At 42.1% G+C, this 72,089-nt stretch overlaps 1 protein-coding gene and 1 non-coding gene across 2 annotated transcripts; one reads left to right on the top strand and one right to left on the bottom strand.

Annotated features, from left to right (window-relative positions):
• Window positions 1–5,233: 5,233 nt before the first annotated feature.
• Window positions 5,234–52,242, top strand: Sms (spermine synthase). The gene is made up of 11 exons (XM_052171027.1): window positions 5,234–5,560; window positions 25,745–25,865; window positions 30,813–30,906; window positions 31,436–31,500; window positions 35,146–35,321; window positions 36,020–36,174; window positions 36,881–36,970; window positions 41,067–41,181; window positions 42,916–42,995; window positions 50,325–50,440; window positions 51,699–52,242. Exons 1-11 carry the CDS (start codon window positions 5,512–5,514, stop codon window positions 51,736–51,738), a joined length of 1,101 nt encoding a protein of 366 aa, XP_052026987.1. The 5' UTR covers window positions 5,234–5,511; the 3' UTR covers window positions 51,739–52,242.
• A 14,774-nt stretch (window positions 52,243–67,016) lies between these two features.
• LOC127675929 (small nucleolar RNA SNORA17) lies at window positions 67,017–67,148 on the bottom strand. The gene has a single exon (XR_007975605.1). It is a non-coding gene; the product is annotated as a small nucleolar RNA SNORA17 (small nucleolar RNA).
• Window positions 67,149–72,089: the final 4,941 nt, after the last annotated feature.

Below are 72,089 nucleotides of genomic sequence, written 5' to 3' on the forward strand. Positions count from 1 at the left end.
TCAAATAGTAAATATCTCATTGCATGAATATACCATGTATTTATCCATCTATGAGTGGACATTTTTATTGTTCCTACTTTGGGGGCATTGTGAAAAATCCTTCCATAAACACTCATTCTCATGAACACCTAGCTTCAACTGTATAGTGTATTTATACCCACAGTGGAGGATTTGAATCATACGATGATAATTATCTCATCATCTTACCCCTCCTTTTTTTTCTGGTTTTTCAAGACGGGGTTTCTCTGTGTAGCCCAGGCTGTCCTGGAACTCACTCTGTAGACCAGGCTGGCCTCAAACTTAGAAACCCCCCTGCCTCTGCCTCCTAAGTGTTAGGATTAAAGGCGTGTGCCACCACTGCCCGGCTCTATACCTCCTTTCTAAAGTGTTGGGATAAAGCCCAGGACCTCAAGCAGGCTAAGCAAGCAATCTACCATTGAGCAACAGTACTAAGACAAGCTTTTTTATTTAAAGACGATGGATACATTTTGTTACATTCTCAACAGTAAAGCACAAGAGTTTCAGTTTCCCTGAACTTTTACACTCTTTACTTTGCATCTTTTCACTTTTGTTTATTCTGGCTATCTGTGTGGATGTGAACTGGAGTGACACCTATTACGACATAACCTGCTTTAGGATTTGGCAGTGGGACTTTTGGCTTTACATGGGACTCTTTGGGGTTTTGTTTACTTACTTTTAAATAATTCCAATGCAATTGGCTAGGCCTCAGAACAGTTCCATAAAGTGGGGCCCAGGCAACAGCCATGTGTTTCAAGTCCCAAGGTGGTTCCAGTGTGCAGCTGAAATTGTGAATCAGCATGTCAGTGATCCAAACCCCTCTTTCAATTACACAATTTTTAATCAGTATTTTAAATACTGTTGTGTTTAAGTAACTGGATGAGCCCCACATTCATCTGGGAAAAAATGGTGAGGGAATGATCCAGAATTTTAATAGCCATTCTAAGCCTAATAGTGAATGCCAAATTTGAAGAAAGGAAGTGATTTCACCTCAGCTGCACATTGGAGTCAGGGATGTGTGTGTGTGTGTGTGTGTTCAAGTAATGTCTTCAAGGGTCCTTTGCAAAATGGTAACAAAGAAGACAGAAATCCCAATAGTAAAATGGATAGTTACTAAGTTACTATCCTTGGCATTTGGGTCAACTTCTAAGGGCAGCCCTTGCTCCCACTCCCTACCTACCACCCTTCATGAAGAAGGTTTAGGACAGGGACAGGATGGATGACTTTCCAGTGGCTCTTACAGCCTTTGGATGTTTTCAGCTAAGCACCTTAGCTCTTCTCCACTGTGACTATCACCACTATTAACATCACCACCATCAGCACCACATTCTGCTTTTTAAACGGGGGTACTTTTCTGCTTTCGACTTCCTTTTTCCTAGTAGTTTCTGTTGGTAAGCGAGCAAACTGCAGCCCTTCCTCTGACTTTACAAAAACTCTGTTGCTGATATCCACCACAGTCCATTTTGAAAGTGACTTTCGGGTGGAAGGTAGGTTTAATGTTAAATAGCCTTTTGCTAAATAGATCTCCTGTGGTTTTATTTTTACTTTTATGCTATGATGTCACCCTATTACCTATCTTCTTACCACCCTCCAGCAATACACTCTCAGGAATACCTCTGCAGTTCAACAAGCTGTTTTCATCTTGTTTCTGGGAGAACATATACCTTGGGGACACTGGGACATCTAAGCCAGAGAGCGAGAGAGATGCTGACTTAGGGGATTTGCATCAGGTGGTTTAGGACACATTTCAGGCAATTGGGGTTGGATGCTACCAGAGCTATGTCTATGACTGGGTATCTTAGCAAACTCTCTAGATGTGGGGCAAATGAGAGCCAGGATAAAGAAGCAGCAGGCATACTATTAGCAAGATAGGGGAATGGCTGGTCCTATCTGTGGTTTGGACAATGTCCATGTTTTGCCCATGTGGAGACATGGTTATGGAGCAGCTTTGTTTGTGCCTTGTCCTGGCTAGTTGCTGACTGGCTTACTGGATTTTAGTGTCTAGGGAACTGTTTCTTATAGCATACCTTTGTCCATGGGCATATGACTAGTTCCTGGAAGGTAAGGCCTATTTTCCTCTTTCATTCCTCCATTTTGGTGAAGGGGAGCAGACGGTAGCCTGGTGTACATGAATAATCCATACAACCCATATTTTTGCCATTGGAAAAAAAAAATTGTCAGCCGGGAAGTTGTTTCAAAATCTAGGCTATGGTTAATGGGTTAGTTTATCATTGCAGTGACACAGTACTTGACATAAGCAACTCAAAAAAGGGCAAAAAGTTTCTTTTGGCTCATACTTTGCATCATGGGTAGCTGGCTCCTTTGTTTTGGGGCCATGGGGTGGATGGACACGATGGCATAAGGGTTTAAGGAACCACCATGAAACAGAGAACAACAGCAAGAGGAACAAGATACCTCTATAGACACCCCCACAGTGACCTACTTCCTTCAGCTAGGTGGGCCTTCTGAAGTTTCTATCACCTTTGGCGATAAAGAATGTCACCAACTGAGGACCAGGCCTTTATGTGTGTGAGGGGGCATGCCATATTTGTCTTAGTTACTTTTCTGTTGCTGTGCTAAGATACCAAGACTAAGGCAGTTTATAGTAGAAAGTTTCTTCTGGGCTTACAGTTTCAGAGGGTGGGTCTATGAGCATCATGGCAGGAGAATGGTACCAGGTAGACAGGCATGGAACTAGAGAAGTAGCTGAGAGCTCACACCTTGATTCACAAGCAGGAGGCAGAAAGATTAAACTGGGCATGGCTTAGCCATTTGAAACCTCAAAATCTACTCCCTGTAACACATTTCCTCGAACAAGGCTACAGCTCCTAATCCTTCTGAAACAGTTCTGCCAATGGGGACCAAATATTCAAATAAATAAGCCTTTGGGGGCCATTCTCATTCAAACCACCCTAAAGGTCAAAACATAACTTTAGGGATTTTTTTTTGCATCTTTTGTTGCAAGATGTGTGGTAGAGAGCTTTGATGTTGTAACAAACTATTACATTTAATGGGTCAACAATAATACACCTAAGTGATTAAGTTTGAAACAATCCTTGCAGTTTGGAGCCTAGATTGCAAAAACTCAGGCAATGAGGACATTTTCCAGAATCCAAATAGGTAGTCACAGCCTAGTTGGAGATGTTTATAGAGACCTTTGCTTTCTGTCACTGTCTAAGGGTTTGATTGCTGTGAATGACCACAGCAACTGGTATAAAGGAAACCATTTACTTGGGGCTGTCTTACAATGTAAAGGCTTTAGTCCCTTATCATCATGGCAGGAAACATGCTGGAGGAACCAAGAGTTCTCCATCTTGATCTGCAGGCACCAGAAGGAGACTGTGTGCCACACTGCTCTATGCTTGAGCATAGGAGACCTCAAAGCCTCTTGCCCACATTGACACACTTCCTCCAACAAGGCCATACCTCCTAATACTGCTGCTCCCTATGGCCGCATCTGCCTGCCTCTACCTCTCAAGTGCTGGGAGTAAAGATGTGTGCCACTACTATCAGGCTCCCTCCCTTCCTTCCTCCCTTCCTTCCTCTCTTTCAAGATTTATTTATTTATTTATATGAGTACACTGTAGCTGTCTTCAGACACACACAGAAGAGGACATCAGATCATATTGCAGATGGTTGTGAGTCACCATATGGTTGCCTGGAATTTGAACCCAGGACCTTTGGAAGAGCAGTTGGTGCTCTTAACCTCTGAGCCATCTCTCCAGCCCACCCCCTATTTCTTATCTTTAATAGTCTTGCCAGGATTATGTACATTAGTGGGAAGCTCCTTGCAGGAAACTGCTAACATCACCCCGACAAGACTGATCCTATATGGAGTATCCTTTTCTCTTCATGCCTCTCTTTTGACATTACTTCTTTGCATGGTGAAGTACAAGTTCTGGGGAGGATGTGCTTCAGCTGAGAGCCCATGGTGGTCTGCACTATTCTCCACAATCTACTGAGCAAGACCAGTTATATACTTATCAGTCAAACCTCAACACCTTCTGCTCAGAAATTCTCAAGAAATTCAAGACGGTGACAGCAGATAGTGAAGCTAAGTGAAGGCAGGCAGGTGACTTGCCCCAATGTTGGCAGAGAATGAAGCACCTGTCCTGCACGTCAAGCTTCACCACCCTTGCACCACACAGGACAGCTATGTTCCAGCGACTTGACTCCAGAAGAACGGCAGAAAGAGAAGCTTGGCACTGATACATTGGCACTGATGGAGCCGAGCACAAATTAGGTTCCAAAACTGAGGAACTCTCTGGTTCCCCAGAGAAGGAAATAAACACAGATGGCTACAGATAGGAACAAATTAGGAGCACAGTGAAAAGAGATGCAGTGTTGAACGACAGTTAAGAAGTCAGTGTTAGGTTCTTGCAGGACAGGGAAGGACTCAGCAAAACCAATCAACCATCCAAGCAGCCCATCAATCAACAAACAAACATAAAAAGACCCCAACAAACCAAAACCAAACCAAAGCAAAGCACCACTACAAATGGCCTAAGGAAGAGCTAAAATTAATGCTTTTGTGATGTTGAGGAGACACTGAGTTCACTAATCTCACGTTTAACAACCATTACAGCAATTCCTGGTTTTGGGAGAGGCACAGCAACCCATACAAGGATGGAGTCAATTTGTCCTGGGATTTTGCCTGTGCAATAAAGGATCGCTTTATCCCACAGGCACTTTAGTTCTCTTTTGTCCCATCTTGTTGAATGCTACTAACGGTCAAAAAAGGAGGCCAAGGCTGTAGGCCCATTGACAAAAAATAGAGGCGCCAAGGAGGGGGAAGTCCTGTGGAAGAGGCTCTCAAATCTGCAACTTCTCAGTTCAGCTTTAGTCCTTGATTCTTTTCCAAATTTGCATGAAAATGTATGCTCCTTGAGTCTAGGAGCATTCTATTCTATTCTCCAATACTACCCCTTAGCAATAGAAATGTCGTGAATAATCCCAGTGGGGTTCGCTTGCATTTAAAGAAAAAGTCAGGCTTGTACTTTTACATCACAGGGGTGGTAGCATTTTCTTTTCTTCAAATGGTCAGGAAGTAACTGGGGCTTTTGCTTGGGGAGGAGGGGTAGGCATATGGGGAAGTGTATAGGGAGGCCCCCCGGAAGTCGCGCTGAGCCATTTAAAGCTGAGGTGACCTCCTAACGGATGGCGAATGGCGGGAGAGCATGGCTAAAGCTTTAGCACAGGGCGCGGCCATTCGTGACGCATGCCAGGGAGCCGGCGCCCGCGATTCCACCATTAGCGAGGCCTCACACCCAGCGCTTCAAGTTCGGGACTGGAGGCGTCCCTGCTTCCTCCTCTAAGAGGCGGGTCGGCCCCGCCCCTGCGCCCCGGGTCGCTTGCCCGCGGCCCCGCCCACCTCCTACTCCTGGCCTCCCCCGGCGCAGCGCACTCCCCGCCGGCCCGCAGCTTGACACGCCGCGAGGTCCCTCAGTCTCCCGCGGTCGCCTCCCCAGGCATGGCACAGGGCCTCGCCACACTATGGCAGCAGCAAGGCACAGCACGCTCGACTTCATGCTCGGCACCAAAGGTGAGGGCGCTGCCCGCCACCTGCACTGGGTGCCGTGGCGGCGGTGGTGGCAGCGGCAGCGGTGCTGGCGCGACCCATTCCCTCCGCGCCTATGGGGCTTGAGGCCACAGGGCCAGGCTCCTCCGGGGCGCGCGCGGCAGGGCTGAACAATGCGGACGGCCGCGCGGCGCCTGCGTCTTCCCGGCTGCTGCGCTGAGCACGCTGCGGGCCCTCGTGCACCGGCGGAGGCCGCGCCGCACCGCGCCCCCACGGTCCCCACCGCGTTTGGTCCTCGGCTGAGCTGGAGCCTGGCCGCACTGCGGGGCCTGGGAGAGCTGCGTCCGTGTGTGCCAGCCGCACCGCCCTTCCGGGCCTGGAGCGTCGGTCCACGCGGGCTAGCCGCCCTCCGCGCCCGGTTGTGGGGGGGGGATCCCTTTCAGTCGGTGGGGTGCGGCGGATCCCCGGTAGGGGCGGGTACCGGAGCGCCTTAGCTCCTTCGAGGCACGGCGGGTGAGGCAGGCCTGAGCGAGGGGTGTGCGAGGCGCGGGACTGCTGCCCAAGCCACCTTTTCCTGTGCTGGCAGGCTGCTGAATTTCCCTCTTGGGTGTGTATGTGTGTGAGTGTGTGTGTGTGTGTCTCTGTGTGTGTGTGTCGGGGGTTCCCCTTAAGGGCAGCGAGGGCTGAAGAAGGACCAGGGCCACTCAGCGCTTGCAGGATTCTTAGTCCATCAAAGAAGATGAAGAATCCTCTGAAAAGGGACCAGGAGGACAGAGAAAGGAAATGATTATTATTATCATTGGGGGTGGGGAGGGATGAGATCTGGGCGCGGGAACTAGAGCCAGCACCGTCACCATCAGCCCTAATCCGGGAGGCTCAGATATTCGAGCCTGGTCTCAGCAGAAATGGTTGGGAGGATCTTTATTGCGTGATGGAATTTTGGAGGATAGGGATGCACTTCGGGCTTCTTTTCTTTGAGAGAATCAAGCATGGGCGCAGTGGGCGGGAATGGCTGGGCCTTTAAACGTGCGACTGCGGCAGGCTTCCACTAACCATATCATCCCACACGTAGTGTGTTGCCTCTGTCTTGCATTTTTTTCTGGTTTCTCCATTAATGGAACACCTGGATTTCACTCTGCCTTTTCTGTCGGGATTTTTTTTTTAACACCGACTTAATTGCTTTTGACCTTATGAGCTCCCACTTTTGTACTTTTTCCTCCAATCCTAAAAGATCTCGGAGCTCGCAAGATCAATAAATGCAAAGACAAATAAATAAATAAATAAACAAATAAATAAATAAATAAATAAATCGGGGGATTTGGAGCAAAACCTGGATTTCAGTCTGCCTTTTCTAATTGATTCTGTTCTGTGGGTGGCCTTTTGGGTCTATTTTGTAACGTTTTGGAGCCTCACCTTTTTCTGGGGAGCAAAACAAAAAACAAGAAAAAACAAAGGAAAGCAAGGGACAGTGCACACCTCATAGGGCTTTTATTGTGTACACATGAACTAGAGCCAGTGTGCTTGGGTGGTGGGAATAGAGTTGAAGAAAAAGAAAGCACCGTTCACCCGTTCACTTCCCACTTTTCTTAGGTGAGGATGGACGAAAGGGAGACAGCTGGGAGAGAATCTATAGATGTGGTGGTACTTGGGTGGAGCTGGAGGAGTGTGTTAAGATCACAAAGGTTCTACTGTTATCTTGGCAGCTTACAGGGCTGATTGGTTAATGGGAGTTTTAGCACCTGGAGTTTATTGGCGAGGAATGTGAAGAAACTGTTGTGTAGAGCAAGGCCTCCCAGGTGGGAAGGTGTGAATTTGGGGACTGTGTTCCTCAAGTAATCGCCAAAGGGACTCTTCTATTTATCTCCTGCATCGCTTTTCCAGTAGGCTTGAGGGATGGTGAGTTCAGCATGGGGTCAGAAAAATTCTAGCACTTCCACAGAAGAGTAAACCTTCTTCAGCTTAGTTTAAACATTGAAAATAAAGGGTCAGCCACACTTAAAGCTTGATGGAAGGCTCTTGAGAGAGCATGTGGATCTTTTTGTGAGTCTGAGGCCAGCCTGGTCTGCAAATCAAGTTCCAGGACAGCCAGGGCTGAATAGAGAAACCCTGTTTCGACCCGCCCCTCCTCCAAAAGAGACAAACATTAGCTGTTAATGTTTTAACTCACACTTTGCTCCTAATTAAAAATAAGAAAACTAAAGCCAAGCTTATTGGCAGACCTTTAACCTCAGCACCCAGAGGCAGAGACAGTTTAATTGGATTTTAAAACAATACAGAAACAAGGATGCTTTGGAGTAGACACCAGGTGGCACATTCCTATAATCCCAATACCCTGAAGGCAGAGGCAGGAGAGTTCCGAGAGTTCAAGGCCAACCTGGACAATAGACTGAGATCCTATCTCAAAAGGAGTGCACCTAACGGTACAAAGGAAAATCTTGATGATACCTTTTAGAAGAAAAAAATGGCTACTATGTTCAGGTGTATGCATATATATCTATGTATGTAAGATCTGGAGTTCTTAGTGTTCTGTCAATAAATGAAGAGTAAGGTATGTCCTTATCCAGATCCACATTTTAGAAATGGAGTGATTTGACTACATCACAAGGATTTTTAAATTCCTTTTTTTTTCCAATAAAGGGGTACTTGGTAAGAAATCCATGTGTGAGGTCTCCAAAAACATTTAATTTAATTGTTGATAGTGAGTCAAAAGGCATTACTCTTGGCATGGAAGTATTGGATGTGACTCAAGGGTGAGTCAAATGGTTGTGGAGCTTGGATGCCTCTTCTCTCTCCCTCCTCCTGTTTGTCAGTAATCCTTCCTAATGGAGCAGTTCCATGATGTGATTTTAGTGGAATTAAACTTGAACTCCTTAGCAATGTTATTGTTTCAGTTCCATCTAACCTAGTTACCAATGCAAACTACCTGCAACCTAACCACTTAGTTAGTATTTATCATTCTGACTGATGAAGAAACCCAGAAAATTGTTTTTGCTAAAACAAACCTCATCTTTGGTCATTCTGTAAGTGAAGTGTTGAACTCTGAGGAGTGTTGATCTCAGGAAACATGAGATTCCTTTTTTTTTTTTTTTCAGCTCAAACCCAACAAGAATAAATTAGTTCCAGGGTGTAGTTAGGTATCTTAGGACTGGTGGAGGACATCCTCTTGTTCTGGTCCCAGCAAGGCTTCTTGCTTGTTGGGGAAGTGTTTTGCTAGCCAGTCAGCTTTAAAAACTTCTGTTGCTTATGATTCTTTTTGTCTTCTCTTGGGTTGAGTATATCTGGGAGGTTGAGTGATCTGTGTCTTGGACATACATAGTTCTGGTGGATAAATGCTAATGATTGTGTGATAAATGTTTATATGTGATCCAGGCAGTTTTTCTTTATAGAGTTCTGAGGCTGGGGAGAGATTTTGGAAATCCACTTGATGCCATTCATTTTGCTTTTGGGACCATTGATTATGGGTTTCTGTAGGGAAGTAGAATGAGGTGCATCATTCAGACTATACTTTTGTAACAGAAATCTTGGTTAATATGAATAGAAGACTACTTAATAAATAGTCTTAGCTGAAAAGGTTTGGTGTAAGTTTTGCATCACTTCTTAGTGTGGTGCTAGGGATAGGACCTAGGGCCTTATGCAACTTGGATATACAGCTTTATGCATGTGAAGCAACCTGTTTCACTGAGCCACTCCCCAGCCTACAACAAATATTTTAAGTGAATGAATTAATGCATTTGAATGGGGAAAATACAGATCTATAATTTTTCACTAACTGAAAATCAGTGCTTTCCCCCACTTATGTCAACTACTTACTCCTACCTGTTATAATCAATGAAATAATTTTTCTTTTTTGGTCTTTTGGAGACAAGAGTTTCTCTGTGTAGTAGCCCTGGCTGTCCTGAAACTCACTCTGTAGACCAGGCTAGCCTCCCAAGTGCTGGGATTAAAGACCTGTGCCACCACTGCCTGGCTCAATGAAATCATTTCATATACTTCCAGTTGAAAATAGGGATTACTTAAACTGCAACTTTCAAAACACCCCTCCCCAGAATAACATATGCTGCTTCTTCCCATCCCTTTCTCTGTTTTGGTTTTTGGAGACAGAATCACTTCATGGAGCCCTGGCACTATGTAGGCCAGGTTGGCCTTGAAACTACTGTGTGTTTCTGCCCCCTGAATGCTGGGATTAAAGGTGTGGTCACCAACAAGGCCTAACATGAGCAACAGGATCAGTAAACATAGAGAAGTTTAGACTACTGCAGAACAAAATCCCTGTTTTCAGCTGGAAGTATAGGACATAAAAAACGATTTCATTGGTTATAACAGGTAGGAGTGAGTAGTTGACATAAATGGGAGAAAGTGCTGATTTAAGTTAGTGAAAAAAATATAGGTATGTATTTTCCCCATTCAAATGGAAAGGCCCTTTGTGTTGGGTTTACTGGCTCCTTGTGAATCCCTAGATGCTAATAGAGTGTGGGATCGCCCACACCTTTATTTTACTTGGAGTGCCCTCTACCAGGTCCAGGTTCTGCTTTAAGAACGCTTTTGAAGCATGCTTATTATTTGCTTGTGTGTGTTTGGCAGGCCTAGTCCTGCATTTTAAGTATTAATATACTAGGCCCATTGAAGGTTCCAGATTTTGGGAGGGAGGAGGGGCTTGTGCAATGGAGGCTAGCTTTGAACCCAAGATCTTCTTGCATACTGGATGATGGGATGACTCATGTGTCACCTATCCTCTTTGAGATTTTCAACCTTTATGTGAGATTACCTATTTGATTGCAAGGTCTTTGCTGCTGTCCTAATTGCCAAACTCCTTAATTTTTAAGGTAGTGATTGCCAATTGGGATATTTTTTCCATGCCCCACAGTGTGAGGGAAATTTGGTGGCTTCTGGAGAAATGGTGCTGGAGACTTCAGTTTACCTAAGCATACATGAAGCCTTCTGCTGATTACTCTCACTGTGCCTGTAATCCCAGCACTTAGTAGGTGGTGCAAGAAGATTAGCCGTCTTTTGCTACATAGTGAGTTCAGCCTAGGGTTCTTGAGGCCCTGCCTCAAAATAGAACAAGACTGTAGATATGCTATAGCTACTCTGATAAACATGTTAAAGATGCCTAAAAAGGCCTACCACAGCCCAAAACGTCAGTAGTACCCACAAAGGTAATTGGCCTAAATTATTAGTGTGATAAACTATCTGCAAAACTCCTGGTCTTTCTTAGAAACATCTATTTTGCATGTAAATTGTGGCGGAAGGCTCCACCTTCCCTCAGGGTGCTGGTTGTTTAGTGCTTGGGTATTACTTCCAGTCTAGCCCCTCTCTCCCCCTCCCTGTCCCTCTCCCTCTCCCTTCCTCTCTGTCTCTCTTTTTTCTGAGACAGGGTTTCTCTGTATAGCCCTGGCTGTCCTGGAACTCACACTTCTTCATGGTTTTTCTTAAATTTGCATTGTAAACATCTTCCTTTGGGTTAATTCTGATTCTGATGAAAGTGAATAAAGCCAGATTCCAGAATGCTGAGACAGAAACCAGTGCATCTCTGGGGTTCAAGGCCTGCCTGGTCTACAGAGCTAGGTCTAGAGTAGCCAGGAATGTTATTCAGAGACTGAGAAGCCCTGTCTTGAAAAACAAAACAAAACAAAAGAGAAAGAAAAGGAATAAAAGAGTTCTTACCGCTTTTTCAGCGATCCAGTCAGGCAGCTCACAATTGCCTATAACTGCAACTCTAGGGGATCTGACTCCCTCTTCTGGCCAGTGTGTGTAAAGACACCGGATGATGATGATGGAGGCGAGGGCAATAATACAAAAGAACGCAACACTGAACAAAAGGCAGTCCCCCAACTGTATCAGAATACTTTGGCATGCTTTATCCCTAGAACCTCCTCTGCCCTGTCCTTGAGTCTTACTGAGAGCACCTGCTCAGTGCACTCAAAACTCACTGCTCATCTGTTTTCAGGCTTCTATTTCTTGGCCACAGTCTCACCATTTGTCTCCATTGGCAGAAAGGCTGGATCATTTGCTTCCTTTTCTCATTTACAAAACATTCCTGCATCCTCAGTACCTTCTGTATAACCATAAACTCAGTTATCAGCCCAGAAGATCCATTCCTATCCAGTTCTTGTTTTTACCACAAACCCTGCACCCAGCCTTTCACTTTGCTTTGGTGGTCAGGGTGTCTCAGAATTAAACAGCTTTGGAGGAAGACATTGGTTCTACTTCGCTAGATTTTCTACCATGAGTGAATTGTGCTTGAAATGACTTATAGACTGCTTGAAGAGGGCCATGATTAGAGTCTGTCTGCCTTTCTTTGGCATGCCGCTTTGATTTGCTTTGTTGCAACTTTTTGTTGTTGTTTCAATCAACTTCTCTTTCCTCTGGATTTGTAGAAGATTCTTTGTAGCATTGATCATGCTCAAGATGCCTTCAGCCAAAATAATCCCATTGCTGGGAATTTATTTTTTGGGGGCCTACAATTAAAATTTTGATCAAAATGTATTTATGAAAAATTTTTTAAAAATCCATAATGCTTCTATATAGTGTTGTTCTTACATGATCTCCATTTCTTTCTTTCTTTTTTAAAGATTTTATTTTATATATTTGAGTACATTGTCACTGTCTTCAGTCGCAACAAAAGACAGCATCTGATCCCATTACAGATGGTCACTGAGCCATCTCTCTAGCCCTGATCTCCATTTCTTTAAGCTGGTGGAGGTAGCATATGGTAAAGTTAATTTGTACTTTATATCAAGACACCTGTATTAGCTTTCATTGGATGCTTTTCTCTTGTTTTAAATGCTTTGGGAGGGACACTTGCTGCTGAAAAAATGACCGAGGCCCTGACAGCCTCCTCCTTCCCTCTCAATAGAGGAAAGGTACTTTTTGAAGTCAACTGAAGCCCTGTGCTAGCCATTAAGGAGAGGAGTTTCCAGTAGGCAATTTGTCTTGTTTGTTTTGAGAAAAGAGACCCAGTTTGGTTTTCTTGCGATGGAGGAATTACCAGTTTGGAATCTTCTCATCTCCTCTGCATACAATTAAATCTGTATTTGAATTGGCAGCTCCTTCCTTAGGAGTTGAGGCTAAGGCCCAGAGGCCTTTAGTAACTTTGATCTTGGTACTTTTGTTTTTGGATTTGCTATCCTAAAGATTAGTGATGCCAATCTTTAATTTAATTGCAACTCCCTAACCTATGTACACTAACCCTTGTAGCTAAGGATTCATTTATTAAATTACTGGACATTTGCAAGAGTGTGGTGGCATATACCTGTGACCTGCAGACAGTGGAGATGCTGAGGTAGGGGGGATCCCAACCAAGTTCATGCTAAGCCTGGGCTGCATCTTTAAAAGATATTGTCTTGTGATTGTGTGTTTAAAAATTTGTCCAGTATGGCTATTAGTAAGTTGACTTTTTGGAGTCAGTAATTATTCTGGGTGGTTTTTTGTTTGTTTGTTTGTTTGTTTTGGTACTTTTCTTTTTGGATTTGGTTTTTTTCGAGACAGGGTTTCTCTGTGTAGCCCTGGCTGTCCTGGAACTCACTCTGTAGACCAGGCTGGCCTCGAACTCAGAAATCTGCCTGCCTCTGCCTCCCAAGTGCTGGGATTACAGGCATGTGCCACCACCGCCCAGCTTATTCTGGGTGTTTAATCCACTATTTCACTACATTCACCACCAAACCTACTGTTGAGCCCTGCAGCACTAACCACTATTTCATGGTAGTTCAATTGCAAGCTTGCTTCTTTTAAAAAGCAAAGAAAACTAACTCCTCTACTGAATGTGCAAACCAAGTATGTAAACCCTTAACAACTAGGCATTTTTCCAGATCTCAGGAAAACAATTCTGCTGCCCTATGGTGTGATGGGCCTGGAATTCACTGAAACAATAGTGTCATCTGTCTTTTTGAAATCATAGAGGACTAAGCAATACTAGTAATCAAGCCCCAAACCCAAAGGAGCCAATAGTTTTTGTAGATTCACTGAGCTGGCATAGTTGTGCAGTTTAACAAATGCATCTTGGTGCTCTCCTCTCCATAAAGGCATTAATGATACCAAAATCACACAAGATTGTGCCCTTGAGTGGGATAATCAATAAAATGCTTGGAAGAGTGTCAAGTGATACATAAAGTACTTAACACTAATTATAATATTTAGGACTAAATACTTTGGAACTCTGCCAGCTGATAAAGGTGCTTAGGTAGATATAAAAATGTATAAATTTAGTTGACTCAAGAGATTTGGAAAGTTCTGGCAAAAGAAGGGGTGGAATAAGTTGGCTTGTGAGTTGAACCCAGATCTTTATTTAAAGCCGTGTCCCACCCATGCTGTTGGTTACAGTAGCCAGTGTTTGTATGACCATATTATTTTTACCCTAGGATGGAAATTCTGTAGTGATATCCTGAGTAATCAATTTCCATGGTGTTGCTTTCCTTAAACTAAATTCTCTCTTCCAGGAGTACAGACAGGTCTTAGTGTTAAGGCTAAGTGATGTGCCTGCCCATGGGCCTTCCAGATTTTTCTATTGGCCTTAGAAAATAAGAGTTGAATGTAAAGGTTTATGTAAAAACAAACAAAAAAACTTTAAAAATATTTTAGGACTGATGCATTGGATCAGCCTTTGGGAAACTATGTTTTATAAAGTGGCATGTTTTATAATGACACTTAATGTTGAAGCTTTGAAAAGTATCATACTGAAGCTTTCGTGCCTCAGTTTTGGTTTTGAGGTTGGCAATGAAGATTGTAGGCCTTCCTGTATAAATGTCTGCTGTTTCTAGGCCCGGTTTGTCTAGTCAAGCTTTGGTGGTTTTGGTGTTAGAAGAAAGAGCTTGCCATTAACTCCTTTTAGTATGAGGTATAAAAATATGGTAAGGTAAGACTTTTAACAAAATAACTGAGTTGGAGAAATGGCTCAGCTGGTAAAATCCCTGGAACCCACATAATAGGAGAGAATCACCTCCCTCAAATTGTCCTCTGATGTCTACAAAGGAGCCCACTCACAAACAGATGTAAAAAAAAAGCTAACATGTTTTGTGGTTGTTTTTTCTTTGAATAAAGATTCTGGCTTGAAGAGGCTATAGAAAAAGAAACTGCTAAAGTAGTTTTTTTTATAGATTTGTCTTTTTTTCCCCTTGTTTTTGAGATAGTGCCTCACTGGATCTTCCAGAACTTACTACATAGACCAGGCTGGCCTAGACCACCTAGAGGTTCTCAGTCTTCTTAATGTGGTTGTGACCCTTTAATAATACAATTTCTCATGTTGGGGTGACCATAAAGTTTTTTTCATTGTTACTTCATAACTGTAATTTTGTTACTGTTATGAATCATAAAGTTATCATGTTATCATAATGAGATATCACAATATCTGTGTTTTCAGATGGCCTTAAGTGACCCCTGTGAAAGGGTCATTTGACCCTCAAAGGGGATGCGACTCACAGCTTGAGAACTACTTACTGTATTTGATGCTGAATAAACAATGTGACACATCTAGGAAGGACCCAGTCAAGGATCACAAGTCATCCTGTGATACATCAGTTTCAGCAGCATACATTCAGAAGGAGAAAAGAGTAAACTCTGGCTACAGCCATGAACGAAAGCAGAAGAGAACATTGAGGAAAATATCTAGCCCAAGTCAAATAGCCACTCCCTTCTGTTTATGGCAACATTGGTATCTTTGTGAGGTATAAAGGTCCTCAGTCACCACTTCCCCTCATGTCCTCATCACAAATAATTAGGTCATATCTCAGGCTGGCTCAAGGGATAGGAGAGTAGTAATCATTTCCTTTAGCTTCTTCCACAAAGAGGGAGGGGGCACAAGAAAAAAGTGTGGGCTTGGCCAGGCTTGGTGGTACATGCCTGTAATCCCAGTAAACTGAGGCATGAGGATTAAAAAAAGCATCCCCGCCCCCCAAAAGTTGGGGACAGCAAGTGATATAGCACTTATACAGCTTGCACAAGGGCAATGGTTCAATACCACAAGAGAAGAAATACAAGATTGCCACTTCTAGGGATTTTTCCTAAGACTTTTATCAACATCATGACCATCTAGCTTTCTATCTATTAACATTATTAATACAACTACTATTATTACTTTTACTATTAGGAAGAGGGAGAGGAGAGGGAATATTGATATGATCTTATCATGCTGCTTTGGCTGGCCTGGAGCTCTATGTAGACCAAACTAGCCTTGAACTCAAAGACATTGGCTTGCCTCTGCCTCTCACAGAATCTCTTACAAGTCAGGTCCCTAATACTGCTATTTGTATTTTCATGAACAATTCAAAGATTTCTGTCAGAGTATATGTGCCAGCCTGTGAATCAACAGTAAAATAGCATTCAAAGAGATTAAACAGTTCAAACATATATTTTGATGGCAGAAAAAATTTATTTTTTGGAACTGTCCCTCAAGCTTCCTCCACAGCACAATTAGCACATTTGGGTGCAGTCTTTCACAGCGGGCCTTCAAGTGCCTTCCTCAGAGCTTAGAAGTCGAGGGAAATACAATTGCCATGGGAGAATAGTAGAGAGAAGACAAAGGACACAAGTCAAAACAATCTAAACATAAACAGAGCCATATGCTGTGACAAAGTCCTGATGGGAAAAGCACCATGTGAGGCCCTGAGAACCTGTACTTCACAATGTTTCCAGATGACTCAGGAACAGACAGTCAACCTTACGGGCTCTCTGGGACCTCAAGGCAGAGGACTATGGAAACATTTTCTATAAAGGTCTACATAGTAAACTGTCCAGGTGGTGCAGGCCAATCAGGCTCTATGTCCCAGGTTCTCAAAGTGTCTTTACCCACAGTTTATAACTCTTTAAAAATGCTTAGCTGGAGGGTCAGATTAGAGCAGAGCAGCTAAGCAGGATTTGGCCCAAGGACTTTAATTTGCTGACCCCTGGTTCTCAGGTCTTTTCTAGCTCGAGTGTCTTAATCAACAAGGACATTTAGCTTTAATTTGACAATCTGAATTTCTAGAAGTGACTTGTTAGAACTTAAGCTTCAAATAACACAACCATAATTTCCTGTATCTAAGTCAGCAACTTTTTAATTAAATGCTGTAGAAAACTGTCAGTCACCTAAGATGTCTGCTTTTTATAGAGTATATGGATAGAGGATATTTAGGGGGGACAGTCTTAAATCACCAATCTTTGTTCCCACTTTAAGAAACAAAAACAATGGTCTAGGAGGACTTTTTTAAAAAAGCTTTAAAAAAAAAAGTAAATTAGGGAAATGACAAACCAACAAGGCTGACAAAAAAAGAAGTCAGAAAGCCTATACCAGAAAAGTACTTGGTAAAAGCAAACCAACCAACCAACAAACATTCCAGACCCCACAGGCACTAGAAGGATAGGGAATACTATGAACAACCTGATACACACGTTTGACAGTTTGCAGAAGAAATGGGCACATTTTAGCAACACTTAACTGTTACTTGGCAGCATCTTTTACCCCAGTGGCTCTCAGCATCTGGGTTGTGACCCCTCCTTTGGGGGGGTCAAACAAACCTTTCACAAGGGTTGCATATTAGATATCCTGCATATCAGATATTAAAATTATCATTTATAACAGTAGCAAAATTATAGTTATGAAGTTAGAACAAAAAATTTTATATAGTGGGAGGGGCACCACAACATGAGGAACTGCATTAAAGGGTTGCATCATCAGGAAGGTTGAGAACCATTGCTCTAAGAATTCATACCAACTAATGGTATTTATCTTACCACAAAATGAATGGCAGGTTTTACCAAAATCTCCATTTGTGTGCTTTTAAAAAAGGTTCACTTATTTCTTTATGCATATGGTGGTTTTCAGAGTTCAGATGAGGGTGTTTGATCTTCTGGTGACCAAGTCCAGCCAGTCACCAGGTTCTCTAGGGAGGGAGCAAGGATTAAAAAGAAGAAAAAGACAATTATGTTAACACTGTAGCATGACCCCAGCCAGTTCTGAAGCTGAAGCAGGTTTATTTTTTCCAGTTTGCTTTTGTACCAGTCTAAGTACATGTAAAGAATAAGGTCAGTTCTAGGTCAAGGAACTAATAGTGCAATAAACAAACGGCAAAGTCCCACGGTATTCAGGGATCAAGATGATCAAGATCGAGCCGGTGGTGATGGTGCACACCTGTAATCCCAGCACTTGGGAAGCAGAGGCAGGTGGATTTCTGAGTTCAAGGCCAGCCTGGTCTACAGAGTGAGTTTAAGGACAGCCAGGGCTACACAGAGAAACCCTGTTTCATAAAACCAAAAAAAAAAAAAAAAAAAAAGATCAAGATCTTGAGCCTACTTCCTTGTCCTAGTCCAAAGTCATTTTTTTTTGCTTGAGCCTATTTCCCTTTCCTAGCCCAATGTCAAATTCCTGCCAAATTTCTAGAAGTGGCCCCAAGAGCTCTCCACACTCCGGAACTGAAGTTATAGCCTGTAGCTGTCACGTGGTTGCTGGGAACTAAAACCTCAGGTCTTATCTCTCCATCACTGCCATGCGTTTTAAAAATTAAAACAATTTCAAAGATGACACCATAGATGTGCTAATGTAGATGGGAAATAAAAGCTCAGAGGCCCTAGCCCTAGACAAGGAACTATACACATCTAAGGAAGGAATCCTGAGAGCAGGGGAAATAGTTTTCTCCAGGGAAGAGCACACCAATTGGTTATCCAGTACCAAATGGTTAACCCTGAAAGTATACATACAAATAACATCATACAGACTGAGCAGGTTGTATTTATTTAGAAGTGTGTGTCTGTGTCTGTATGGATGTAACAATAAGGAACGAGACCACGAATTTAAAAGAAAGTCATGGACAAGATGGGGGAGTTCATGGGAGGGCTTACTTAGGGGGAAGGGAAGGGGGAGAGGGAGATGGCATAATTATAATCTCAAATTTAATTTATTTAAAAATAAAATAATTTTACATTTTTAAATGGTGTGTGTGTGTGTGTGTGTTGTAATGTTCATGTATACTGGTGACATGGCTCCTGTTTCATGGCACTAGCACACAGTCTCTGAGCCATAGTGTGCTAATTAATGTAGAGGACAGAGGTAGCTCTCTCCTAATATGTGGGTTCTGGGTATCAATCCCAAGCCCAGCTGGCTTGGCAGTAAGCACCTTTACTCTCTGAGCCATCTTAACCAGCCTCTTTCTTGCTTATATTCTCCCATAGGTTAGATTAGAAGGAAGAGCGGGGTTTGCTCTCCAGATGAGGATAGGTTGTGTCTCCAGTTTTAAGAAGAAAATGGCCTTACCTTAAGAAGGAAAGAGGGGGTATAAGTTTTGATTAGCATTTTGTTTTTAACCCAAAGAGGCCTTAGAATTGTATGCCAAATTATATTTCTTACCTTCTAGAGTAGGTATATATACTATGGGAAGGTAATAAGAGCTGGCTCTGTGTGTCCTTGGAAATGCCCCTTAAACTGTTTTCTGTTGTAATGGGAATGGGACAGCAGGGCAGGGAAATTAGCAGCACATTGCCGTTAAGTTATGACTTGATATGTTGTGAATTTTAAGAAATAGACATTGTGGCTGGCACTTAAACATTTCCATCTGGCCTTCCTTAATGCATGCTTGCTTGAAAGGAGTTTGGGTGTTATTTCTGTGTTGGTGTTGTATGGCTATTAATCTAACTTCAGTTGGGCTTTTTTCCCCCTTTTTTCTTTCTTTGTGAAGTTAATTTTTCTTGGTTGTGTTCTTCTTTACGAACATCAGAAAACATGATCTGAAGTAAGCCTGACCTAAAATTGCTGCTCTAATTGTCGTGGTCTGCATTTTATAGTCATACATCTCCTCTCTGACTAAACAATAGCCTAAGACTGTGGCTGCAGGAGCATTGACAGCAGTATAGTTGCAGAGGAACAGCCCTGTGGTCCCCTCACACTGTCCCCAGAACTTAGCAGTCTGCCATTTATTGTTGGATGAGGAGAAGGGATGGGACAGAACACTACCTACCCTGTAGGCTCTTTACCTGGTGTCTTGTAGCTGTGCCTGAGCCTAATGGGGATCTGTGTTAGAGGGACTTAAGGTCTTGCCTTGGCTATCTCTGAGTAAACAGAAGTAGGAAGGCTCAGCTCATTTCTTTGGGCTTTTATGAATCACATTGTAACAGATAACCACGGAATGTATTCTAAAAGGATTTAATTTTTAAAAATTATGCACATGTGTAAATGACTTCATGTTTGTGTGCCCGAGGAGGCCAGAAGGAGGCATAGGAATCCCTTGGAGTTAGAATTATATAGGCGATAGTAAGTTGTTTAATGTGTATGTGCTGGGAACTAAATCCAGGTCCTCTGGAAGAACATCAGCAAGTAAATGACCTTAACCACTGATCTTTCCAGCATAGAAACTTTTTTAATGGTATTTAGTCTTCACATGGGCCCACAAGATAACTAAAAACAGGATGAAAACCTAGCACTGCTGTCTTTATTTTGGTAGACTCCTGCTTGATTCTGCTAAGGCATGATAGTCACTAATGAATATCTGTCTACCTAACCTATTCATGCCCCTTTAAGGCTGAGAAGAACCATTGACCAGACCCACAGTTGCCCTAGATTATTAGAACAATAAGGCCTTATAGGCCAAGCTTAGCCTGTTGGAACTGCTGGGGTCAGGTTTCTTTGCTCCCATTAAATCTCCAGTTGTAACTTGATATATGGTTCCCTGGCTATATGGTAGTTTTTATATATCCTTAGAGTTCTGTGACCATCCCCATGGTCAGTTTTAGAACATTTCGATTACATCGGAAAGAAACCAGTTACTCTGTAACCATCACCCCACTTCCTGTTTTACCATTCATTCTTCCCAGGCTCTGGTAGTTGCTAATATACTTTCTGTCTTTTGGACTGATCTTTTATGACCGCATCATATAAATAGAATTGTATGCTCTGTAGTCCCTTGTATCTGGTTTTCTTCTTTTAGTATGTTTTGAGATCCATCTGTGTTGAATGTAGCATGTATCTGTACTTTGTTTCATTTATGGCTGAGTAACAGCCCTCAGTATCGATAGAGCATACTTTTCTTATCCATTTATAACTTGGTGGACATTTGAGTTGTTTCTGCTTTTTTGGCTATTATGAGTCATGTTGTATCAAATAATCATATCTGTCCCTGTTTGGGGTGATTAATTGTCATGCAGCTGTTGAGGGAGGGAGGAAGGGAGGGGAAGATAGAGAGAGAGAGAGAGAGAGAGAGAGAGCTCTCAGGCCTTGCTGGTTTCTCAGAGAACTCTAGTTCAGTTTCATCTCTTGGAGCTTAAATGGCTTGAGCCTTGCTGTTGGAGAGCAATTTTGGTGGGGTGTTAGGGATGTGGTGTGCAATTCCCAGGTTCATAATTTAAAAATCTGCCTGACCAGAATAGAAAATCACCCCACCCCACCCCACCCCCAATTTCAGTGAATACCAGAGCCTAAAACAGTGCGGACAACAAAACGTTCCAATTCCTTCCTCTTAAAGAGGAGACTTCTAAGATTACCCATAGGATGGTTGGCTGAGTTGGCTGTGGAATCTGCATAAAAAACAGGATTTCTTCACAAGACACAGTTTGAGTTGGGGTTTTACACCATTAGAATTTTCTCATGCCGTTCAGTGTGGGCATAGTTTGCCTAAGAGTACTCTTTGAATATGAAAAGTTTAAAGCCATACATCAAGCCCCAAGTGGCAGAATAAGCTCCTCTCCACCATGTGTTAGAATTATCAAATTCCCTAGTGCAGCATCTAATATACTCAAGTTTGAGAAGACATATTTTGGCCCTAAGAGGTAAAGAAGAACCAGGACTGTAATGTTTCCTGTCTTTATCAGCATCTTGGTTTTTTCGTCAGTATGACTCTTTAGGCTCCAAAGGTCTACAGCTAACCTGTTGCTTACTCACCACACAGCCACACAAGCAGCTGATCTTTTTTTATGATTGAGGAAGTTAGGTCTTTAAGTGAGATGTGTTCCAGCATGGGAGTTTGTCTAGGGCAGAGGCTGTGTAGAGGTTTGTAGGAAAAGATTGGTATATATACAGTCTGACTTTAGTAGTATAATTTCACAAAATATTTTGAGTACACTTAAGGTTTGACCTGTCATCTAAGGTCAAATGCTGAAACATCTGCTTGTTAGTGTTATCATGTCAGTGCTCAAAAACTGTCCCATTTTGGAGGAATTTGAATTTTAGATTTAGAGATTACAGAGCCTCATCATATGTAACGAGAAGAGACCTCATGAACCTGATTGTGATTTCAGATTGGAACTGTGTGAAGAGTTGCCCGGGAGGTGGAGTCCAATAAATAGCATAGATAGGTTTGACCTTCAGCCATCTGGGGCAAGGGTCAGAGGAGGAGGTTGTCAAAGAGAGTCCTGTAAATGGATCCCTGGTAGAAAACAAAGCAGGGAGAGATGACAATTAGCTTCTCCTCTGTGTATATGTGTGTACCTACATGTATGTGTGAGGGCCAGAGGTTACCCTTGCATGTGATTGCTCAGGTTCTGTCTTCCTTTCTTTTTGAGGCAGAATCGTTTTGCTGGCCTGGAGCTCATGTTAGGCTGGCTGGCTAGTGAGCCCCAGTTATCTGCTTAGCTCTATTTTTACCTCCCCAGCTCTGGGATTATAAGTGTGTTCCTCCATGCCCAACTTTTTTTTTTTTTTTGAATGTGGGTTCTGGGGATTGTACCCATTCTTATATAGCAAGCAACTATATAACTGAGCTCGCTCTCCAGCCTGATGTAGGCATTTAGGCCTCTGTTCTTTTTCTTTCCTCCATTCCTTTTGTGCCCTTACCTCCTTTCCTTTCCCTTTCCCTTTCCCTTTCCCTTTCCCTTTCCCTTTCCCTTTCCCTTTCCCTTTCCCTTTCCCTTTCCCTTTCCCTTTCCTTTCTCCTCTCCTCCCTTCCTCCCTTCCTCCCTTCCTCCCTTCCTCCCCCTCCTTTTTTTCTTTTTTTGGTAGTGGTGGTATATGTGGACCATGTGATTCATTGTAAGTTATTGTCAAGTAAGGAAAGCAGGTAGCAGCTTAGAAATAGGCATTGCATTGTTCATTAGATAAAGGACTCTGGAATGGTCACTGTATTTTGGAGTCTTTGAAAGCTTCTTAGTCATAATTCAGGGGATATATATATATATATATATATATACCTACTTTCTTGCCCAGCCATTGTAATGAGTTTTTTCCCCTTGGTTTTTTGTTTGTTTTGTTTTGTTTTGTTTTGTTTTTTTTGAGACAGGGTTTCTCTGTATAGTCCTGGCTGTCCTGGAACTCATTCTGTAGACCAGGCTGGCCTCAAACTCAGAAATCCGCTTGCCTCTGCCTCCCCAGTGCTGGGATTAAAGGCGTGCACCACCACCACCTGGCAACATTTTATTTTTAAATTGCCTTATGTGTATAAATATTTTGCTTGCACATATGTCTGTGCACATATACATTCAGAGTACATATAGGCTAGAAGAGGGTATCAGATCCCCTGAAATTGGGGTTACATACAGATGGTTATGTGGGAGATGGGAGTTGAACTGTGTCTTCTGCAACAGCAGTAACTCTTTATTTTTTTTTTTTTTTGAGACAGGGTTTCTCTGTGTAGCCCTGGCTGTCCTGGAACTCACTCTGTAGACCAGGCTGGCCTCGAACTCAGAAATCCGTATCTGCACATCTAAACGTATCTGCACAGCATCTATTAAGCGCCTTAGATTAAGACAAGTAAGCCACCACACAACGTTAAGTGAACTGGAGCTCAGAGCTCTGACTTTTGGGTTTTCCCTTAAACCTTGGTTTTTATAAAGAAATAACCAGAGGGCTCATTTAGCCACCTCTCCCTCTGGAGGCTTTAGGGCCATGGATAACATGAGAGGCCCCAGATCAGGAAGAAAATGAATGTGAAGTGAAATGGGCAGTAAAGCAAATAGAACGATTCCAATAGCCCCCTACAGACACCTTTCTGGCAGGACTGGCACACTCAGATAGCCACAGGAATCAGGAGCCACACAAACACACTGGGCATAGCAACAAGTAAAGAATTGGTCTGCCAGAAATTCAGTCTGACCTGCCTGGTTTTATTGAATTAGAGGGTATGCTCATAGTGTAGAAACTAGTAACATTTCAAATTGGATTTCTTTTTTACCCTTTGGCATTTATCTTGAAACTGGCCAGAGGGCTGCTTTCAGTCCACATGGTGCCTTTCTGCTAATTGTGCCTTTGAGAAAAAGGAATGGCCACCATACTTGGCTTGGCCAGCAGTCTAGAACATTGCATTAGATCTAAGGCATCCCATTTCCATGGCCTAGATAGCTGAGTTTGTACTTGCTCCCCAGGCCAGGTTCCTGACCTATCACATCCAAGATAATGCTGAATTTCCCACTTCATTTGTTTTCTTTTATAGCATGCCAGCAAGAACACAACCTTAAGGCCATTTACCAGGAATGATTATTCTTTTATACACCTTCAAAACAAAAACCATCTATCTGGTCTAGCCAAGGAAGACTGCATAATGACAGAGTGGCTTCCACATTTAAGGTAGCTTCTGTTATTCTTGGTGTTCTTTTCCTTCCTGCTTTGTGCTTAACTCAAGTCACCTGCACAGTGGACTGATCTGTCAGGCTACAGTGCCAAATACAAACTGAATTTGACAGGTTTGGTTCATGTGATGAAGTTTACAAATAAAATACTTTTTTTCCTTTATTTTTTTCTGTGCATGGGTGCTTTGCTTGCATAACTGCATCATGGTGCATGCAGAGCCCTCAGAGGCCAAAATAGGGTATCCATTCCCACCTGGAACTGTAGTTATAGATAGTTGTGAGCCGCCACGTGGGTACTAGGAATTGAACTCAAGTCCTCTAGAAGAACAGCCAGTGCTTTTAACCACTGTTCCATCTCTGTAGCCCCCAGAAGTACATTTTAGGGAGGTGGGTTGTCTTAAATACTGTAGTTCTGGAGATGCAATTCAGGCCTTCTGTTGTACTTTCATAAAACCAATTTCAGGAGAGCAAAGCAAGCTGGATTATGCCAACGAGCATAGTTTTGCTAGGAAGAGAATTCCCTGACTCACTGGGCTACTGCTTGTATTCCAAGCTGCTTTGTTGGAATGGGTGTATGGGGTGGATTTTGTGCCTTTCTTTTCTCTCTGATGTGAAGCTTTATCTTTGAGGTGACATCAGTTTTTGACGTTTGGCTTTCTGGTTACTTAGCCCTTCTTTCTCTCTATATCTTCTGTCTCTTAAAATGATACCTGTTAGTGGGTTTAAGGCCCACTTAGTCTAGATGCTCTTATCTGGTGATATGCAATTCAATTATATCTGCAAAGGCTTGTCCAAGGAAAAGCCTATTTCTCTTTTTTTGTTCCTTCCTGAGGAGCCAGTTTGCAGAATTGTTCTTCATTTACCCTTATCAGAAAAGGGCTCCTTTGTAGATGTAATTGCAGAAGGACAAACTGAATTTTGCTCTTTAAGTAATTGCCATGTTGTGGAAGATTCTTACCTTGCATAAGCCTCTGAGAGGTTAATGAATGCTGATTTGTTTTATTGAGACAGGGCTTTACTCTGTAGCCAAGGCTGGCTTAGAGCTTACAGTATAGTCCAGGCTGGCCTGAGCTTCTGGCAGATAGATCATCCTGCCTTAGCCTCCAGAGCCGCCACGCCTGAGCAGCTAGCAGTGACCTCAGGCTTTACTTTGAGGAACAGTTGTGAGGTGGGGCAGGTGGGGCAGGGTGGAGAGGCGGAAATACAACCGGGAAGTTCTTTCTGTGCTTCAGCTTTTGCTGTTTCCAGTATGTCACTCAGTGACATTTTTAATTTCTATTTTTTCATTTATATATCAGAAACAGTTTCCTTTTGTAAACATTTAAACAATAAAATGAAAATTCCCAAGTTATTAGTGAGACTCATCAATAATCTATACACATCCCCTTGCTAGAACTGTGCTCCCTTCAATTTATTTAGATGAAAATGGAATCTCATCCTTTTGAAATTTCTGGTTTTGTTGAATAGTTACAGCTCTGTATCTTTGCCATACCTATCTGTGGTCAGTTCTTGTGTTCTTCTCAGGTGTTCTTTTTAGCTTCTCCACACAGGATGGAGGATATTTAGATATTCTTATACATTTCAGTCATCAAATTTATTTTATTAAATTTTAATGTTTTGTGGTTACTAGGATAGAACCCAGGGTCCAAACCATTTTAGAGGCAAATGTTCTACTACGAAACTCTACGACCCAGGCCGTAGCTTTGCTTTTGCATGTCTTTTTCCTAATCACCTTCCTTATTTCCTGTCTTCCAGCTGATGGTGAGGCCATTCTGAAAGGCCTGCAGTCCATTTTTCAGGAGCAGGGCATGACAGAGTCAGTGCACACCTGGCAGGACCATGGATATTTAGCAACTTACACGAACAAGAATGGCAGGTAAGGTGACCTCATGGGCTTTAGATGGGAACACAGCTGGGACTAGGGATGATATCCAAGTTTCTTTATTTTTTTCTTTGAGACAGTATTGCTTTGTGTAGCCTTGGTTATTGAATAGACCATGCTAGACTCAAATTCACAGACATATGCATGCCTCTGCCTCCCAAGTGCTGGGATTAAAGGTGTGCAATACTACCACTTGGCTGCAGTATTCCTTTTTTCTCTTTCTTTTTTTGACAAGGTACATGTAGCCCAGCGTAGCTTGCTCACTAGACCCGGGATGACTTTGAACTCCTGAGTGCAGCGATGACAGGAATGGTGGAGCATAACTGATTTACATGCTGCTAGGCTTTGAACCCAGGACACCAAGTACATGCCTGGCTGGCTTACTTGCTTTCTCTTTCTCCCTCTCCCCTCTCCCCTCTCCCCTCTCCCCTCTCCCCTCTCCCCTCTCTCCTCTCCCCTCTCCCCTCTCCCCTCTCCCCTCTCTTCCCTCTCTCCCCTCTCTCCCCTCTCTCCCCTCTCTCCCCTCTCTCCCCCTCTCTCCCCTCTCTCCCCCCCTCTCCCCCCTCTTCCCCCTCTCCCCCCTCTTCCCCCTCTCCCCCCTCTCCCCCCTCTCCCCCCTCTTCCCTCTCTTCTCTCTCCCCCCCTCTCTCCCCTCCTCTCTCCCCTCTCTCCCCTCTTCTCCCCTCTCCCCTCCCCTCTCCTCCCTCTCCCCCCTCTCCCCTCCTCTCTCCCCTCCTCTCTCCCCTCTCTCCCCTCTCCCCCCTCTCCCCCCTCTCCCCTCTCTCTCCTCCTCTCTCCCCCTCCTCTCTCCCCTCTCTCCCCTCTTCTCCCCTCTCCCCCCTCTCCCCCTCTCCCCCCTCTCTCCCCTCTTCTCCTCTCTCCCCTCCCCTCTCCCCTCTCTCCCCTCTCCCCCTCTCCCCCCTCTCTCCCCTCTTCTCCTCTCTCCCCTCCCCTCTCCCCTCTCTCCCCCTCTCTCCCCTCTTCTCCCCTCTCCCCTCCCCTCTCCCCCCCTCTCCCCCCTCTCCCCCCTCTCCCCTCCTCTCTCCCCTCCTCTCTCCCCCTCTCCCCTCCTCTCCCCTCTCTCCCCTCTCTCCCCTCTCTCCCCTCTCTCCCCTCTCTCCCCTCTCTCCCCTCTCTCCCCTCCTCTCTCCCCTCTCTCCCCTCTTCTCTCCCCTCTCCCCCCTCTCCCCCCTCTCCCCTCCTCTCTCCCCTCTTCTCCCCCCTCTCCCCTCTCTCCCCTCTTCTCCCCCCTCTCCCCCCTTCTCCCCCTCTCCCCCCTCTCCCCCTCTCCCCCTTCTCTCCTCTTCTCTCCCTTCCCCTCTCCCCCCTCTCCCCTCCTCTCTCCCCTCTCTCCCCTCTTCTCCCTCCCCCCTCTCCCCTCTCTCCCCTCTTCTCCCCCCTCTCCCCTCTCTCCCCTCTTCTCCCCCCTCTTCCCTCTCTCCCCTCTTCTCCCCCCTCTCCCCCTTCTCCCCCCTCTCCCCCCCTCTCCCCCCCTTCTCCCCCCCTTCTCCCCCCTTCTCCCCCCCTCTCCCCTCTCTCCCCTCTCTCCCCTCTCTCCCCTCTTCTCCCCTCCTCTCCCCTCTTCTCCCCTCCTCTCCCCTCCTCTCCCCTCTTCTCCCCTCTCTACCCTCTTCTCCCCTCTTCTCCCCTCTTCTCTCCTCTTCTCTCCCCTCTCCCCTCTTCTCCCCTCTTCTCTCCTCTTCTCTCCTCTTCTCCCCTCTTCTCCCCTCTTCTCTCCCCTCTCCCCTCTTCTCCCCTCTTCTCCCCTCTTCTCCCCTCTTCTCTCCTCTTCTCTCCCCTCTCCCCTCTTCTCCCCTCTCTCCCCTCTTCTCCCCTCTCCTCCCCTCTTCTCCCCTCTTCTCTCCTCTTCTCTCCCCTCTCCCCTCTTCTCCCCTCTTCTCTCCTCTTCTCTCCTCTTCTTTTCTTTCTGATGGTTTCTCTGTCCTGGATCTTAGTCTGTAGGACAGGTTGGCCTCGAACTCAGAATTCTGCCTTTTTCTGCCTCCCAAGTGCTGGGATTAAAGGCGTATGTCACCACTAACAGGCCATGCCTGGCTTTTTGTTGTTGTTGTTTCTGACATCTTTTAGAAGTGGCTAGAATTCAGAGCTTTCACAAAATTCTCTTGCCCAGTCATTTCCCCCAGAGTGAAAGGCAACTGGACTTGGGCTTTGATATTTCTTTAAAGCTCCAAAGATTCTTCTTTCTGCCTAGGCCCAAGCAAGACTTCTGGCAGCTGAAGCAGTGTGACACTGCCAGGCAAGGATTTGGAGTTGGTTAAAATAAATTTGTGGAGCATCAATCCTCCCAGTACACACACACACACACACACACACACACACACACACACACACACGTTTCTGCTGCAGTGGGTCAGTCTCCTCTTCTGCAAGGATTTGGAGTTGGTTAAAATAAATTTGTGGAGCACCACTCTTCCCAGTACACACACACACACACACACACACACACACACACACACACACACACACACACACACACACACACACACACACTCACACACGTTTCTGCTGCAGTGGGTCAGTCTCCTCTTCTGTCGAATTTCCAACAAACCCATGGTTGCATTGCTGCTGGCTAGAGCATTGTTAGGAGTGATTATCTTTTACTAAAAACTGTAGTAAAATACAGAATGAAAACAAGTCAGGCTCAGAAGGATGGATACTGTGTGTTTTCTTTCATGTGAAAACTGCATTTAAAATTACACACGTGTGTGTATCTATGTTTGTCAGTCATGAAACTAGAAAGGGGATCATGAGAAAGGAGGAAGAGATTCTAAAGGAGATGGGAAATGGGGTAATAGAATACATGACAGAAGAACGAGAAGAGAAGGGCTGGAGAGGTGGCTCATAGGTTAAGAGCACTGACTGTTCTTCCACAGGTCCTGAGTTCAATTCCCAGCAACCACATGGTGTCTCACAACCATCTGTAATGAGATCTGACGCCTTCTTTTGGTGTGTCAGAAGACCGCTACAGTGTACTTAGATATAACAATAAAAAATAAGAGAGAACTAATTGGGAGTGGGGGTGGGGGTGTCTCTCAATGATAGGACAAGCCCAGACTTCTGGCCAACTTCATGTGTGTGTTTAGAGGTTGCCTTAGATATATCTAAAGTGATAACTTCTTCCTTAAGAGTGGCCTAAATTCAACAGGATCACCAGCCTTCTTCATCTCTCACCTATGCCCTGCTTCAGTTACTTAAGAGGCTCCCAGAAGCAGAGAATCCTCAGCTGTCCTCTAGCCCGACATCTGTGTCATGTAGACCTCTCCTCATTCTCTGTTACTGAACTCTCTACTGTCACGGCACTCTGTTTTTGCTATGGTCCATTCTTTGTCATCCAACACTACTGCTCCTTCCCCCAGAGGTGAAAAAATTCCTCATCTTAGCCATCTCCTAAGAGCTTCTGCAACCAGACTTTACCTGCCTCAGTTTTTATTTTAAAAGTTCTTTATTTCTATTGGTTTGACACGTTACATGCCCGTATGTCTTTACTTCATTTGCAGGTAGTATCTGCTTGCAGTGGAGGCTAGATGGTTGTGAGCTGCCCTGTCTGTGTTGGGAATTGAACCCAAGGCCTCTGGAGGAGCTAATAGTGCTCTTTTCTGTGCTATCTTTCTAGCCACAATTCTGGTTGTATACATAGCACTTAGAATTATTAATTTTTTTGAGAAAGGAACTTTTGTTTGTTTGTTTGTTTGTTTGTTTGTTTGTTTGTTGGTTTTGGTTTTTTAAAGACAGGGTTTTTCTGTATAGCCCTGCCTGTCCTGGAATTCACTCTGTAGACCAGGCTGGCCTCGAACTCAGAAATCCACCTGCCTCTGCCTCCCAAGTGCTGAGACTAAAGGTGTGCGCTGCCGCTGCCACCGCCACCACCACCACCACTGGGCTAGAAAGGAGCTTTTGAGTGACAAGAATTATTCAGAGGTTGCATCTGAAAGCAAAATGAATAAAAATGAAAGCATGTGTGGGAGGGTGGGAGAACTGTACTCCAGGACTAAATAATACCTTCAGGTGAGTTCCTGCGGCCAATGGCAAAAAGAAACCTGTGCACAAAGGAGGTTTTGAGATTTCACATCCGGTTGCTGTCGCACTTTCTTCCCTTCTTTCAAAATGTACACCATTCTTAGCCTTAGCCTGGATTGCTGGGCTGTCTTCAGAACATTGAAGGTTACAGGGGGGCAGCCTAGTTTGCCCTTCCCCATCTTGCCCTCCACTTGGTTAACTAAACTTGACAGAACCACCTGGGGATCCATTGTAAAAATCAAGCCAGACAAAAATCTGGCACTGGAGAACGGTAAGTGGGTTTGAAGTCTCACCCCTAGCTTGTCAAGAAGCTATTTGTAATTAATACCTGCTGGGAGAAGGGAAAGGCGCTGTTTTTTTGGTGGAGTGACCCTGGGCATATCAACTATACTCCATGGCAGGCCTCATGCTCAGGAAAACAAAAAACCCAAACTAAAAGACACATGCTTGAGGGGGGTGAGGAGATAGCCCATGTGGTAAAGTTTGCCTTGTGAGGATCTGAGTTCTCCCTCAGCACCTATGTAGCAAAACAGAGTGTCATGTGCTTGGGAGGTGACCTGAGGCTCCTGTCCTACACATACCGCTTCCCCACACATACACACGTGCAGGTCAGACTGAAGCAATTTATAGACCTAGATAATATGGATCATTCATAGACTCAGATCAGTTTCAGGGCCTAAGGAGTAGTATGGAAAACCTTAGTGCTTGGCCCTCTCCTCTAGATCTTCCACAAGTGACCATGTCCAACCTTTCACCTCCAAACTGGAATTGAAAAGAAAGCAGAGAATGAACTCTGACGTGAAGGAGAAAAAGAACTGTTTGAGCCTTGATTGGGGCTGCCTCTTTTCACTTTTAAGTGTCCTGATAACATTTCTAATAGTAAAACACTATTTTCTTTTGTAGCTTTGCCAATTTGAGAATTTATCCACATGGATTGGTGTTGCTGGACCTTCAGAGTTACGACAGTGATGTGCAAGGCAAACAAGAAACTGACAGCGTTGGTTTTTTACATTTTCTTTCCCTTTTCAAAATGTTGTATATTTTATTTCCCTAAGGTTCTTAAAGTCTCATTATTTTAATGAATGCTCACTTTCAAATTAGCTAACATTCAGACTTGCCTCTCTTTATGTAAATATTTTGACGGAAGAATTAATCCTTAGTTGGTTTGGAAAGGTGACTGTCAGCTTTCCTTTTAATTTCCCAAATAAAAGAAATGGTTTCACTTCCTACTGGAGGGAATGCTGAAACTTTGTGTACAGTTTTGCATCTGCAGTATCCTTTCACTTTCTTCCCAGTTATTTATTCTCTTGCAGATATTCAGATTGTGGTTCGGGCAGCACTATGAGGGAGAGGTAGTTTAGGAATGTGGGATTCAGCTAGGGCAGGAAGTCCCAGTAGGGATGGTGATGGGGCATGGGTGTAGGCTAATATCACACTGTGGTCAGCATAGCCTTCCGCCTCTGCTCTGTAATGTAGTTGTACTGTGCAGTTTTTACTCCAAGCCCACTGATTTCTTCTAATTGTAGCTTTTGAACAAAATAGAAGAAAAAATGAAAGAACTGAGTCAAGACAGTACTGGGCGGGTGAAACGGTAAGTCTACCTACTCACAAATATCTCTTAATATTTGTTAAATTGGTAAAACAATCAGAAAGGCAATGTTGGTCTTAGTGTCTGCAGAAGATATGGCAAAGATCAAAGTCAATGCTGTTCTCTCACCCCACTCCAAACAGGACAAAACATATAAAAACAAACCTGCTGCAGAAGGCTGGCTATAATGAGGCAAAAAGTTGATACTAATTCCAACAAGCTGAGCTATGTAAAACAGAAAACCAGGCACAGACAGACCAGGAGGGTATTCCCCAGGTCACTGATGTCTTGATCAGAATAGAATACCGTATTTCTCTGTCTCACAGCAGATTTCAGAATAGGGAAATCCTTATTGGCAACTGCCCGGTGTTTAAGCACTTAATGACTCACTGCTTTGTTTGATCAGCCCAGAAGAAAGCTCCAGGGCAGATGTAGATAGCTAGCTAATTATTTAGCCTCCTGTAGGTGGTCAGGTAGGGAAGAGCAACGGAAAGACTGAGAGTACTGGAAAAAACCCACGGTTGAAACTTGCCTACATTTGAGGTCTGAGGACACAGGTTTTTAAAAAATCCATGCAGCTTCAAGTTTAGTAGCCCTTGGCTATGCCCACACCTACACTGCTTTCTGGACACTTCTTTTTCCTGCTTGCAATTTTCCTCACGTGAATCCGTCTGAATTGAACAAGTTCCCACTCTGGGAAAATGAATTGGTCCACGCTAAAATGCACTCTGATTTTTATCAACACTGCTTCTTTGTGTGAGTAAATTGAGTGTATTTCTGGGGCTGAGGAACTGGTTCAGTGAGTAAAAACATTTGCTGTCAAGTTGAATACCTGGGGCCCTTGTGGTAGAAGTAGAAAACTAAGTTGTGCAAAAACCAACTTGTTCAGGTTGTCTTTTGACCTGTCCACTCATGTATACATGCACAAATGTTTAGAAGAAGTATGTATTTCTGGGCTTCAGTAAGAATTTTTTGGTTGGTAGAGTTGTTTGCTAGATGAGACTGGTCAAAAGCTTTACACTTTTTATTCCAAAACGTAGACCTTGTTTTTTTGTTTTGTTTTGTTTTTGTTTTTGTTTTTTGAGGCAGGGTTTCTCTCTATAGCTCTGACTGTCCTGGTGTCCTGGAACTCATTCTGTAGACCAGGCTGGCCTGAAACTCAGAAATCTACCTGCGTCTGCCTCCCAAGTGCTGGGATTAAAGGTGCAGTACCATTACTGCCTGGCCTTGGACCTTGTTATATATCTTTATATAAGATAAGGATGGAAAGAATGGGGAAATGGGATTACCTTGTTGTAGATACTTTGTCATTGTCCCGCTCTTCTTCAGAGTTAGATAAGGATCATTATACTGTCTGGGAAATGACACTTTCAGAGATTAAATTAAAAGCAGATAACTTGGGGATATTATCTGAAATGACTATTTTCTTTTGAGTAATGGGTATTTAACATGAAGTTTGACTAAGAAGCCATGATATTTATAGGAAGACTTATTTTGTGTTTTCAAGTGAGAAGGAACAAGGAAATAAACTCATCTAAAGTTTCAGTTTGGGGAAAATTGTCACAATGTGTACAGTGTACTTGAGGCCAAGATCTGGCTCATGGACCTGATTTACTTATGTACAATCCCTGTTTGATTCTGAGCAAGGGAAGGATGGTTTTGTGGGGTTCCATGGGGTCTCCTGGTAGCCCTCTGCAGAGAGTCACACTTGGTGCCGCCTTGAACTCTTTATCAAGCTGATGGCTACCACATTTTGTTAGAGATCTTTGTTTCTTTGCCAGGCTTTAAAAATCTAGAGAAGAGAGCTCTTTAAATAAACCCACACAGTACTGAAACAGTTGAGAGTAGACATTGTTTATACCTGGTTAGAACTGGCTGACTGTCAGTTATGTATTCAGCAGTTGTGGGAACTCGCATGCTTGCAGGTGGGGATGAAGGTCAGAGGGACAACTTTGCAGAGTTAGTCTCTGCTTCCACATTTACATTGCTTCCAGGGATCATACTTTAAGGTATCAGGCATGGCTGAAAGCAGAGTAATATTTTTTATAATATTATTAATGTGAAATGGCTTTCTAAGTGAGATTGGTCAAAGTCACCAAAGTCACTAGGCTTCTTCTACTCTCTTCAGCCCACTTAGGGGTGGAAGAGGCTTCCCCCAGTCTTGTTTATCAGCTGTCTTGGGTTTTTCCTAACCAGGCCATTATCTTACCTCTGGTCTGCCTAACAGTCTGAAAGGTGAAGTGGTCAAGCCTGGAGTTGTTAGGATTAAAGTTTGTGAGAAATTACTTTGTTGGTTCTGGAGCAGTTTACAGATTGGGTTTGTGTGTCTGTACTGTGTGTGTAGGTATATTGTGGGTGTATTTCTGAGAAAGTTTTTTTCACTTGTTAGCAGATTGTGGCTGTACTATTGGAAACAGGTGAGAGGGGACTGGGAAGTGAGCAGAGGTTGTGTGTTCTTGACCCATGCATAGTTGTACATAATACCACTTCATTGTTGGGTGTGCAGTGTGTTCTCATTCACTGTCTTAGGGTTAGATTTACAAAGCCCATTTTTTGGAGTTTTTTTTTTTTTTCCTTGTCATTTAGTGCCCTCTGCTGGTAGGTTCTGGTATATTCACCCTATTAGAAATATTTGATTATTTACCAAAGTATGGAATGAGAACTGTATCATTTTGTCACTTTTCCAGTAATTATTGCTTTAGACAAGAAGCTCCTTAATCCCATTGCCACTAGTAAATAATTGGTCTCTATTTCTGTGGACCATAGAACAGCCCACTTATTTGTGTCAAAGGGACATTTTGGAGAGAGTTCCAGCAGTTACTACTGTAGGTAGTAACATCCACTTCAATCATCAGCAAGGGTAGGAGTTTCCTTGTATTCCCACTGAGATATCTCTCTGGATGCTGTTTGCCAACCTGACCCAAATCAGGAGGATCTCAGCTTAATCTACAGGAAGTGTGACTGCCAGATGCCTCATCTGGACTTTAAAGGGAGAAATGAAATAGAAGAATAACAAGTGAAATGAGGGTTTCAAAATGGCAGGGAAAGAAAAATGTAGTGCTTGAAACTTTATTCAAAAGCATAACAGCTGTGGAGGACATAATCAGGACTATTCAGGGCCATTCAAAATGGATTCTGCACTAGATCATGGAACTTGTACCTGCCCGTGTGGCTTTGCACATCTTTAGTGATATATACAGTGTGATCTACCAGGCTCATTTTCTCCTTCAAGTCTTCATTAGGAAAAATAATTTTAAAACATTCCAGAAAGTTTTTTTTTTCTATTAAGAGAAATGGTTTTGTGCAAGTGTGGTAGCTTTGTAGACTGATTGTAGAGCTTTGGATAGTTTGCATGTTAAAAGAGTTTGTCGAACAAACACATGGGTGCCTCTTTTTTTCTTCTTCTTAATTGTGGGTATGTGCATGTGAGTGTAGGTACTGGACCATGAGTTCCAGAGTTATTTCTCTGGAACTGGAGTAACCAGTAGTAGCAGGCCGCCAGCCAGAAACCAAACTTGAGTCTTCTGAAGGAGCAGTACACTCTCCAAGCACTGAGCTATCTCTTTTGTTCCTCACGGCCTTCTGTGTATCAGATCCTTTTGTAAGGCAGTGTTCTCCAAAGGCTCATTTCTGTGTCTCCCTCTCCAGATTACCACCCATAGTACGAGGAGGGGCCATTGACAGATATTGGCCTACTGCTGATGGGCGCCTGGTTGAGTATGACATAGATGAAGTGGTGTATGATGAAGATTCACCCTATCAGAACATCAAAATTCTACACTCAAAGCAGTTTGGGAATATTCTCATCCTCAGCGGGGATGTTAGTAAGTATTCTGTTCCTACCCTGATTGCCTAACAAGGTGGTGGCCACTGCTTTCCCTACAAATGCCATTGTCATGGATTTGTCTAAGCTTAACTATCAGACAGTGATAACTTCTTTTAAGATTCAATTGTATGAACCTGTGGTTTGTCTGGACTTTTGTTTCAACTTTGTCTTGAAATAGATTTTTATTTGATGGGTAGTTGGATTGTTTTTCAGTAGGAAGTACAGTTGCTTGTTTAAAAAGGCATTTTAGTATGGGAAAATCCCAGCCGAAGTACGCAAACTGTGTACCTGCAGTGAGCCCACAGGTGTTACTCACCATAGACCATTGGTAATACCAGTGAGCGTCCATCTAACCCTACTACATTTTGTTTGTAATGTTATCTTGAAAGCAGCTCCCAGGTGGCATATCTTGTTAAGTTTAAAGGTATCCTTTCTTTTAATTACTCAGAATATCTGCACATTCTCAGGATTGTATTTTTGGTCTAATTAACTTAGTTCTTTTTTTTTTTTTTTTTGGTCCTATGTGTCAGATTCATTAAATTTGTGAAAACTACTCAATCAAAAAAAATTAAAATGTTTTTTTTTTAAATATTTTTAAAAGTTGGAAAATTTTCATTGCAAGCTAGATTCCTTAGAAGGTCAAGTCATTTATATATTTGGGTAGAGTCATCATTTGGGTTTCTTTTTCCTCCCTAGATTTGGCAGAGAGTGACTTGGCATATACCCGGGCCATCATGGGCAATGGTAAAGAAGACTACACTGGCAAAGATGTACTGATTCTGGGAGGCGGCGATGGAGGCATTTTATGTGAAATTGTCAAACTGAAACCAAAGATGGTCACTATGGTAGAGATATCCTTTACTGTATAAGAGAACAACTTCAGTGACTAGAGAGATGGCGCAGAGCACTTGCTGAGGACCTGGTTTGGTTTCAAGTATTTACTTGGTGAGCAACAATTGTCTGTAACTCTCTCTAGTTTCAGTGTACCTACCTGGTGCTTTTAGCTTTCTTTCATGCAGAGGCATGCATGAGGTACACATCCATAACAGCGTGCACGCATACATATGAAATTTTTTAAAAAATGAGAATACACAATAGATAAATAGATAGATGATAGATAAGGTAACTGAATTTCTTTGGTCCTTCCTTTGGCATTTTCAGACTCATAATTTCCACAGACTCAAAGCAGACGTGTTATGTTGATTTCCTCCAACAAACATTTGAATTTACAACTAGCAGCCATGTATGTGTCTGCCAGTCGAGAAGAAGTGATAATAATATGATTGTGGATTACAGAGCATCCGTGCTGGGTGCCCCATCTGCTGCTAAGTAGTTGTCAAACTGGCTTCCCTGAGCCATTTCATGGGGGGAAAAATCTAGTTTAATTTCAACATCCTTAGTGTAAAAATAAAGTCACCGTAACCTCCACTTTTTAACTTTAGGATCCCCAGATGGCTACAGTAAAACCTTTGTTTGTCTGAATCTTTATGTTTTAGAGAAGGTTTGCTCTTTCAGAATTCTTTGGTACACTCAGATTCTCCTTAATCTGTTTCGGACATTGACCAAATGGTAATTGATGGATGTAAGAAATACATGCGGAGAACATGTGGAGATGTCTTAGACAATCTTAAAGGAGACTGCTATCAGGTAATCATGTTTCCTTGGTGGCATACTTTTAAATTGACTGAAAATAGGATTATATAAGTGATCAATTGGACCTGTACCTATTGCTATAATTGGTTAAGAAGACAATCTCTGTGTGAATTCAGTAGCTGTTCATGTTTAGAGTAGATAGTATACACAAACTGAAAGAAGCCACTAGTATAGATTTTATCAGGTTACTTTTCTTTTTTGTTAGTGAGGATTAAGCTTGGCCATTCTATATGCTAGGCACCCACTACCATTGAGTGATCTACATTAATCTTGGTATAAAAGATGTCATGTACTTTTTAAATGATGAGTTGCTACCCCGAATAATGTCTTGAAGTCTTGGTCTTTCAGACAGAATTTAGATTTTTAATTGGTAGATATAGTTGATTAAAATGTTGCAAATAAGCAATTTGTTTCTGTCCTAAACTGTATTGTGCTTGAAAGTTGAGTAGCCACTCCGATGTTTGCAGATGCATATATTTCATTGTCATAGACATGAGAGCTTGTTAGAGCAAGATGCCCAAGCAAATACTTAATTGAACAGATTCTGAAATATTGAATAGATTCAGAAATGTGCATCTCCAGATTTATAAGCAATTTGGATGAGTGCTGTACTTTGGGATGTCAATTATTTAGCACTTCTTTCTTCCCTAACTTATGCGCATTTAAATTAGAGTTTGTTACATGCATGTTAATTTAGAGCAGGAATTCTGTCCGCCTTAAAATGAAGTTGTGATTGTTTTGTGGGCCAAAGGGCAAGAAAAATTAAAATTAGTGTATCCTGTTGCATAGCTTTAAAGGGGAGGATGGAATTGAGCTCTGCAGAACATTGGCTGAACTGTTTGGCACAGAATTCAAAGTTACCATGGCTGACAAAGAACAGGCCAGACCCCCTGCCTGCTTCACTTAATCCCCACCCCAGAACTAGTAATGCTTTTATCTTATCTTGAGAAGAGCTGAACCATTAAAGGAAATGTATTCAAGCCAGGTTGTGGGGTAGAATGGGTGCAGAATCCTGTCTGTCACCCTGGCTTTTGTTGTGTGGATTTCTTGTAAAGATTAATGAGTGACCAGAAGCATAAACCAGGAGCAGCAGGACAGTCTAGATGTTAGTTAATAGGAGTATGGTGGAAATGGGAGATTGACCTGTAGTCTCTTAAAATGGGGTATGTGACCCTTTAGGGCATACATAGGTGAGCCAGGTGTTCAGATGTGGGCAGCAAGGGAACTGGCTGTGTTTCATGGGACTTTTTGGCATGTACTGAAAGGATATGTGAGTAAATAGTGTTAAACCCACCTGGTATGGGAACTTTGAATAAGAAATCACATATTGTTTCTACTCAATGGCTCATGAGGTTGGAAGTGCTTAGTATTTTAGAGCAACCACCAGGGGGAGCCTGGAATTTTTTTTCTTTTTCCTTTCCTTTCCTTTCCTTTCCTTTCCTTTCCTTTTCCTTTTCCTTTTCCTTTTCCTTTTCCTTTTCCTTTTCCTTTTCCTTTCCTTTTCCTTTTCCTTTTCCTTTTCCTTTTCCTTTTCCTTTTCCTTTTCCTTTTCTTTCCTTTGCCCCGCCCCCTTCTTTTTTTGCTGAGAGTTCTGAAGCTCTCAAGCAGGGTGGGAGCCTTGTCTGGGAGAAGACAGACCCACCTTAGCACTGTACCAAAGGCCGGCAAGCCTTTAAAACGTTGCTTTCAGAAAGGCATAGGGTTTTACATCTGGTTAAACAATTACTCACGTTAACTTTTGTTTTATGAAACGAAAAACATTTCTTTTATAATGACAGTAAACTTAATACCGGATTAGTTACTGTGCCAAGAAAACTAAGATGGATTATCTATATGTATGCACACATTTTGTTTATGTACACACATACAAAATTATCAAGTAAAATAAGGTAAATTTAGCAACTTATTTTTAATCTATTATATTCAAATAGGATTTACCTTAAAAAAATAAAGGGGAGAAATCTAAGAAATCTTTTATTATACTATTGAGATGGCTTAGTGGGTAAAGGCCTGATGACCTCGGTTTAATCACTAAGACTCACTGGTGGAGGGAGAGAACCTGCCTGGACAAGTTATCCTCTTTACTTTTACACACACACACACACACACACACACACACACACACTGTAATAAAATAATGACAAAACATGTTTGTTATTTCTTAAATAATAGGAGAAACATAATGTTAGTAAATGACAACAAGTGCAAGAATGTTTATTCAGAATAATAATTTCTATAGAGTTAGGGAGACAGCTCTGTTGGTAACTTGCTTGCAATATAAACTTGAAAAACTGAGTTCAATTCCCCCAATATTTACACAACAATGCTGGGTGTTGAGGATGTTTAGTGGCATGTGATTGTAATCTCTGCTTAATTCAGAGGCAGAGACCAGTCGTCCCTAGGTCACTGCATCCAGTTTTAATGAGTGCTTCAAGCTAGTGAGAGACCCTATCACACCCAGTTTTCAAAACCTCTGGTTGACCACAGTATGCACACATACCCTTGAGTACCCATACTGAAAGACATTATAATAGAGGTAATCCACCAAAATATAATGGAAAGTATCAGAGACTTAATTATAATAGTAAATGATAAAGTGAAAATTAGAGTAAGTTGCAAAAAGTCATTTTCATTGGAAGTAGGAACCAAATTATGAGTGTTGTGTATCTGAGATCATTAATTTTGAAGTTACTAATATAATAAGATAAGAAGATGGAAGTCATAGAAATAATGAAATAATTATGGGGGATAAAAAAGGTTAGAAAAATCCAATAAATTTACCATGACAATCTCTTGGACTTCTGAGAAATTGGTTCAGTGATTAAAGATTAAAGTGATTTAGGAAAGATTAATTTTTCTCTCTCTGCTGAATGCAGAACAGTTTGAAAGGAAATTGGGAGATGTGTGACAGGAAATCTTACTCAAAGTAATCTGCTAAATACTTAAAAATAAACTTAGCAGGAGGTATTATGAGGCTGATGTACACTATGGGAAGATTATACTGAGACATGAAATGACATAAGTAGGTCGAGAGGCATGATATCTTGTACATGGTGATAGCAGAACAGTTTCAGTGGCTTCTCATTTATCCTTCTAATTCTCATCAGAACCCCAAGGGAGTGAGACCAGTTGATGTTTTAAAAGTTGCTTTTATTAAAATGAATGTCTAAAAGTAGCCAAGAGAACCTCAGAGAATAATTGTGGAGAGAGTTTTCCTTTTGATTGCTAATTTGTTACAGGCCCTGTAAGGACACAGACTGTAGACAGATAAGATTGGTGTTTGGGAACTTGAATTTGTAGTAAGTATGTATTCCAACACACTGTTAACATATGACTCAATATACATTTTATTTTACTTGGGTAAGGATTTAGAAAGCAAAACTGTCTTAACTGGGCCATCCACTTGCTTGAGAACTAAATCAGCTAACCTTAGAAACCATTGAAAGGGAAAGTTCAGTAAACTTAAGCTCTAGCTCTAAAAACTAAGATATATGTATAATATATATTATATAATATATTATACATAATATATTTTATATAATATATATTATTATATATAATTACCTTTTAAATTGGGAACTGAGGGGGTTTAATATGAACTATGATTATACTTAGAGGAATATTGAAGAGTAGAACATGGAGTAATTTACTGTTCATGATCAGAATGATGTACATGATTTAAAGTTTAGTAAAGAAATTGTGTTGGTATCAAGTCCTGACCTTAGTTTTGAAACAGTTTTTGTTATTAACAGACAGAAGTGAAGGTCTCTTTGTTCATGGGGCTAGTTCTATGGGTTTAAAACCTAGTTTGCATTTTCCCTTTATAAGTGCTTAATGAGCTGGGCCGTGGTGGCTCACACCTTTAATCCCAGCACTTGAGAGGCAGAGGCAGAGGCAGAGGCAGAGAGGCAGAGGCAGAGAGGCAGGTGGATTTCTGAGTTCAAGGCCAGTCTGGTCTACAGAGTGAGTTCTAGGACAGCCAGGGCTACACAGAGAAACCCTGTCTGGGGTGGGGGTGGTGGTGGTGAAAAAAAGCTTTATAACACTCATTTCCGTTGACTCATGCATCTTATCTTGCTCTCTCTGAAAGGTTCTTATAGAAGACTGTATCCCAGTACTGAAGAGGTACGCCAAAGAAGGGAGAGAGTTTGATTATGTGATTAATGATTTGACAGCTGTCCCTATCTCTACATCTCCAGAAGAAGGTAGATTGTGTTTTATGTTAATACTCTTTGTGTATGTGTGTGTGTGTGTTCATGTGTGTGTATGTTCACATGCATGTGCATATGTAGAGGCCAGTGGTCAACATTGAATGCCATTAAATTACATTTCCTCTTACTTTTTTGAGAAAGGGTTTCCTACTGAGCCTAGAACTTGAATCTGTAGGCATTACTGTCTCTACTTCCCCATGGCTGGGAATGCAGAGAGGCATTACCATGCCCAGCTTATATGCAGGTGCTGGCCATCAAAATTCAGATTCTCATGCTTTCAGGAAAAGCAGTGGCATAGTTTGGGTTTTATTGCTGTGGAGAAACATCATAACCAAGGCAACTTTTATAAAGACAAACATTTAATCGGGGCTGGCTTACATTTTATTGTCATTGTGGGAAGTATGGCAGTGTACAAGCAGAAATGGTGTTGGATGAGCCAAGAGTCTCCAGGAGGGGACTGGATTCCAGACTGGGGAGAGTTTGACTATATATAAGACACCTCAAACCCTGCTTCTACAGTGACACACTTCCTCCAACAAGGCTGCACCTTCTAATAGTGCCTCTCCCTCCTGTGCAAGCATTCACACACAAATGAGTCTATGGGGGGTCATACCTGTTCAAACACCACAGGCACATTCTCCGTCAAGCCATCTCCTCAGCTCCTCTTACTTGGTAAAAATAGTCGAACTAGGATTGATAGAAAGGTAGGAGGATTTTAATGTGGTTTTAACTCCTCTCCTGCTACTACTGTGAAAACACTGTTTATACCTCAAAATGTATAAGTTTGTTCTGGAATGAAATATGAACAGCCATGGCCAGGGAACGTGGATTCAGGTTAGTTGAATACTGTGTTCCAGTGTGGTAACAGTGTCATGGTTTTATAGTTGTAGAACAAAAGAAAGTCACAAATGAAGGATTTTTCACATGCATTGTTGGCCACATTAGGTGGGTTACAGTAAAGCAGGGCGAACTCTGTTGTAGAATTTGGAAACTGTCTGAAGACAGTCTTACTTTTGGCATTGGTTGAAGCTAGATTGTTCCTCACTCAGGCAGCTTTTTTTTTTTTTTTTAAGAATTTGAGTACCACGCCTTTAATCCCAGCACTCTGGGAGGCCGAGGCAGGCGGATTTCTGAGTTTGAGGCCAGCCTGGTCTACAGAGTGAGTTCCAAGACAGCCAGGGCTACACAGAGAAACCCTGTCTCACAAAAACAAAAACAAAAAAGAATTTGAGCTCTGCCTTTGTGAGCAATCTTTGTTGTTTATCTGAGAGTGGTACTGGGGATGGAACCCAGGAACTCCTGTAGATGAACAAGCTCTTCACCACTGAGCTACACCCCCAGATCCCTATGTTAAGTCTTTATTGGTGCTGTGAGAACTGTTCTAAATAGATGTGCACTTGATTTTGACTTTGCTGTTTGTATTGGTGTGTGTACAAACCAGCTGGATGATTGTACAATATTATTCATGAACAAATTTTCAAGCTCATGCTTCTTTAGATATTTTTTGTACTTTATTATTTCTTTCAGTCTCATGTAGTACAGGATGACCTCAAACCTACTATGTAGCCAAAGATGGTCTTTAACTCCTGATCCTTTTCCTCCCTCTCCAAAGTGCCAGGATGATGGGCATATACCAACACAGTGGAATCTCTTCTTCTTTTATTATTATTAGAAAATATTTGATACATGCAAATCATATTTATGAATCTTAATGTTTTCTACATCTAGATTCCACATGGGAGTTCCTCCGACTGATTCTCGACCTGTCAATGAAGGTTCTGAAGCAGGATGGAAAATACTTCACACAGGTAGACCATTCAGTCTCCACCCTCTCTTCCTGGATTGTCAATAAGAATCAATGTTGGTATATTTGACTGCATGTTCTTGAATTTCACATATGGCAAGAGAACAACAATATCAAGACAAGATCATTCTGATTTTGTTGGCCCTGGCTGTAGTATGAGATTGCGCCAGCAGGTGGAGACACAGACTGTGGTTTGTTGTTGGGCTTTGTTTAGTTTGTGTTTTTCCCTCTCTTCCCCTCATTCATTAGGCACGTCCCTAGGGAAAAGCCCATTTAGCAGCACACTCTTAAGAAGCAGCTTTGCCACATCACAGTAATGTGAGCTGCAGACACCACTTAGAAGCAAATTGTTGCTTTATAGTTCTTTTCATCCTTTAGAGTGTAAGTTTGTCTTTGGTAGCTCTATAAAATAGGTAGATACAAAGAATATTGTTTTTATTCCTAAAAAGTGACACAATGCCACTACTTGTTAATCCAGTCTCATTATTTGGTACAAAAAGTACTTAATTAATAACCATGTTCAGCTCTTAACACTCTGGTCTCTGAATTCTTCTGAGTTTTCTTCAGAATATTCCTCAGATTCTCCCCCCCCCTTTAAACTGAAATAGGTTAATTATTTTTGTTATGAACAATCATAAATAGAATTCTGTTTTCTGTCCTGTGTCTATAATCCCCCTAGCCCAAAAGAACTTCATCTTACAACCAATTATGTATTGACTTCTCAGTAATTCATTTCATTAAAATGTGTTTTAATTTTGCTAATAGTATGTGCTACTTTTATTTTAAAGGATTTATTTTTATTTATATGTATGTGTTTCTGTGGGTATGTGCATATGAGTACAGTTACCTGCAGTGACCAGAGGTTTCAGCCAGAGTTAGAGGTGCTTGTGAGACTCCTGAACTGGGTGTTGGGAACTGAGCATCATTCTCCTGGAAGAGCAGCATCTCTATAGCCCTGGTACAATTTGATGTAAATACTTTTTTAGTAAATCATAATTACTCCTTTCCTCCAGCTTCTCTCTCATGTACCCCCCCACTTGCTCTCTCTCAAGTCTCTTGTTCTTTGTTGTTAGATACATACTTATCTATCATACACAGAGATATACATATATATACATACATATACATACAATGTGCTCAGTCTATATGTTACTTGCTGCATATATATGTTTCCAGGGCTGAGCATTTGTTATTGGATAACCAATTGGTGTGCTCTTTCTTATGTAAGACTGTTTCCCACTTTCATTATTTCTTAGTTCTTTGTAGTTCTTTGTTTAGAATTGAAGCCCCATGAGATTCCCCCCTTTACCCTTATCATGTCTATTGTGCCGTCCTCATTCAGGTGTTGTTTCAGCAGCCATATTACTGAGGTATCATGGCTGACACAATGTCACAGCACGTTCTTGTTCGTCTCTTTTTAAAAATATTTTAATTTTAATTTATTTACATTTCAAGTGTTATCCCCTTACCCAGTTTCCCCCTTCCTGGAAACCCCTCTCCAATCCCTCCTCCCCTTGCTTCTATGAGGGTGTTCCTCTACCCACCCACCCACTCCCTCCTCCCTGCCCTCAATTCCCCTATACTGGGGCATCTATCAAACCTTCACAGGACCAAGGACCTCTCCTCCCATTGATGTCTGACAAGGCAATCCTCTGCTATATATGTAGCTGGAGCCATGTGTACTCCTTGGTTGGTGGCTTAGTCCCTCGGAGCTCCTGGGGGGGGAGTGTCTGGTTGGTTGATATTGTTGTTCTTCCTATGGGGTTGCAAACCCTTAAGCTCCTTTCTCTAACTCCTGCAATGGTTGGCTGTGAGCATCCAACTCTATATTTCAGGCTCTCGCAGGGCCTCTCAGGAGACAGCTATATTAGGTTCCTTTCAGCAAGCCTTCCCTAGCATCCACAGTAGTGTCGGGGTTTGGTAACTGCATCTGGAATGAATCCCTAGGTGGGGCAGCCTCTGGGTGGCCTTTCCTTCCATCTGCTCTACACTTTGTCTCCATATTTGCTCCTGTGAGTGTTTTAGGTTTATTTATTTATTATATGTAAGTACACTGTAGCTGTATTCAGACACTCCAGAAGAGGGCATCAAATCTCCCATTATGGATGGTTGTGAGCCACCCTGTAGTTGCTGGGATTTGAACTCTGGACCTTCAGAAGAACAGTCATAACCGCTGAGCCATCTCTCCAGCCGGTTCATCTGTCTGTCTCTTAAAATGTTTCTACACCTTTCATTTTGTGATATTCCCTGAACCTTAGGTTCAGGAGCTGTATTGTAGATGTATCAATTAGGCTAGTGTAAATTTTTAACTTGAATTTAATTTTTTACTTATCTATTAAAACAAAATATGATCAAAGAGTTACCGTTTGATATTTACATTATCGAATGTTTAATCAAATTAAGTACATGTATCCTATGTTCATCAATGTGTTTATGGAGAAAATAGTCAACTTCTTTCTTGTATCATTTTGTGTATACATTTTGAAGTATACACTATATGATTGTTAGCTGTAGTCATCCTGTACTGTGTCATTTCATGGCAGAACTTTTTTCCTTACCCAACTGTTACATAGAACCTATTGATGAACTGCTATTAATGATTATCAGTATAGTTAAATATCTATAACAGGTAGAGGTCTTTTTTTTCCTTGGAGAAAGTGTTTATCTGCACACTCTAGTTTATTCTGGCTATTTCGTGGGATCTGAGAATAATGCTGGAGAGAACTTAGAATACCAAGACACCTAAAGCTCCAGCTTGTCCTGTTTTCCTCCTCCTCCCACTGCCCACAAAGCCTATGCACACGTGGTCGCTTAAAACAGTGTGTCTGCCTGTTTGTTTGTAATTTCTTAATACACAGCCATACCTGTTTTGTGGTCTAGCAGCAGTGAGGATTGCTGAGGAGGCCTCACTGTCTGTGTCTGTGCTGTCTGTCTAAAATGTGACCAGTCTGGCCCTTTACAGATGAAGTCGACGAGTCTCTTGTTTTCCATATGATGTTGATGGTGAAACCTGCTCAGACAAAGCAGTGCAGATTCAGTGACTTGGGCTTTGGGAGCATATTTACTGTAGAACTCCCCTTCAATTTCCATAACTAAAGGAAAGTCGCCTGCAGTTTAATTGAGGAAGCATTTGAGGCTCTACAACCAAATAGAGACTTGCAGTGACTAGCTGAGGGGCATTCTGGCAAAGTTTACTGCAAGTAATCTGGAACCTCACCGTGCTTTATCATGTGCAGCAGAGGGGAGAGAAGTTAGCTAGTCTTCATAGGAAGTATGGTAGGCAAGCAGTCAAACATTTGGGAGGAAGAAGTTGTTGCTAATATTGTATGTGTTGATCAGTCACTAGCACTCAGACCCAGGGGGAGGGTGTTCCTCTGTGAATCTCACCTGGGGAAGGCTTTTTCATTCCCATGGGTGCAAGGCATGCCCATGTCAACAATACTCATTCACCCAGAACTTCACTCATGCAGGGCTTCCTCTGCTCCAATACAGAGACTGAAGAAAGCTGGGCATGGTGACATCTGCCTATAATCCCAGCTATGTGGGAGGCCGAAGCAGGGGCCTTTAAGTATGAATCCTCTCTAAACCAGTCAGTTTAGAGTAGGTGAGAGATGTCATGAGAAAGTGTAGTAGCTTTGTTCTTTGCCTGCTGTGGGGAACTCGTGTTTTAATGTGGGGGAAACTAATAGAAGTGTTCCATTAGAATACAGCATGTGCAAAATACTAAATTATTCAAACTTTGGCAACGTGCTTTTATGAACTGTTTCTTTCTTAATCCCCTAGATCGCAAGTCCAAGGCTGTGGTCTTTGCTAACAATTACTCAGAAGATATCACTGCATACATTGTCTTCTCATTCGCTTTAATGGGAGATAGAAAGTGATACTGTTTTGTAATACCCTTAGGATTTGTCTTGTGTTTGTTGGCTATATGTGTCACACACTGAAATTCACATGGACTAAGGAGTCTTGCAGAAAACCATAGTCACCATCATTCATTCATTCATTCATTCATTCATTCATTTTTATGGTGACTTCCTGCATGCTAGACAAGAGTTCTACGTCTGACCTTTTATATTTTATACCCTTAGACTATGGCTATGTTTTTGTTACTGTCCAGAGACATGCTCAGGTGATAACTCCTGATTCTTGCCTTCCTCTTCTGCCCTTGGTTGGAATGTGTAATAGAAAAATAGAGAAGGGTAATAAATGGATGAGGATGTTATTGGTAATTTGCAAAAACTGAATGTTCCCACCATATGCTGCTTGTGTCCCAGTGGCAAGTTTGTGATATCATTCTTATCACTTTGGGGGCTTGAAGGCAGCCTTGTCATGTCACAGAACTTGGGAGTATGCATATTTCAGAGTAGAAGTTATGTCCTGGGACTTGACTATCTACTTCCTGTTTCTAATACCCTACCTAAAATATACAATGTCTCTTATATACAAAAATGGGCATGTACCCCACATGGAAACTACAGTGAAAAATGGAGCAAACTCTTGACCATTCCCAAAATGCTGAACTATTATTAGTATCTTTCAAACATCCATAATCCACAGTGAAACTTACTGCTTTTTGGAAGTAATCCATTAGTATCATTTGAAAATTTTCCTGTTTTTTTTTCAAATTACATGTGTGTGTGTGTGTGTGTGTGTGTGTGTGTGAGAGAGAGAGAGAGAGAGAGAGAGAGAGAGAGAGAGTGAGTGAGTGAGTGTGGGTGCCTGTGGAGTCCAAAAGAGGATATTGAATTCCCTGGAGCTGGAGTTAGGCATTTGTGAGCTGCCTGACATGAGTGTGAGAAACAGAACTCTGGGGGTCTTCTGTACTCCCTGTGTGTTCTTTTTTTTTAATTAATTAATTTTATGCTTATGAGTATTCTATCCACATGTATGCCCAAATGTCAGAAGAGAGCATCAGACTCACAGAAACAAAACAAAACAAAACAAAACCTTATAAAACAAAACAAAAACTGTAAAACAAAATTGAATGTGTATGTGCATGTGAATGCAAGTAGTATATCCTCCTCTAAGGGCGCTAAGGCCAAATCCCCTGGAGCTGGATTTACTTGTGCTAGAATCTGAACTCAGGTCCTCTGCAAGAGCAGTAAGTGCTCTTAACCACTGAGCCATCTTTCCTGCCCTTTAGTGTCAAGTCTCAAAAAATTTTTGTACATTCTGTAGTTTACACAACTGCGATTTATTTTTACTCTTTAGTTTTTCTTTCTTTTAAGAAAGATTTGTTAGTTTTAAGTATGTGTATATATGTGTGTGTTAGTGTTGGTATGTGTGTTTGGATGCAGGTAACCTGGGAGACCAGTGGTATTGGGTTACCCTGCTGCTGGAGTTAACAGGCAGTTTTCAGTTTCCAACACAGGTGCTGAGAACTAAATGTGGGTCCTCTAGAAGAGCAGTGAGTGTTCTTAATCACTGAGTCATCTCTGCTAGCCCTGTCCCCTACCCCTTTTGGAGATAGTCTCTCTGCAGCATTGGCTGGCCTGAAACTGGCTGTATGGAACAAGCCAGCCTTTAAGTTACAGAGATCCACCTGCCTTTGCTTCCTCAGTGCTTGGATTTAAGGTGTGTGTGTGTCACTACATACACCCATAGGTTTGCATACTTTTGAACCTAATAAGAAAGGCCCAGACAGGGAGCCTTTGTTACTAAAATAATACAAAGTGATGTAAAGTTAAAAATGTTGACAACATAAAAGTCTATGAACTAAAAAAAGCAAGTGTTATTTAAGTTTAATATGAAACAAGGAGAATTTTCTACGACCAAAGCTACTGAATTAATGTGTTATTATTTTTTGCTGTTAGGTTTTGTTTTGGAACTCCCATGTGTCTTTCTAAAAAGAAAAAAATGTGTTCTATTTATGTAGACAGAAAATGAAATTTTATCATGTTCCTTTTTTAGGTAGGTCTCTATTTGTAGAGTTTCTTCTTTCTATTTTTCTTTTGAAAAACTGCTTCTTGACAATGTTGGGAAAGAGCAAATTGAAACCTTCCAGTTTGTGTACCACATTCTCTGTAAGGAGGTCTGGCCCTCCCATATGTCCTCTATAAACACATAGCAGGGTGTCAGTTTTAAGATGGTAGAAAACCATTCAGCTGTACACCTTGGTGGCCTTCCATTCTATATAGCTTCCCCAGTGGTGATGTGTTCTAAAAACAACTGCACAGAATTTTCTATTTACGAATTGTAAATTGCATGTGTGGTGTTTATATGCTCTCATGGTGAACTTGATGTTGAAACTAAATTATATGCTGGTGAAGGGCACGTTGGCTAAATCCCACTGCAGGACCCTAGATGATGGGTTATTAAACAGGCTGGCACTAAAGGATGACGTTGTACTAAGTGAATGTGCTAAGTTAAAACCACCAAGGCTATCTCTTGGAATAGTTCTAACCCCCTCCTTGTGGCTGGCTGGCTGGCTGGCTGGCTGGCTGGCTGGCTGACTGCCTGACTGCCTGCTTGGCTTTAAGGCTATTCTCAGAAGTTCTGACATCATAGGCTACCTTTGTGAAGAGTTTTCATCTCACATTGTTTCTTGCTGTTTGAAAGCAAATGCATGGTATCATCAACACGTGTGTGCCATAGTCTCAGAAGTATCCACCATTAAGGCTTTTCCTTAGCACATATACCCTGAACAAACTTGTGTTGTCTCATTCCTTAAAAATTAGTCACAGAGGGCTAATGTGATGGCTCAATGGATAAAAGCTTGGCAACCTGAGTTTGATTCCCCAAATCTGCATAAAAAGCTGGAAGGAGAAAACCAATTTCACAAAGTTGTCCCCAGACTGCCACACTCATACAGTGGCACATGAATACATCATGCCTACACACAATAATAAACCGTAAAAAATTAGAATTTGACAAAAGGATGAGGTGTGGATACAGTTCTATGTTGGGATGTGGCCTTTTAGAATGTAGTTTAAATCATCATGGAAAGCAAGAACATTATCATTTTGATAGTTCTGTTTCAACCCAGTTGCGATTGTTACTGACCAAAAATTTGCTTTGAGTGGGTTATGTGGATGAATCTGCTAAATTGCATGGTGTGGATACAATGAACTGTGTCACTAATGAGAAATTGGCCTTGCTGCTTCCTATTGCTTCATACTTCAATAATTTGAAATAGCTCCGTAAATGAGGTAGAAAGAGAATGAACTAACAAGTTCATAAATAGAATTCATTGCAATTCATGGAAGTAAAGAGGCCTCATCTCATTTTTAAAGAACTTTTATCTCAAGGTCCAATTGTTTCTACCTTTATTAGAGGAGACCTTCAAATGAGTATGACTTAGAAATCCCATTGTTTGCTTTTCTCTTTGATTTAGGGGAACTGTGTCAACTTGACTGAAGCCTTGTCGCTCTATGAAGAACAGCTTGGGCACCTGTATTGTCCTGTGGAATTCTCAAAGGAGATTGTCTGTGTCCCTTCATACTTGGAATTGTATCCTTTGACCATGGCATTATGTGCTACCTTTTCAGAGCATCCAAGTACATCATATGCTGCCATTATTAATCCTAACAACAAACAGAATTAGCTCTTTCGTATATAAAACCCCAGTCTTAAATGTAACTGGGACTCCTAGGAAATTGAAGATAAAGAAGGGGCTTTATTTCTGGCTCTTAGAGACTAGGGTCTCTCCTTTGTCCTAGCTTCCCAGGGACCTTTAAGAAAGAAGACTGATCTGAAATAGAAACAGTGATTTTCAAAGGCAGGCTGGACACTAGCCAGGAGCATCACCTGTGAACTAGCTTTGCAAACTCTTTGTTACCCTTCCGAATTTGAAATGTGGCCCCATTACCTGCTCCCTTGGTCCCCCAGGGGACTGATGTGTACCTGAAACTTGAGAGAAGTTTGAATCCCCAGAAATCCACATAAATGCTTAATGGCCCACCTGTAATTTCAGAATATGAAAGGGGAAATGGAGTCCCATAGAAAGATGCCTCCCAAGATGAGCTATATCGGTGATAATCTACAGTTAGCAGTTTCCATAGCTTCAGGCTGAGGCCAGGTTTCCTCGGGGCAGTTTCTTTTGTTACCTGGGAGATTTCACAATGCTGCTGGCCCTGGGGCTGGCTCTTTCTAGCTTGGGTAGATAAACTTTGAAAGCTAGATGCCTGGTTAGAGGCAAGAACTGCCTAGGTCTTTAGCCCAAAGGGTGATATTCTACTTCTGGGCAGCCATGTCCATCTATGACTTGTGGAGATTTAACATGTCCACTGCTCCCATATCTCCTGATGTTCTTTTTCATGCTTAGAGGTTTGAAAAATAGGGCTGATATGGAAGAAAGCTTCTGAGTCTTAGACTGCCTTTTCCTTCTTATGTTTTACCTTTTCACCATTTCCTGCCCCTTCCCCTTTGCCCTTTTTTTCCTCCTATCCTTCTGTCTTATCCTTCTATCATCCTTCATACTCACTCTTCAAACCTTTGGGAAACCCTCAGAGCAGCAGGTGTAACCCGAGAGAACTGAGTGCAGTTCTCTAGTCTTTGTTCACTGAGTCCCCTTTCAGATGTCCCACATGGTATAACTCGGGTGGCCCATGCTACAGAGTTGTCTTGTTTAAAAACTTTTTGTGCTTTCCCCAGTGTTCTACCTAAGCCCATAAGTCTGGGTCCATCTTTCAATTATTGTAGGCCTACACATTAAGTGGTTCCTGTTTGTCCTCCAATGACTTTCCTTATTCCTTGACTTCATGCCTAGGTGGGTATTTTACACTGTTTGGAAGAAAGCTAAGCCTTAAAGACGAGCGTTCCCTGAATGGCGTGTGCTGCAAGCCACCTTCCTGACCTCCACATGCCGTCTATGCCATCAAATGAGTCAGGCAACTAACTGTTGATGAATTCCTTCAAGTGATTTTCATTTTTAATTATTATTTTTAATTTAAAAAAGTCAATGGGAAAAATGTATATTTTGATGAGTTACGGTGTTAATTTTTAAAAGTCAGCCGAAGGACAATTAATTAGACAGCCCAGCAAAGACTGCGAATGCACTGACCCCCTAGAATGTGATTTTTAGTATCTTTTTTCCTCTGTGCTGGGTTTGGGTTTCTGTTTTGGTTTCAGTAAACCTTTAATTTGGACCTGTGGAGGAATGAACATCATTGTTTTGTTCTGGAGAGAAGTTCCTCATAGTGTTTCTCCCCTCTCACCCCCAAATTGACTTAGATATTAAAATTTGGTGCTTTTAAAGGTTTGAAAAGAATGATTGGCAGTGCTTCAATTAAAATGACAAAGGAGAACTCTCACATGTTTGTCTTGTCCCTTTATTCAGCCTATCTTCCTCCTTCTTACCTCCTATGGCCTAGGGCAAAGTTGTATTCTAGACTGTTAGTTCTGTAACTGCATAATGTCTTTGTAAAAGGCCTCGAGGCCTTTTCAGATTGTGGGAGTGACTCCATTTATCACTGTGGTGAATGATCCACAACCTATTACATTTGCCACCTCCGCATTATAAAGTTGGCCCGAGGATAGCACATTTTGCCTGACTGAAAGGGGTGAAAGTCAAAGATGATTTCTGTTACTGCACTCCCTGATTAGATGAAGATACAAAGGACTTTGAGAAGATAGTAGGATGTGCAAATGCACACTAGAATTCATGTAGTCCTGTGGCAAAACAAGTCTTGAACTGCATGTGAATATCAACTTGGCATTGTATTGTGGATAATTTGAATTGTCTATCCTATTGTTTGTGTAAAATATTTATACTGTATCAGTTGAATGGTATTTTTTTTTTTTACAATAAGTAAAAATGAAAATTTACTAATAGAATCAGGCTCAACACTGAAAAAGTTTCATTGTTCCTCCCAAGATAGGAATGAACAAATGAGACAGGGCAAGACAAATGATCTTGAAAAGTGAGTGCAGACCTATGCCATTTATATTAGATTGATGTGGAAGAAGAAACAATAGAGAACAAAAGGAGTTGATAGTCATGTTTAAATTAGATGCGTTTAACAATATTGTGCATGGATGGGTTAAAAACAGCCTAGTAGACCCTCTCCATCCAAATTTTTTCCCATTGCTTTGAAAAACTTTGTATAATGTGGAGGATTGCAAACAAATGTACTGCTACAGTTAGAATATTAAGGCCAATTGCCCCCTCACGCACTGTACTGTTATTCTTACTTTTGAAACAAAGTAACTGTATGTATGTAGCCCAGACCAATCTGGAGCTTGTTATGTAGTCCAGGCTTGCCTGGAAACTCTCAAGAACTGAGCTTGTACCATCACACACCTTAATTCTTGTTTCCATTCTAGTAAAGAAAACAAGTATATCAGCTGTTGGGGTAATATTAATGAGAGGCATGATCTGCTTGATACTTGAAGAGTAACTTGATGCCATAACCACAGATCCACTCACAATTCTGGTGACTCGGGTGCTGCTAAGCACCAGGTGGTAGCAACGAAGAGGATAAGGTTATGCGAGGCAAATTGGAAGATACATTTGGGAGAAAATGAAGGAAGTGGTGTTGAGGAGAGGAGGAAGAAAGAATGTTTTATCTTGAGTGATGAAAGTGAATTCAGACGTGACTACTTTCTTTGTATTTGCTGAAGGAGGATATTAGTTTTGAGCCCTTGTTCCTTTAACACCGAAGCATGCAAACTGAACCAACACCTTCCCCACCCTGTGCTGTACTAAAACCCACCTTTGCTTTGGCTGCCTCTTAAAATGCTAATCGATCCAGCATTGTTGTTTTTCTTAATGACTGTAGTGTTATGTAGTGTAAACATTTCTTTTAACAGTGGAATATATTATGGTGTCCTGCTTTTTTTTTAAATGAAAGACAAAACAAATATGGATAAAGTTTAAATTCTGTTCAACACAGCAGATACTAAGAATTGATTTATTAAGACATGAAATGCTGCTTTCTCTTGGAAATGTGATTGAATATTTATAAAACAGATCCAGCTGGGCCAGGGGAAGGCTGGGTTGGTGGTGTTTTTAATGGGCTAGAACATTACTATCCAAATAAAAAAGAAATGTGCTGTTCTTTCCTGTAGACTTTGAATAGTCATGTCTTTGCTTTCCCTAACTATTGCTGACACAAGAGTTTGTATTTCTGCCTGTCATGTCTGTCAATAAATTGATCAATTTCATCCTGTCTCCTTTATGCCTCGGAGAGAGAAGGAAAGTTCCATGTTGGCCTCTTTCTGAGCTGCTCACAGTGTGGTTCATCCGACAGCTCTGTTTTCTTTCTTTCTTTTTTCTTTTTTCCTTTTGGTTTGTTTTCAGACAGGGGATCTCTATGTGGCCCCGACTTTCCTGGAACTCGCTCTGTAGACTAGGCTGGCCTCAAGCTCACAGGGATATACCTGCCTCTGCCTCCTGAGTGCTAGGATAACAGGCATGTACCACCACCACCACCCTGGCAACAGCTCGGATTTCAAAGCACTTTATTGCCACTGAAGGGTTCTCTCTGGCAAGACTTGCTCAGAAAAGGCAACAGTACTTGTTTTCATTGTGTCACTACCTACTGACTATCCCTCTGTCAGCATTTTTTGGGGTGTGCATACAATTCTAGAAGCTGATTGGTCAGCAGTGTTTGGTATCTTTTTTTTTTTTTTCTTCTGAGACAGGGTTTCTCTGTATAGCCCTGGCTGTCCTGGAACTTACTCTGTAGACCAGGCTGGCCTTGAACTCAGAAATCCGCCTGCCTCTGCCTCCCAAGTGCTGGGAATAAAGGCATGGGCCACCACTGCCCAAGTATCTTGTTATTACATAGAAGCTGCTATGTGACCATGAAGAAATACCTGACCCGATCACCTGGTTGCCTAGTGTCTTCTTAAAGCCTTACCTTTTTAATGTGTATGTATATCTGCATACACATAATGCATATGCATATGTATATATCACAGGTCTACCTAGTGCTAGAGGAAGCCAGAAGAGGGAGGCAGAGCCCCTGGGAATGGAGTTATAGGCAGCCATCCATGTGCTGCATTATGGGTGCTAGGAACCAAACCCAGTGTCTTAGGGTTTTACTTCTGTGAACAGACACCATGACCAAGGCAACTCTTATAAGGATGACATTTTATTGGGGCTGGCTTTACAGGTTCAGAGGTTCAGTCCATTGTCATCAAGATACATTTGGGAGATATGGCTGCATCCAGGCAGATGGGGGGGGGCGGCTGGAGGAGTCAAGAGTTCCACATCTTGTTCTGAAGGTAGCTAGCAGAAGACGCATGTGCCACCACCACCTGGCTTCTGCTAAGTCTTAAAACTATGTTCTGAATGAGATGTTGATATCATTGAGTAGGCTAGGCAGCAGTCAAAGGGGTAAATGTGCCTGAGGGTTCCACAGCCCCCCCCATATATATATATAATCTCCCAGGCCAGCCTTAAACTTCCTACATAGCCAGAGGATGACCTCAGACTTCAGATTCTCCTGCCTCTAAATCTTTGGGGGCTAGGATTATGGACATACATCTGCAGACTTTTTAGGACTGCAACTTAAATTTAGGTTTCAGTAGGTGGAAGATTCCTCAGGGTGTCCCCATCCCCCCAACTCTGGCATGGGTACTGGTGATTGAACCTAGGTCCTCATGTATGATAGACAAGTACTCTATCACTGAGCTATAGCCTTAGTTTTCTTCTTTTGATGCAGGCTGTCGCTAAGTTTGTCCAGACTAAACCTTGATTCTGATAGCTCAGGGAGGCCCTGAACTTGTGACTCTCCTGCTCCAATTTCCTGAGTATTTGTACCACTATTGGCTTCCCTGAGAGGTTTTTTTAATGCTTAGTATTTTCATTTTTTTATGTGTATGGGTGTTTTTCATGCACATATGTTTACACTTGTGTGGCTGACGACCTTGGACGTTAGAAGAGGGTGTCGGGGCCTCTAACACTGGAGTTACTAGATGGCTGTGAGCTGCCATAGGTTCTAGGAATTGAACTCCAGTCCTCTGGAAGAGCAACTAGTGCTCTTAACCACTGAGCCATCTGTAGCCCCTGTCAGGATTTCTTAACACTTGTACCTTGGATTGCTTTGAGAGCTATTGAGTGAAAAATGATTCCCTTCTCGGAAACATTTTTAAAATAAATCCAGTAGATACGATTAGCTGGAAATCTGTTATTAGTTTTCAGAAATTTATGGTTTAATATTTGTGTTGGTTTATTAACTTGTTACATAGCTAGATAGAGTGGTGCATTGAGTAATATAATGTTGATGTAGTAATAAGGGTAAACATTTATAAGATCGGTACTGACATGCGATAAGGTGTTGATTTCTCTTGTTGACAAAGTCATAGAATCTGCCAGTAATAACATGGTTTTCCCCCCTACAGTCATCCTTGAGGGGAATGTTAAATTTCAGTGAGAAACCAGTGAAGAGGGAGATACAGATGTTTTTCCATGAAGGTTTCTGGCTGAACAGTATTCCTTGCAGACCCTGGGTAAGGACCACTATCCTTCATGCTTCCTTTAACCCTCTCTCAGAACTGCAAATCAACTCTGGCAGGCTAGTTTTCCTCAGCCAAAACCATTTAAAATCTCAATTACCTGATGCAGCCATTCCACTGATTTCTGCTTTACTCATTTCAAAAATGAGAAATAGAACACCAGCAAGAAATAGCCCAGTGCTTTTGGTAAGTTTTTTGAATACTCTCAGTTGTGATTTCCCTGGGAAATAAGATGATTAATGTGACTGGGCAGGTATACTTATCTCATGCATCTGTAGGTCCCCAGAATGCCTGGGCTGGCTTACTAATGCAGGCAGTTTTTCTGTGAAATGTGATCATTTCAGAGCAATTCCTTCATGATGAAGCATTATGGAGTAGGCCCTCTCTCTGCAACTTGGCCCAGGAATGTAAAAGAATAAGCAGATTGAGAGTTTTCCTGGGTAAGGAGGCAGGCCATCCAGCCTGTTGACTGAAGGTCTCCTGTCCCCCAGAAAGAGCACAAGAAACTTGCTCCACCCTTTCCCCCAGAAATAGAAAGCCCCAGATAGTAAAAGACTTGGCTTTGGCTTTGGAGATAAATTTTTTAGAGATCATTTTTTTTTTTTACTTTGTTCTATAATACTTTACATCTCAGTTAAGGGTTTTGATGGTAGCATAGGTTCACACTAAGTTCACGCTGACTACATGTGTAGCCTTAGCATGTTTCACAATCTCTATTTTACACAAGATTATTATTTATTATATAGGTAGGTTTGTGTGTGCATGGGTGTGCATGTTAGTGCACTCCCTGAAGCTGGAGTTGATGTGGATACTAGGAGCCAAATTGGGTCCTGGAAGAGCGAGCAGTAAGTGGTCCTTATATGTGAGTACACTGTAGCTGTCTTCAGACACTCCAGAAGAGGGAGTCAGATCTCATTACAGATGGTTGTGAGTCACCATGTGGTTGCTGGGATTTGAACTCAGGACCTTCTGAAGAGCAGTCAGTGTTCTTAACCACTGAGCTATCTCTCCAGCACTGCAATAAGTACTCTTAACCCTTCTTCCTGTTTCCCTTTCTTCTCTCATCCCACTTCCCCCTCTCCCTCCCCTCTCTCCTTTCTCTACTGGCCTTTCATCCTTTGGAAGGTAGTAATCATTCTCAACTCTGATCCATCTCTTGAGCTCCATGATCCTCTCTTTTCTAGGTATCACCTTGGTCTCCTGTGTGTGTGTCTAAGTTTAAATAGCTACTTTAATTCTTCCCATCTGTATCCTTCCCATGTTAAAGGAAGCTGTCAAGTTATCTCATGCTTTGCCTGGCCCCATTACATTCAATATTTATTTCAAGTTGTCTCTACAACTGTGCTATACAATCTATATATCTTGCATCTTTTGTCCATAGCTGCTCGAGTGTTTCAAGTCTGCAGTGATAGTGTCTTGGTGGAAAGGAATAGAGACACCAGGATCTGAGTTCTGATTCTGTCACTCATCACTGGACATTTTTCTTAGTAAGTGTGATGAGGCAGATAAAGAAAGTTCAGTGGACATAGGTAATAGTTTTGACTTTAGAATGCACTCTAATGGGCAAGTTATTTAAGAATAGCTTTTTCTAGTTAGGCCATGGAAAAAGAAGGGTGGCTTGAAAGACTTACTTTAGGCTTGTTCAAAAATCCAAGTAATCTGGAGTGAAGTGGGTAGTGTGGCCTGCTTGGAGCAAGAATGCAGAACCAATGTGTGAAAGGAAACTTCAAAGCCCAGCCCTTCCTTGCTGGGTTCATCATGTAACTAAGGAGACTAGAAACTTGGGACTATATGCAAAAATAGGCTAAGAAATTGGAATTTTATGTCAGATATGCAGGTGGCCACTTCTGTGACCACATCTTTTTCCCCCCATTTGCTCTTCACTGGCCTGATCCTTAGGTATCTCCATTATACCAATACTAACTGGATTCCCCTCAATGTCCCCTTGTCCCTTGATCAGCATGGGGAGGGGGACTGCCTTGGCTCAAGTTTTAATGCCAGCCAGACCACAGATTAGAGTGAAGGGCTCATAGCTCATCCTGGTTCCTTGTTTATAGTTTGAGACTGTCTCTGGGCTCTTGATTATTGTTCTTGCAGAGGACCCTAGTTCACTTTTCTCTTCAACTTCAAGGGGATCTGATGCTGTCGTCTGACCTCCACAGGTGCCCACAAAATGTATTCCTCACACACATACATACAGTATAAAAATAAAACCTTTAGAGTCCTGAAAATTTGAGTGTGTATGGACAATAGAGAAAGAAGAGGAGTTAACTACACAGATAGGCTTTTATTTTGCAGTGCTGAATGTGTTTTAAAGTAGTAGAATCAGTGAAGTAAAGTAGTAGTGATAATTGATGAAGACAGAGGCAGGGGTCCATCTATTAGTGGTATATCAAGAAAGTTTGGACAGGAGCATATCCATGGGACTTTAGAAAGCTAACTTCCTATTATTCCTTTTTTTTTTTATTCGATATATTTTTTATTTTCATTTCAAATGATTCCCCCTTTTCTAGCCCCCCCCACTCCCGAAAGTCCCGTAAGCCCCCTTCTCTCCCCCTGTCCTCCCACCCACCCCTTCCCACTTCCCCGTTCTGGTTTTGCCGAATACTGCTTCACTGAGTCTTTCCAGAACAAGGGGCCACTCCTCCTTTCTTCTTGTACCTCATTTGATGTGTGGATTATGTTTTGGCCTATTATTCCTTTAACAAATTCCTGCTAATGTTGTTTCTTGACCCAGTTTTGGGATTCAAAAAAATCTGAACTGAGTCCTCTACATCTAAAATTCCCAGTTATTGACCAAGCTGGTTTCTTCTGGAAGAATACACTTGCTACCACTTCAGTTGTTTGAGGTGGTCTGCATTTCTTGACTCAGTTCCTTTTAGTTTTAAAGTCTTCAGTTGTCATGTGGCTCTTCCTTTTGTGCCTCTCTCGTAGGACCTCTTGGGATTACATTACTGGGATTACTTGGGATTAATTAAGCATTACTGGATGATCCAGACTACTAGCCATGGGAACACATCTACAGAGTCCACTTGGCCACATGAAGCAGCATTTGTGTAAAGTTGAGGATTAGCATATATACATACTATTATCAAGGGCAGGCTATTTATCTTGTTACACACTGTGAGGGAAAAGTGGAGAAGTTGGACACAACCTTGACCAGGTGACTAAAATCAACTTGCCAAAGAGACAAGTGGATATCATGTGCCTCCAGATGTTGTAGTCTTAGGTTGTCACCTATGCAGTACTTGGCTAAGAATGAGAATGGATTACCTGAACCTAACCATGAACCCTTTGGACCCTAAAGGCTATGTACTCTTCAAATATAGGGTGTGTGTAGGCAGGGAGTTCACAGTGCTAGGCAACTGCTATCATGGCCTAGTCTAATCTTGGCCACGTTAGTAAAAGTATTGTGTGGATCTGGAGAGATGACTTAGTAGATAAATGTATTTGCTGTTTCTAAGGACCCAGGTTCAGTTTCCAGTACCCATTACATAGCAGGTGGCTTGAAACGACCTGTAACTTCAGCTCCAGGTGATCTAAGTCCCTCTTTTGCCCTCGGACTGTACTAGGCATGTACATAGTGTATGTACATACATCATACATACATTAGAATATAGGCAGTAGTTTCAATATAGTTGTTTCTGACTCTGTGGTGAAGAGCTTGTACTACTTTTGCAGAAGGGCCCTTGTCAGGTGCATCATAACCACCTGGAACTCCAGCTCTAGGGCATCCCATACCCTCTTCTGGCTTTCTTGGATATTTTTCATGTATGTGTGAAGTGGCAGCCTGAGCTGCTGCTGCATTGAAATGTTTTAAATATCAATGATGCATTATTATATACAGACTTACAAAGTAGTAGGTGTTGCTATAGTAATTTCTGACAGGAGTTCCTAACTCCTTTCTAATGATCAGTAATGTTGTTATGAATCTTAATTGAATTCAGGCCCAGAAGTGTGGCTGGTTAGTACCATGCTTGGCCAGTATGTGTGAGGGCTTGGTTTCAATCCCTATACTAAAACCTGAAAGGTATTCTGATAAACCACTAACCCAATGTTCCTCTCTAAGCTCCCAAGGTGCCTCTGAAGAGTACTGTGCCCTTCTCCCCACCAGTTGAAAGTCACCATACAATGGTGGTGTGTAGAGTCCCAGAAATGGAGACTGAGCAGTGCAGGCATTTTGAATCCCTTTGATTTGGAAAAGACTGCGAACCCTGATCTGTGTTTAGACATTGTGTACTGAGAGTTCTAAACATAGGATAAGGGATTATATTCTTGACCCAACTAAACATGCAATTTACAGAACCCTGGATAGTGCTTTGATTTTTATGGATTTAGGTAAGTATGCTTATTTCTGTCAAGAGTAAAAACTGGAACAAATTTCAATTTGTGCTCAGGTCCTTTGCAGGTTTATTGAAAATACAAAGAGTAATAAAGGGAAAGGCCAGAGGTCACACAATTCCATTCTGACATACTAGAACAGCTCTCCGCAGCACTTATTAAAGCATTTTTACTGCAGCTGGGGGGTCAGAGAAGACAAGCGCTGAGTACAGTCAGGGGAACATGGAAAGGAAAGGATGTGTAGGAAGCCTCTTTAGAAGCAACGAAAATTAAGTGTGATCCACCAGCCCACAGTGAGAGGGCATTAGAACAGCTGGAAGTAGACGCATGAAGGGAAGTGTAGGCTTAATACAGTGAAACCTTTAAAGAAAGCATACCCCTTACAGTTTAAGGGATGTGCAGGGACAGAGAACATTTGCTACCTGTGTGTGTCTGTGTGTGTGTGTGTGTGTGATAAAATGTTTAACACTGGTGCTGGTGAGGTGGCTCAGCAGGTGAAGCCTCATCTCAGTTTGAACCCCAGGACTCACATGGTGGAAGGTGAGAGCCGACTCCCACAACTAGTCCTCTGACTTCTATATGAGGATTGTGACGTTTCCCCTATTTTCACACATACACAATGCATGCATACTAAATGAAGCACCATAGATTTTAAGTGCTTAATATTTAGAACCCATAGCAAACCTAACATGTTTTATAGCCATTTGTAGCTATATAGAAAGGTGAATTCATCAGTTTCCTATTGCCAAAAGCTATCATACCCTTCCAGGGTTATTTTCACGTACCCTCCCCCAAAAGATCCGGGATGGTGTTCTGGGTTGAATTGTGTTCTCGCTCAAAGATGAAGTCCCACTCCGGCCACCCTGCCTACAACTACAATGTTATTTAGAACTAGTGTCTTTGAATGTTAAAATGGAGATGTTTGGTGGATCTTTTACTTGAAGTGGCTGATGGTCTTATTAAAAAACGAGTATTTGAGGCCCGTGAGGATACGAGGAGAATGCTGAGGAATGCCCGAAGGAACACATCAAACTGATTTTTCCTCATACTTTCTAGAAGGAAGCCTTTCCACCACTTTGATTTTAGACTTCTCCCAAACTATGAGAAAATAATTTTTCTGTTACTGAAGTGACCCAGTTTATGGTCTATTCTTAGCACGTTTCTAAGAAATCAATACTAATGCCCTTTAGAATTCTTGCTGTGGTGTTGAGGAACATGTCCTAAGGTTTTATGCGTTAGGGGTGGCACTGCTGGGAAAGTGCTATGGACCTATGAAAGGAAGGGTCTACTGGGAGGTCCTTTGTGTGATGGGGCCATGCCCTTAAAGAGGGTGGGGCATTTGACTCATTATCCTGTTCTGTGCTTTTTGACTCACGATACCAGTCAGTTGCCCGTTTACACACTCCTGCTCTGATGGGCCATCCTCTCTGGAAGCCCTAATGTAGCTACCTGATTATGGAGTAGAACCTTCAGGACGATGTGCCCAAATAAACCTTTCTTCCTAAGTGAGTTTCCTTGGTTATTTTATTAATAATATGAAGATAACTTACACATAGCCAGTGGGGAAATTTTTATTTATCAAGTGTTTACTATTTTATAAGAAGCAAACTTGAAATTTCAACTGCTTATAGCAGCAAGTGTTGGTTTCTCTCTCAGCCAGCTGTGGCCTGGGCTGGGGTTAAGATATGGTGGGCCTGGCTGCGTTCTGCTCTAAGCTGTGGATTGGAGCTAGGTCTGTTTCCTGTGTCTCTCATCCTGCTTAGAACAGTGACTACCTGAGATGTCTGCTGACGGGCAGATGTTCAAGAGGGCAAGCACGTAATGGATGTCATAGTCCATCCTTGATTCGTGCCACACATGCTAATGTCTTCCTGCTCTATGTTTGAACAAACCCAAGGTCAGGTGACAGTATTCTCTGCCAATCATGAAGTCATAGCAAGAATATGCATGTTTGGGGGTGGAAGAGTTGGGAAAAGAAATTAAACTCAACCTATTTTACACGAGAATTTTAAATATCTAAGGAATACTTAGTGTTCAATTAAAAAATTATGAAGTTGAAGGGAATAAGGAAAAAAATCAGGGATACCAGCAAGTTTCCTTGATGCTAACAAATGGAGTGAAGACAGTATCTTGTATCCCTTCATCTGTTCATGGGCACCGAGGCTAGTTCCTCAGCCTGGCTGTTGTGAATATTGCCTCAGTAAGCATGGATGTGCAGCTGTCTTTATGTCACGCTGACTTAATAGTCTTTGGGGGATATTGTTAGAAGTAGAACTGCATCATATAATACTTCGATTTTTAGTTTTTAGGGTTTTTTTTTGAGGACCCTTAATACAAATTTCCATAGTGGCTGCCTCAGTTTACACTCCTCCTGTCTTTTTTTTTTTCAGTTTACTTCCATTAGCAGCACCATCCCACATCTCTCCTCCCTACACTCACAGTGGAAAAGGAAGTGAAGATAGGGCAGTGAGGGGTGAATGTATAGAAATTACATTTTACGTACGTGTATGAAAATGTGACAAGGAACCCCTAACCAAAAGCATTCCCTGTACACACTGTAGTTATGCCATCCAACACCAGCTCCTGCAAAGACTTTCCCTGGGATGTAGGGTGTGAAAGTAGTTTTAAGCAGAAGCTCTTGACCCAGACTGTTGGCCTGAATCCTGCCTCTGGTCAGACCTTGGCCCCTCTGTGTGTGCATTCATGGGGGAGGAATGACAGTGGCACTTCTGTCCAGATTTGTTCAGTCCAGTGACATAATCTATGCTTCAGTTGGTGCTTGACACAAAGTAATTGCTCAGAGATTATCTTTTGTTATCATTAGCAAGTATTAGATTTTAAAATATACTATAAATCAAGCATTAGAATTCAAAAAATACTATTCACAAAGTCCTAAGACTTCACAATCACTAACTTGTTGCTTTCATTTCCTCCTCAAATGCCCAGTCTTTTTCATTTAGTTTTCTCCACATCACTAAGTTAAAAGATAACTAAATGAAGGCAGTAAAGATGGTAGATACTCTTGACTATCTAGGAAGGGCTCCTTTAAGGGAGAGCTGGACAGTCTTTCATTTGAGTGATAAAATTGGTTAAGGTTAGATGTATTAAAATGCTGTGTGACCTCTTAAAAACTCAAGATCATGCCCTGCTGAATGTCACGTCATCAGGGGTTGGAAGGCATAGTGTTAATACTCAATAGCAAGGATATGGGGAGTGGGAGGTGGGGGGACTAAAAGGAGTAGGGAGGGGGAGAGGCTGCTGTTGGGATGTATTAAAATATAGATGATAGGTCTAAAGATTTGCCTATGTAAGACCCAGTAACTGGATTAGCAGGCAGTTCAAGCTAACAGTAAGAGTAATGAGCAATTTGTTTCAGCTGGTCACTGGCATCCAGAAGGAAAGGAACAACTAAATGGATAGATGGCTTTCTCTTTGCTGGAACAAAGGCATTTAATCAAACCTAAATGCAAAAGCTTTCAAACTTTAGATGATTAATGCAAACGTCTTCATGGAAAAAACAGTTTCCTACAATAACATTACTGGGAAAATAGCGATGGAGGAGCACTATATAAACCTATCCTTCAAGCCAAGCAACTGCTATCTTTGGGCGTTCACTTAGAAAAGATCATTCCAAGTGGGTTTGTCAACTGGTTACAATTCCTCATAGAGGAAAGTGACAGATTGTGAGACCTTTATTGAGTATCAGCACCTCCCTACATGTGTCGGACACTGCCCTAACTACACATGGCCTTAGGGAAGGCCTAGACTATATAGGTTGAGGAAACCTAGAGGAGAAAGGCTCATCGATGTGGTTTTTGGAAAGCTACCATTCCTGATGTGTAGAGAATTTTTAGTGTGGCTTTTTGCATTGGGGGAGCACCAATATTCTATACCATAAGGAAGCCCAATAAATTCATTAGTTCATCAGAGTGAACTTTGGTGGAATTGTACCTTGGTTTGTCATTGGGACCAGAGGAGGAAGGGTAGATGTTTCCCTCTCCTGGGAAGAAATGTTAGCAACAAGAAATCAAGGAAATATTCATACCTCACATGAAAAGCTGGCAAATCTCAGACATGAACACAGCACTTGGCAAAATCAGCAGAGGTGACCTACAACTGTGTCCCTTTACTTCCTTTCCTTCCACTGGACTAGAACTCAAGATCTTCTTGCCTCATATCCCATCATTCCTGCCTTGGATCTGTTTTCTCTTTTTGATGTGTTTTTCTTTAAATTACTAGGACAGGATTGCACATGGTTGAATGTATGCGGATGTCCAGTCACATGTGTCTGCAGAGTTGCTGTCTATGCTAGGTAACTTTCTCAATTTTTCTCCCCATTATTTTTGAGCAGAGTTTTGCTAAAGCTGGACCTCACTGATTAGACGTGGCCGACTGAGTACTGAGCTGCAGAGGCCCTCCTTTCTCTACTTCCCCAGCACTGAGATTCTTCAATGCCAACTTAAAGTATTTTTATTGGTTCTTTATGAACTTCACATCATGCACCCTAATCCCCCACCTTCATACCTGCCCTCCACCCTTACAACCTCCTCCCCAACAGAGGAAAAAATTCTTGTGGAAACTGTAGTATGTCACAGTTCCTCCCACAGTATATCCTTTCTTCCCCATGCTTCCTTGCTTGCAAATGTTCATTACAATGACTTGGTTTGGTACACAAGGCCCCTGGCTTCTGCTGTACTAGAAATACTGAATCTTCACTGGAACTCCTCTGCGATATCCTGTTGGTATCACCTGTGTCATGGAGATCCTGTAGTTTTGGATCTGCAGGACTGGCTTCTTCACACACTCCAGCAGTTCATCGATGTTGTGTGGGCCAATTCACAGTCCTGGATCTGGGCCTGATAGGTATCTGAGCTGGCCAGCCCACCACCTCTCCTCCATCCACACCACCAGGGCAAGCTCTCCTACTCTGCCTTAGCTGGACTGTTCGATGCCCCTGCTAGCAAGCGGCAGAGCCAGCTCTTCTGCATGCCCTAGGTGTCAAGGGGTGAGGGCAGAGGCTCATCTCACCCTCACTACTGGCACCATAAGGCAGACAAGTGGCAGGGCCAGCTCTCCTACGCTCACACCCTCAGGACCAGCTCACCTCCAAGCCTCACAGCCAGAGCTTGCTCTACTGTGCTGTCCAGGTAAGGTGCAGGCCTGTTCTCCTGAGGAGTGCGGTAGGCGAGGGCAGGGCCAGTTCTCCTGCCTGCTGTAGGGGCAAGAGGGGGCATCTCTCTCTTGCCTATGTTAACAAGTGGCAGGACCATCTTGCCTGTGTCCCTGATCACCTCTACTATGCTGCAGGTAGTGAGGGGTAGGGACAGCTCTCCTGTTCTCACGACCCCAGGGCCAGAACTCCCAATTGCCACAGGTGGCAAGGAACAAGGGGGAAGGGGGGTATCTCTCCCTCTTCCATGCCAGTGCACTGGAGACCAGAGGCAGGGCCAGTCCTCCATGCTCAAACATTCGGGAGCAGCTCATCTACAACTCCTGCCCCCAGGGCCAACCCTGCTGTGCTTCCTGGATGATGAACAGGCCTGCTCTCTAGAGCACCACAGCTGGCCAATGGTGAGGTGAGCTCTCCTGCCCTGAGGGCCGTCTCTCCCATACTGGTGAGGTCTGCCAATGCTGGATAGCTCTCAGATATTAACATGTCCCCAGGCAGCAGCCCAGAACAAGGACGTGTACTTGATGGTACCTTTGATGGTACCAGATCTCTGCTGCTACAATGCAACGGACTCAGATGTGGCCTCTGGAGGCAGCGCAGGCCAGGACCTCACCATGGCCCCACGTGGCATCACCAGGCACTTACATCAGGCTGTTCTTTACGACCCCTGAGTCTCCAGTTCTGCCTCTTCATTGTACCCATATTTTTCTGTTTTCCCTTTCTTTTGCATCTCTCCACCACTTACTCCTCTAAGTGGAGCCTGGGGTCTCTGAGTATTTGAGGCTATCTCTGGAGTGCTATGCCCCACTTGTACATTGTGGCACTGGGCAAGGGCTATCTTGGGTCTGGTCTGCTTCCCTCTCCCATCTCACCCCCAAGCCTGCGCAGCACCAACCCCCTAGCCTGCACAGTGCCAGACTAGCACAGTGCCAGACTAGCTCATGACGATCAGGGCGTCATGGTGGTGAACTGGTAGTCACGTGGGCTTGCTCGTCACCTGGGCCTGCCCGCTTGGCCCCATATGGCAGCCATCTGTCTTAGGCTCACTCCTGCCAGGGGCATCTCCACCTCACTACCAGCCTTAGGAGCCTGTCTGGGCCTGCTTGGTATTGGACTGGTGGCCATCTCAGGCTTACTGATGTTCATGGGTCAAAACACTGAGCATAGACATAACCTCTTTCCTCTCTGTCACCTACTAATGCACATGTGACACAGCAGCCACACCTGCAAGGCCTCTAGGACAGGTCATGCTGAGTTTTGTGTGGGTTCTAGGGATCTAAACTCAGGTCTTCATGCATGCTCAGCCAGCATTTTGTTGACTGAGCCATCTCCTCAGCCCCACACACTCCTTTTTTGTCTATAGTTTGACACGTCTCCTTTTAGTTTGTAGCTGTTTTCACTTTTTAACCACATCCTTGGATACAAAATTTTAAAATTTGATGTAGTCAAGCTTTTCGCTCTGTTTTGGTTTATGCTTTCTTTTCTTTCTCTTTTCTTTTTTTTTCTTTTCTTTTTTTCTCTTATCTATCTATCATCTTTCTATCTATCTATCTATCTATCTATCTATCTATCTATCTATCTATTGGTTTTTTTGGATTTGTTTTTTCAAGACAGGGTTTCTCTGTGTAGTCCTGGTTGTTCTGAAACTCACTCTGTAGACCAGGCTGGCCTCGAACTCAGAAATCCACCTGCCTCTGCCTCCCAGAGTGCTGGGATTACAGGTGTGCGCCACCATTTCCTGACTTGGTTTGTGTTTATTATGCTTTATTTTAGAAACCATTCCCTAGATTGATTTTCCATATTTTATATATATATATATATATATATATATATATATATATATATATATGTGTGTGTGTGTGTGTGTGTGTGTGTGTGTGTGTGTGTATAAAGTGTCTTATACTCTTGCATTATAATTGAGACTTTCACTTCTCCATGCTTCTTCTTCTTCTTTAAAAAAATGTCGTAAGCTGTGAGCAAAGATAGTGTTGCTTCGAGTTGTTAAAACATTCTTTTTCTATTTATAGTGCATACTACTAATCCCAAAACATTTGGCTAAATTTTCCATTTCATGATTGAGATTCATTTATTTTCATCTGTGGCTGGAGCTACAGGCCCACGCGTGCACAGTGTGCCCAGTGCTCTGGTTTTCATTTCCAGCACTGCAAGCAAAAGAAAAATAATGTCCAAAACAAAACTACAACTTTTTTTTCATGGACATGTGTTTGGGTTTGACAGTTACTTTAGATTTTGAGAAAGTAACAGTTGATGGGTCTATACCAAAAAAGATGATGACATAGCTACAGAATGTCAGTGGCTAATGTTTTATCTTAAAAAAATGTCGCTGAGCAGTAGTGTCGCACGCCTGTGATCCCAGCACTCTGGGAGGCAGAGGCAGGCAGATTTCTGAGTTCGAGGCCAGCCTGGTCTACAGAGTGAGTTCTAGAATAGCCAGGGCTACACAGAGAAACCCTGTCTCGAAAAAAAAAAAAACAAATCCAAAAAAAAAAAACCCAAAAAAAAAAAAATGTCTCCAAAAGGGAAAACATTCATCATAATATAGCCGGAATTCGTTTTCCTCCTTCCCTTCCACCCTCCCCCTTCTCTCCTTTCCTCCTCCCTCCCTTTCTCCCTCTCTCCCTTAAGAAAAGATTTCATGTAGCCTAGGCTGCATTTGGAGGTATGTAGCTAAGGCTAGCCTTGAATTCCTGATCCTTCTCTATTTTCTGGGTGCTGGGATTACAAGGGGGAGCCACTCTGTCCCACTTGGAAATATATAGTGAGCTACACTATATAATTTATTTTAATCATTAACTTTAAATAATAAATTAGTATTAAGTTATATTGAATCAGGCAAGCAGTTGCATCACAGTAAATTAGTAAAGATGCTTAGAATGACACATTTAATCAAATATTACAGTTATAGCTAAGGTTATGAGAATTGTGGACTGAATATTTCAGCATATGAAATCCACCTCCTCACACACAAAGTATTTCCTAAGAACAGTTAAATATAAAGAAATGTATGCTGTGATTTGGATGGTGTTTTTCCCCCAAGAGCTTATGTGTGGAAATAAAGAGTTGGAGGATCCTTTAAGAGGTGGGCTTACTGGGATATAATTAGCTGATTGTGTTGGCCTTTGAAGGTACTGTTTGCCTTCTGGAATGAATTTGTTCGTGAGAAAATGGGTTGTTATAAAAGAGTGAGCCAGGGCTGGAGAGATGGCTCAGCGGTTAACAGCACCGACTGCTCTTCTGAAAGTCGTGAGTTCAAATCCCAGAAACCACATGATGCCTCACAACCATCCATAATGAGATCTAATTCTTCTTCTGGAGTGTCTTAGGACAGCTACAGTGTACTCACATATAATAAATAAAATCTTGAAAAAAAAAAAGAGAGCGGGCCAACCTGGTGGTGGTAGAGTACACCTTTAATCCTAGCACTGGGGAGGCAGAGGCAGGCAGATCTCTATTAGTTCAAAGCCAGCCTGGTCTATAAAGCACATCCAGGTTTCACAGAGAAACCCTGTTTTGAAAAACCAAAATATAAATAAATAAATAAATAAATAAATAAATAAATAAATAAAATGCTGGGTGGTGGTGGTGCACGCCTGTAATCCCAGCACTCTGGGAGGCAGAAGCAGGCGGATTTCTGAGTTTGAAGAAATGCCTGTTCTACAGAGTGAGTTCCAGGACAGCCAGGGCTATACAGAGAAACCCTGTCTCGAAAAAAACAAATCCAAAAAACCAAAATAAATAAATAAATAAATAAATAAATAAATAAATAAATAAATAAGCCTTCATGTCTTGCCTTCCTGTTTTGCCACCTAATCTCTCTCATTGCATATACTTCTCCCATTATGCCATTTGCCAAATTGTGACATAGCCAGAAGGCACTCAACTGGGCTGAGCAAAAGTCAGCACCATGCTCATGAACCTTTTTTCTTTGTAAAGTGTTTAGTCTAAAGCTAGTTTGTTATAACAGTTAGTCCAGGTCCCACAAACCACATTTAAAAAGTCATGCTTCATATATGTTATATACATAGATTAAAGGTAGCTTTGCATAGGAATTTTTAGTCTATCTGCATGTTAATTGTGCCCTACCAAGCTTGGAATTTTCCCTCTGGTGTTACGCCACTCAAAATTTTATATTTTGCAGCATTCTGGATTTCGGATTCTTGGATTCAGAATGTTTAATTTGTATTACATAGTTTACTGAGACCATGAGGTGATCATTTATTTAATAGTATCTTGGATCTTTTTATATGTTTACTAAAGAAACCAAGAAGATTGAAACATTCCAATGGGATCCCATCATCTTGCCCATTTACACAGGGAAACTGACTCTTCGCTGTTGTTTCATAGTCCTGCAAGGTGTATTCTTAAACATTAGAACAATATGCATAAAAACAAAGAATGCTTAAGACAGAACAACGGATATAGAGTGAATGTTTTTAAGTGCTCAAACGGAAACACTGGTGGTTAGGTGGAAGATATGGTCAAAGTACACGGCTATATATTTCCCAGATTTCTATTTTTTTTCTTTTTCTATCATTTCAGATAGAAATGTTTAAGGGAAACAGCAGGGAAGGGCTGCTAGGAACATAGCAATTTGGCTTACCAAGATCATTATATTTAGTACCTTAATGTCTAGCTTTTGAGGTGGGGGTGCAGGGTATTGTATTTAAGAAAAAGTAAACAGTTGTTCTTAATTATAGTATACCATGGAACTTGGTGTGTTGGCTTCAAACAAAAATACTGCAGCTTTTTTCACTATTAAAGGAACATGGGTGATTAGATGGAATTGATCATCTGAGTGGTTATGATTGGGAGTTATTGCCATTAAATAATGCTAGGTTTTAGAAACTTAACAGTCAAGTTCAAATGACTTCATGGCTTAGAATTCAAGCAAAGCAGCTTATTGTGTAATATAGTGTTTCTCACCTCCTTAGAAAGACAAATGATTTTTTTCTGTTTGCATAATGTATTACACTTTCAAGATTCATACATCACCTGGTGTACTTTATATAATAATAACGTAATAAAATATTCTTAGGATTTGACATATTGAAAAAGATTGTCTGCTTAAAGAAATGCGCTTGCATAAATTACTTCAAGAACCCATAACCGAGGTCTCCTTCAGCTGTCAGGGCTCTTGATAGTTCATTTCTGGCACCACAGATCTTGATTTCTCTGCTTGACAATAATCTCATAGTTTTAATCTACTTTGGTGTTTTGGATGGGAACTGTGCTACAGCCCTGAGCCCTGGGCAAGAGGTCTTTGTGCCAGGTTCTGGATTCAGCAATGCTCCATGCTGGCTATCCTTGAGCTATGCTCCTTGCTATGGAACGAAGGGTCTTCATTGCTAATGGGGCACACCTGTGTCCCCGCAAACACAAAAACTGTATGTACAAATGCATCTACAGAACTCAAAATATCATATCAAAATTTGCTTAAAATCAACTTGTACTTTAGTGGCCATTAGGTTTTCTTTCTCAGTTTTTTCATTTCAGGTCCCATTGTCTAGAATATTGGGTATGTGTAGAGATGGGGTGGGCTGATGTCTAGCACCAGATCACCATCATAGTTCTACCTAGAACTCCAGGGAATCTGACACTTCTGAATTGTGCTCTGGCCTGCCACATGGGCATGAGATATATTTGTAATGAAGGAGGATATTGGATTTCGTAGCTGGCAGCATGATTTATAGTCTTAAATAGCATAGAACTGGACTACTACTTGGTATGCATATTTTTTAATCAAACCTATAAAGTAAGGATTGGATTAAGGACCTATATTATAGTGGATTTTTTTGTAAATATAAACAATATTGAATTTGATTCTGTATATTGCCAAATTGTATGACTAGTGAATACTTGATGAGTTCTACTTAGAAGAATAATAACAACCATTATATAGTATTAAGGTAGCTCTTTTAGAGTTGAAAACTTTCATACTCTGTGAAGTATGAAAATATGAAGTATGAAAACTTTCATACATCTACATACAGATGTAGCTCTGCTCGGCTTCCAGCACAGCTCCTTTTCCACATATATTACAAATTGGAAAATTAACAATTAAAATTTAGAAATATTAGTTTCTGTGGTGATTTGAATAGCTATGGCCCCCATAGACTCCTGTGTTTGAATGCTTGAACCATAGGGAGTGGCACTATTAGGAGGAGT

This window comes from Apodemus sylvaticus, chromosome X (genome assembly GCF_947179515.1).
Source record: "Apodemus sylvaticus chromosome X, mApoSyl1.1, whole genome shotgun sequence".
In the NCBI taxonomy this organism is placed as follows: domain Eukaryota; kingdom Metazoa; phylum Chordata; class Mammalia; order Rodentia; family Muridae; genus Apodemus; species Apodemus sylvaticus.

What these genes read in the sequence shown, in the direction of transcription:
- Sms (XM_052171027.1), top strand. Translation starts at nt 5,512, where the DNA reads ATGGCAGCAGCAAGGCACAGCACGCTCGACTTCATGCTCGGCACCAAA. An exon ending in CTTCATGCTCGGCACCAAAG is followed by an intron (nt 5,561 to 25,744) that starts GTGAGGGCGCTG and finishes CCTGTCTTCCAG; the next exon opens with CTGATGGTGAGGCCATTCTG. An exon ending in TTAAAGGAGACTGCTATCAG is followed by an intron (nt 36,971 to 41,066) that starts GTAATCATGTTT and finishes TCTCTCTGAAAG; the next exon opens with GTTCTTATAGAAGACTGTAT.